This window comes from Lygodium microphyllum, chromosome 3 (assembly GCF_053477565.2).
Source record: "Lygodium microphyllum isolate KBCC chromosome 3, Lygodium_microphyllum_v1.1.10, whole genome shotgun sequence".
Lineage (NCBI taxonomy): Eukaryota > Viridiplantae > Streptophyta > Polypodiopsida > Schizaeales > Lygodiaceae > Lygodium > Lygodium microphyllum.
In genome coordinates, this window is record NC_141137.1 from 4,246,968 (window position 1) to 4,319,056 (window position 72,089).

Below are 72,089 nucleotides of genomic sequence, written 5' to 3' on the forward strand. Positions count from 1 at the left end.
CAATTCACATTTAGAACATCATGTGCTTTTCTTTGGTCTACAATTTCATCAAGCTCCTTTCACATAAGTCTAATGAATACTTCTTTAAATAATTGCATATTACAAAAACAAGCACATACAAAAATTGCATAGAGACTCCCTCATCGATATTTAATGATGTTGTTTTCCAATGCAGCACTTATTAGAGGATTATTTTGCCATAGTAGTGGAGTTAGCACATCTTAGGTCCCCAACTGGGGAAAGAAAACTTACCCCAACACTGACATATAAAATTATTTATGTGTACCCTAAGAAGCTTTTGATTTTAAAAGTCAACCTGGCCAAAAATAGTACAACCCATTGACACAAAGTGACATGATGGGAAAAGTATATGCTTAGCTCTTGTCTACTTTTTGGGATTGTCATGTGATTCAAATTGAATGGACCCACACGTAAAATCAACCATGTTAAAGTATATGCTTGCCTCTTGCCTGCTTTTTGGGGTTGTCATGCAATTCAAAATGAATGGACACACACATAAAATCAACCTCACCACAACGAGTGTAGAAATTTAATTTCTCACCTCTTGCCCATGGTTTGCTTCCATCAACTCGTCCACTTTTATAAACTCTAGTCTTGCAAATGCCCAATAAATGATTGTAAGCCACAGTCGACAATTTCTCATATTATTAAGTATAAAAATAGAGGCAAAACTTCCAAAAATTGACAGGGATAGAAACTTAGATTGATAAATGGAGTGTTATGTGGGAGGATGAGTTAGTTAAAGTTTTAGCTCAACTAGAGTGAGAGCAAGTATCCAAGCTCAACGAACCAATACCTTGAATTTTATTCTAGTTCTCCATAATGAGAGAGGGAAGTTTGCTAAGAATCATTAGAAAAATCTCAACACAATGTACAATTGGTATCTTTAACATCCCTTCCATTTAGAACTCTAAGTGAAAATGTTGGTGTGTGACCATAGTACCCAATTGTCAAAATAACCATATCCTTGATTCCATGGTAGCCTTCCATGACAATGATACCATTGAGAATGAGAGAAGTGATTGTACAAATAACCTTAAGAATGGTAAAATTCTTGGTCCTCGTGGTCTACTTGATGATTTTCTTTCAATGTTTAAGACATTCTCCTATTGGGGGGTCTATAAAGTATATATCCACATTGGTGCTTTTCATTTGTTTGTTAATGAGGGTGCATTAAAGCTCATTTGCAAAACCGCTAAGAAAGAGAATCAACCTTTGCTTTACAAAATGTCTTCCAAAATCTTAGCTAGGAGAGTTTCTAATCACCTTGATTCCTTGATAAGAAAACAATTAAAAGGCTTATTAATGAAATGTGCATCCTTAACACAATCATTGGCACTTGAGAAGCACATGAAATGCCCAATACAATAATCAAGTTTTTGTGTTCTTTAGATGTTTTGATTTCATGGAAATGCCTTGTCTAAAGTAATTGGTCTTTTGGAGTCCCACCAACATTTGACCTAGGAAGTCTACAAAGTAAGGTTGCTCCCTTGCCCCTTTATTGGTCTTGCCAAAAAAGTAGGACATAGCCATAACATGCCTCTAAATTAGTCAAGGTCATTAATACTAATAGAGACTAGCCTTTAAATGTTTACATAGCAATATTTGGTTGCTTGTGTGGTAAAACTTACATTATTTAGCATTTTGGGTTTTGCTTTTGTGGGTTTTTCTTGAAATTTCCATCCATTTTCTTAAACATTTAGTGTAATTGTGATGGTTTCTCTTACATGTAAGGCTTTGCCATTGAATGCTCTTACAAATAGAGGTCTTAATTTGTTTTCTTATGATTCTCCTTTTTTATTGAATGTTTTCAAAATTATTTGTAAACTTTTACTTTTGGGTTATTGACTTGGATTTTCGATTAGTTATTTAATAAAATTTAAATAGAATAGCAATGAGCTCTCTTTACATGTACAAGTTGGTATATAATTCTCTTACATGTAATTGTGATACTAATTTCTTCTTATTATTCTATCTCATTTTTTAAAGGGCCATGATACTTGTTCGTATGATATTCTCTATTCTCTATTTCTCCTTCTTTTTGTATATATGTGGCTAGAGCGTGGCCAATCTTAAGCTCTCCTTCATCTTCCCAAAAATGTAGGACATATGCATAGTGAGCCTCTAAATGAGCCAAATTCATTCACACTAACAATGAGTAGTCCTTAAATGCGTATATGGAAAGACTTGGTCGATTGCAAGGTAAACATTAACATTTAAAAACATTTTTGGGTCCTCTTTTGTGGGGTTTTCTCAAAAAATCATTTATTTTACCAAACATTTGATAGGGTGGTAATGATTGCTCTTATATGCAAGGCTTTACCATTGAATGCTCTTAGAAGTAGAGGTCTCAAATTGTCTTCTTGTTAACCTTCTTTTTCTTTTCAATGTTTTTAATCGTGCCAAAAGAAGGTAGGACATGGGCCTAATATGCCTTTAAATGAACTAAAGTCATTAATACTAATAGCGATTGGTCATCAAACTATTACATGGCAATATTTGGCTGATTATAAGATGGAAATGTTTCTGGCCCATACTATTACTTTTTTAAATGTTTACTTTAAGACTTGTAAAGTATCCCCCTCACGAAGGGGATGTGGATGGCCTGGCTAGTTTAGGCACATGCCTCTTCTAAACTTATCAAACGACTTAACTTCATCCTTTTCTTGGTCTCATGGAGTTGTTATTTGGCTTGATCTTCTCCAACCTCACATCTCCCCTAGTGCTTATCCAACTTTTGTGAACTATATAAAAGGGTCTCAAAGACCAGAGAGACATCTTAGGCTTTTCAAAAATGATGTTGGCTTCTTGATCATGTCCTTGAAAACACATTCAGGTTGATGACTATAACATCTTATTGATCAACCATGGAAATACTAAATTGGGCATAAAGGGGGAGCATTTCATACAAGCATCCAGTCTAACATTAAAGTTGTAAGTTAGGATGTAGAGGGCATAGAGGTCTAACATTTGATAGTAAAATCTTCATTGGAACGTCCTTAGAAGAGTCAAGAAAGGATGCATCGAAAGATATAGAGCACTAAAGATAGCAAAATAATGTTGTGAGATGTATGATTGAGAAGGTCCATTCCACTTGCACCGTGAATCAACTAATGAGTTGAGGATGAGTTGAGTACCCCTTCGAAAAGGGATACATAGTATAGGGTAAGGGACTGATAAAGTTGTGGCCCCCTTGTACTATTACATTTGATTGTTTTAAAGGAGGGCCCAATAATGAGGCACTCACATTAGAGGAGTGATTATACTAAGAATAATGTGGCACTATCCCATTGGATATTGGGGGATCACATCCCACTAGCTTGCTGTCATTCATGCATTTTAATCATTGGCCCGATGTGCCTCGTTTTAGGATGTAGTTTTTCACCTCAAAAATCCAACAATGGTCCTAAATCTCTATAGACATTGCATCGCAAGTGCTAAAATCTTTTCTACATGCTCAGACAGTTGAAGTGAAAGAGATTGAGTACAAGTTTTGCAACAAAAGTTACCAAATTTTATCAAGGATCGAAGAGTTATTATTGGTAGTTGCTATATTATTGACCCCTTTACCCTAACCTACTAAGACATTGTGCACAACATGAGGGTTTTTGAAGCACCCTGTAAAGGATCTCACGAGCATTTACAGGGCGACCTTTTTTGTTACTTGCTGAAGCTATTGCGATGATGAAAATTCTAGTCATTAGTGAAGGAAGGTCTTACACATTGATTAGTATTTTCTCTCTTCTTTCTCTTTTATTTGAGCTCTTTTCACTTTTCCCATGTGTCCGAAAATAGAACGTTCATTAGCACCATGTGTTTAGAGCTTGGTCATGCTCGGGGGTAGCGGGGATAGTGAGATCCCATTCCCCCCCCACTATTCTTCAGTTGCACCTAGTGCGCGCACACGGGGAGGGGGGGTCTTGTGAACCATCCATTCCCCCTACTAAAGCAATGAAAAAAGCCTGGGCTATCTCAACACCAAGAGGGTTAATGCTTGTGATTTGTCCGTTCTTGGTCCATGATGCTCAATCACCAATGAGATGCATCGCGTGCAATAACAAAACCTTATGTTGAGCTAGTAGGTGCGACCATAGAGACATGCATGCTTCATGCACCAGCTAGCTCTAATCCCTGTTGGCCCTGGACCCTGGTGCTCACATGCGGACTCCGGAGTATATAAGTGTAGACTCTAGACAAATGTAGGGTCAATGCAAATGTGATTGTACGTGGTCAATTGTACTTGAGAAGTCTAAAGTCCACGATTCTCAGTGAAGTCTGAATGGTGCGTCCATGATTCGATGATTATGGCGTATATCTTTCTGCATCGATGACGAGGAAAGTGGCGCCGCCGGACCTCCCTAAGCCTATCCCTGTGCATTGATGACAAGGAAAATGGCGCCGCCTGCCTCCCTAAGCTTATCCCTGTTCACTGTGCAGGGCTAGCAAAACCCCACTCACCCTTCTCCCTGTCGGTGCGACTCGAGGTTTGTTGGGGGGCGGTGTGGGTTAACTTTCCCCAACTCGGGGTTACCATCCTTCGGCCTCCTCTTCGTATTCTCTCTGCAAGGCAAGGCAGGTTCTTCTTTAAACTTTTCCCTTCTCAAGATGCGGCGTCTTCACCCGCCGCCTCCCCTTTGTGTCCTTTTCTTCTCCTCCGTTGTTGCCTGCGACATTCTTTCTTCTTCCCGTCCCTCCAGTCGTCTTCGTGCAGGGATCGGCAGCCTTTCTTTTCGTGCAGTGGAAGCTCCTTCGCCAAGGTCAACACGGCCGGTTTCTCGAGACATTCTTTCTCGTCATGCATGCATCAGCAGTTCTTCTTTTTCCTCTTCTTCTTCTTCTTCTTCTTCCGTCCCCGGCGCTGTCCACTAGCCTCTCAAGAAGCTCCACACACCATGAACAAACGCCATAATCAAGCTGTCACACCTTCTCTAGTCTGTGAAGAAGGTACGTCATTGTTAAGTGTTGACGGTCTGCCAGTCTGTAACATGTGAAGTTTTTTGCTGTAACACATTGTTATGCTTAGAAGTTACTCCATTTCCACCTTCTGTAAGCTGTGGCGTCCTTTCTTATCTGTAGTGTGCATATCGAAAGAAGCTCTCGGTAATGCTTGCTTTTAAATTGTGATCCTTAACCTGAAGCTATGGCGGTACCTTCCATGGCCATGCCTTAGTTTAGTGATTAGCTAAAGAAAGTCACGACCACGTCACAATGGAAGCTGCGCCTAATTTGTTTCCCGTGTATCTCTTTATCTTTTTGAGTCGATATGAAGGAAACTGCGCCGCTAAGGAAGCCAGACTAAGAATCACTTCGTAGCCACAGTGGAGGCCGTTGCTAACTTGTTCCCGGTGTATCTTTCTATCTTATTGATTTGATATGAAGGCCTCACTGTTAAGGAAGCCGTACTAAGAATTACTTCATAGCCTCTATGTTATGTGACAAATGATGGATTATTTTTAAGGATCTTCTGTTTGTTTCCCAAGTGAACAGGAAATTTCAACTGTCTTTGGTACAGATTTGAACAGGAATTTTCAACTGTCTTTGGTACAGATTTGCAATCATGCCAGACATTGTTGCGTACTATGATACTGGTTACCCTGATGTACTACGTCCACCCAAAGAGGTATTGAGTGAGAACAGAACTACTTTTCACGTCTATTTTATCCGCTACAGTGTTGTACAGAGAGGACAATATCCATTCCTTGCTCCATCAACAGAGTTTCTGTTACTCAATCATGTCAAGTTGGATGAGGAGGTTGCCAACAACCTTTTAGTGAAGTTATGCCTTCCTCACAATGAATGTGTTCATGCTAGCTTCAAAGCTGGTGGCATCACTGCATTAAATGAAGTACAAGTAAGTGCCTTCTAGTTTGTGGAGCAATTTTCTTTAGACAAGAGTGGTTGTTGGGGAAGTGTCAAGATTGCTAAAGTTTCAGCTGAATCAGTATAGTTACAGAGCACTCCAACGTAGTGGCTACAGAAAGATGGGCTGTTGAGCATTGTCTCTAGTTTTGGAGATAAGCCCCCACTTGGATGTCGCTTAGAATCCTGATTTCTGAATTTTCTGTCAATGGAGTAGTTGCAGTGTGTGTCTCCTTCATGTGTGCATATGCATGCTGTATTTAGAGAGAGAGAGAGAGAGAGAGAGTGCAATGGGCAATAGTTAGCACCAACCAACACACTAAGAGAGTCTATACCCTTTACATAGAACAAGTGGACCACACTATGAGGACACAAGGTGAAACCCATCTGATTTTTATATCAGGACTCAAGAGAGAGTGGGTTGAGTACCTTAGCTATTAATGGACAATAAAGTGAGCCCAAAGAACCCTAAGAAAAAATCCTAGCCCTAAATTATTTTGATCTTCTAGGGTGGTTGTGCGATCATAGGTGTATGCCCAAGGGAATCTTTTATACTAGCTAGCGTTTAGCCCAGTCTTTAGGTTTAAGCAAAGGTGCTTCTACTGCATAGCTTTCTTTTGCCTATATATCTCCTAGGCAATGTGACTCTTGTTGTAAGGAAACAAACTCCTAGGCTTAAGCTTTGGTTTTAGTTTGATATTGGTCTGGAGATGAAGGACAACTAATCATGGTGGATTCTTGAGATATGTTTTCAGCCTTTTTCTTAGTTACCATCAAAATGTAAAGCTCTTCTCTTTTAGACATTCTTCTCTTCTTTTATAGAGTACTAGCATAAATTAAATTGATGTATTTGTAGAAGCAAGAACTAACACAAATTTCATTGATGCTAGTGCTCTATAAAGATCAGTATATTGATCCAAGAGCTCAACAGAAAGGTTCCCTAAGGGGCCATAGAAAGGTCCCTTGAAGAGTGTTTGGCTCTTTAGATTGGAGATAGGAGTGAGTCCACCTTGTAGTATCTTAATTAGATTGAGTTGGATAGTGCAAACCCACACATTAAGAGAGCTTTATGGCTAAACCACACATGAGGAGAAAGACTTGGGATGAGTTGATCATAGTATGTTCTATATGCGTATAATTGAGAGGTCTAATGTTTTGAAATGTTTAAAGGCTTGATCAAATGTCGCACTTGGCCAAGTGAAATGTAAAAGTCATGTTAATGGGTAGTGTTTGATCGTGAATCATTTGTAATGAATTGTGAAAGTATTTTACATGGGTGTGTTCAATTGTGAATCTCTTCAATTTATTTTCCAGTTATTGTGGAACTTGGTAGTCCCTTATTGTTGAACACAAGATAGATGATGAAAGGAAAGAAATAATAGAAAAACATTGTAAAATAAGAAAACTTAGATAAATGCTCGAAAAGTGGAATCCATATATCAAGGCAGTAGTGCACAACAGTGAGTCACTTGTTGTGTGGGCACTAGTATTGGCTTCTTTTCGTCAACATGATCTCCAAGTGATGAATGCACTGAGTGAAGAGAAGCATATAATATATAGGAAATAAATATACCATAAATAACAATTGGTTGGCCAATTTTGAATGCCGGCTGATTGGCATTAAAATGCCCTAAAGTGTCACAAATATTACATTTAAAAAAATGCTTAAAATTTCTGAGATATGCTTTGTCCAATTTGGCATGCACAGACTCACATATGAGCTGACATAGTTGCTAACGCCCTCTTAGATCATGGGTGATTTGATACAATACAATAGATAATGATATTGCTCCATCATAGTAGACCTAACAATGTCCATTAGAGTAGAACTATGGATGCCCAAGCAATGGGTGTGCAATCTACTATTAAGGTACGTTGGAGAGAATTTGATGTTGACGTTGATTATACTAGCTCTGAAATAGAGAAGAATCATAGTAGCTCTCAATGCTTGTTAACAATGTCTCGTAGTAGCATACAAGACCATTTTGTCAAAACTTTCTTTGAATATATGTGACCATGGATTTTGTGTCTAGGAGCCAATCCGGCTCTCTATCAAAGATCATGTCATCATGATTCTGGACGTTAATTATAGCTCTAGGATTTGAGCTTGCTATGCATTAATTGATGTGTCAAGAACGTTTCTCTCTAGAACTTATGCACTTAGATACTTCTATAGATGAGGTTTACCTACTCAATCTCACTACCCTCGCACACACACTCTCTAGCATTGGACAATAGTGAGGGATAGTTGTATCACATACACTAGAAAGCAATAGAAGGGTTGTTAAGCCCTCCTCTCCATCGGAAGATGAAGATTCCATCTATGCCTTGGCCTTTGCTTCTATTGGAGGATTTGAATCAGTGTGAGGAGGAGGACTTGATGGAAGAGTCTATATCCCGCTTTTTCTTTTTCTCATTTTTCTTCAAAGTTGCTAAATTTTTACATTCCTTTCGTAAGTGTCTCTTTTTACGTTAGTGATAATACTAGGCCTTTGACGACTTCATGTCACTCCACTTGAAAACCATTAAGAGTCTCATCGAAACCTGTATGATGAGTTGGTAGCTTACCTCTCTAGACACAAAGACGTCTCATGTCCAAGCAGCATGGAGGACATATAGATAGAATTCACAACGATCAAGGATGTTTGCGCTCGAAGTTGGTTCCATACTTGAGTAATATGGAGTAAAAATGGCTGAATAGTGTCCTTAGGCTCATAGGTCATTTGGTAGTGCTGTCCATATAGTATCATTGCATGCATGGCGGAAGGTGTCTCGTATAACATCTAAAGCTTCGATTATACTTTTGGAGATGTCTTACAAGAATTAACTGCTAGTAGAACTGCCTTAGAAATACATCGAAGAAGAGAAGAATAGGCACATGCATCATTTATATTCCATGTAAGCATATCTTTCTCATGATTGTTCTTATTAAAATCTTCTGGAACTAGAAAAGGATTCTAAGGTTGCAGAATAGGTCCATAATTAATGTACCACAACTGCTTTTGCACGAACTAGGCTTTCATAATAACACTCTCAAGCTAGATAGTCATGGCCATGTAACTTATCATTGGTAGAAGTGCACAGAGGAGTCAATTGAAGAGGATAAGAATAGAAAATAAAGGATAGGTGGATAGAGAGAGAAAATAGCCAACCAGCAGTAAAGATTGTACAAAATGAGTGTTCATACGTAGTGAAAATCAAGTTCTAATCAAATGATGATGGTGATTGTTGCAAGAAGTTGAAAATACGGCTAAAAAATGTAGGAAATAGCAAAAACGACTAGTAATTAAGGAGAAAAAACCATTCACAAGCTGAATTAAGCAATAAATGTAGCAAATTGATATATACTGAAAATGCAGATTGATGTGCAGAAAATGTAAGTTGCAATGGTCAATAGACAGACAAGAATCAATCAATAGTAGGCCTCTTGATTAGAAGAGGCAAAATAGACTTGTAATTAGTAGAAAATGTGATTAAGAACATAGCTCTTGCAATGTGATACAATGTCAAAAGTGGATATAGCAATGGAAGCGTATTTATATGCTATAATAGGTTGTTGAACACAAGATAAAAGAGAGGAAAGAAAATAGAAGAACGTTGTCAAAGAAGAGAATTTAGATGAATGCTCGAGAAATGGAATCCATATATCAAAACATGAGATAATTGTATATATCAGTGAATCATTGGTTGCGTGGGGTGTTGACACTTGCTCCTCTCTCCAAGAATATCTTTAAGTGATGAATGCATTGATTGAGGAAGAGCTCATTATATATAGAAAATAATTATATCATAAATAATAGCTGGTTGATCAGTATTAAATGTTGGTTGATTGGCATAAAAATGCCCTAACATGCCACTAATAATGCACAATGAAAATATTAAATATTTGACATGTACCCAGTCCAATCTGGTATGCATAGATTCACACGAGCTGACATATTTGCTAACGTATGTTTTAGGTAGAGGAGGCATTAGAATGAAGTGTCATTTTCTTGCTTTGTATATATCGATGAGTCCTTGAATATAGCTGAAGGCGTTAGTGAGGATACTAGACTAGGTTTGTAAGTGCGGGGGAGACTGCGAGATGATAATACTTTGAACTTAACCAAGGGCACCAAGTGTCTGAATCATGTATAAAAGGGTTGATTTGTTGTAACTTTGAAAACTAGGGATTTTAAACTCTAATTTTTGCAAACTTTGAAAAACAAGTTGATCCTCTTCCTTAGTGCTTAAATTAAATCAAGCTAAGTTGGGAGTTTTTTTTGGATGAGAGATACATAAGAGAGTAGAAAGCATGCGGTTGAAATTTCAGCTTGAGAGCTTCTTTTAAATGAAGAGAGAGACCTCCAATATATAGGTGTGGGGCTTGGGCGCTCCAAAGTAGAAAGTAGAGATTGCTAATAATAAGTATTTATCCAAAATGACATGTGTAGAGATACGTCTCTTAAAGAAAAAACATATGTGTTTCTAGAGACCATTATCACTTTTCTAGAGAAAGAAGCTTCCAAACCTTCTACTCTAAAAATCTCTCAAATAGTTAAGAATATAAGATAGTTGCTGAAAATAAAATTATTTCTTACAAAATTTTGGAGCCTTTAATATGAATAGAATTTTCATTTGAGTAACTTTAAAAATATTAATCTCCTAAACTTTAAGAGTTGTCAAATTTAGCTTTTTGAGAGCTTCATTATATAGGTTCACCGGTTTATGGTTTATGTCCTCTCCTTTTATACCAATGTCAGTGTGACATGGCATAATATCAATATTATTTACACTAATTCCTTATTCTCATCTTCTTACAATCCATGCCTTCCCAAAAGTTTTTATCCTAAAAAACAAGCCTGAAAGACTAGAAAAGGATAGATGAAACAGAGTACTACTCTGATACAAGGGCTACAAAAAATAGGAAAAGCACTAGTTTGTACTAAGTAATGGAGAGGATCGTAAGTGAGAAAAGTGAATAGGCCATATGAACATCCATTTTGAAATGATAAAACTGAAAACTGAACCATCATAACTCCCAGAAAGGACACCTGCAAGAAATAGACAACTTGCTGTCTACTACAGAACCTACTGTAGTAAAATGGAGATATCTTGTGATGGGCATATCCAAATCAAGTGTGCTATGAGTCAAAAGAAAACTCATTAGACATACTTGCAACCCATATAGATATCCTTCTTTTGTAATCAAACCAGAATTGAAGCTGAACCAAAACAGTAAGCTGTCCAGAAACTGCCTGCAGTAGAACCAGAGATAAATGGACTAATTTTCAGCCAAATAAGCCTCTCAAAGATGAAAATTCTGAACCCCAATATGGATGTTGGCCTAATGAAGGTGCAAAACCCTGCTCAAAACCTCCTGGATCAAAAGGTATTCCGTCATAATGATTATCCAAGAGAATAGAATGCCTCTCAACCACAAACTCCAATCCACCCGGATCAAATGGATACGATGAAGTATCCCCATAATCAAATCCATGATCACATCCATAATCCCCTGGATCATAGGGAAGCACAATGCCATCTTTATATTCATGTATGCCCAAATCATGTATTATATCATCATCAGACATGTGCCAGTCATCATAACCATGATCAAGGTACTCATTATCAAATGCGTTCAATGGCTGTTGTAGACCTTGATTAAGTGCAAACTGATGCCCAAAAATATCATCATGAGGTTTCTCTAAGAGTAAAAAACCTTCAACATGACTATCTACATCTGCAAGTGTTTCATGTGATTCATCAACGAAGATGCCATCAGCTTGTACATCTTGCTCATCTGCAAGTGCCTCATGTAATTCATCAACGAAGATACCATCAGCTTGTACATCTTGCTCTTCATTGTTCACTTCTTGTACATCTTCTTGGACTCGTACATCTTCTTGGTCTTCTTCTTGCTCATCCTCTTGTTGATCATGTTGTTCATTATCCAAATCTTGTTGTTGAAGAGATGGATGCTCATGAGCATAAGCATGTTGACCATAGTAACCATTTTGCTGCCAAGGTTCAATGGAATAATACTTTGCATTATGATATGGTACATCATATTTATAAGCATTAACATGCTGTCCAGATGTGCTTGCATACTGCTCATATTCATTTACATGTTGTTGCTGTTCATATTCATAAGATGTATGTAGATCATAGTGTGTACCATCAGCATGTACATGTTGTCCATAAGCAGAAGCATTTGATTGAAGTGTACCATCAGCATATAGATGCTGGCCATAAGCATAAGCATTTGATTCAGGTCTTGCTGTTTTTTCCATAACTGCCTTTATAAGAGCAATACACTGATCAGCCAAAACTCCAAGTTTGTCAATTCTAGCTTGTGTTTGAAGCCAACCTTGTCCAAGTTTGTCAATATTAGCCTGTGTTTGAAGCCAACCTTATTCACTAGAGCTGGAGCTATTGTTCTCAGCTGCCATTGCAGTCAAGTTGAAGAGATATGTTGTTCCTTGAAAAATATAAGTCCAAATAAGGTGTATGATAGCTTGACTCGAAGGTTAGGATGTCTAGTATCAAGTAGAAATCCTGGTTTGAATTTAGGAGTAGCAATACCCCTCTCTGTTTAAGAATTTCCAGAACTGTCCACAGTGAATTGTTAGTGAACTGGCGGTACCAAATAGGCTCTAGCTCGAGAAATATGTGTCCAAATGAGACGTTTGATGGCTCCACTCGAAGCTTATGATGTCTAGTATCACTTCCAGTTGTTTCTTTGTTGTTAGAATGATGCTACTAATTTCTGTAGCAACTTTCCCAAATCTGTCCCTGTTTGGACTGCACCCTGTTTAGCACTGTAATGACCCTATTTTGCCTCGTAATCATTACCTTTCATCTAGGGAAAGTTGTAAGGCACTTAAGATCAGTAAGAACACTGATTAGACATGCACAAACCCTGCAAATACATCCTTGATACATCCAAGAAGTGCTCTACAAATAGCCCAACTGACCCTTACTACATACTCTCAACCACTTGATCAAGCAAAACCCATAAGCATTGAGAACTCCAATAATTGCTTCAAAATGGAGCTAACCAAGAAACAAACTCCAATATAGCTTGAGTTGGTTGCAAGCTTCAAAGTCCCCAATGAATTGAATCATACCAAGTAGATTCAAAGGTGAGAAGATACCCAATTACTTGAACTTGCTTGATGAACTCCTCAAAGCCAATCTTGTAGTAAGAACGCTTGAACCAAAATAGTAGTATATCCCAGCATCATACTCTACTCAATAATGCTCCAGTGGTTCTCCATGAACCATAGCTTGTTGAAGAAGAACCAAATGCTTATCCCCTATGCTGAAGCATTGCTGAATCTCTAGACAATGGGACTTCTTCAGTGTATACAGATTCCAAAGCCACAGTCTGCTAAGAAGACTGTTCCAACCACGGGATCGATCTTTGCAAGTCGTTGGGGAGGAGTGAAACTTGGAACACCAGGTCTGGAACACTATGAATCGGTACTAAGATATCCTGTCCAGTCTCCAGATCCAAACAAGGTGTTTCAGTTCTATAATGAGCTCCACAGCTACCTTGCTGCAGCGGGAGTTAATGGAGTCAAAGTAGAAGTACAGAACATATTGGAGATCCTTGGATCAGGGTTCGGAGGTCGTGTGTCCTTGACAAGAAAGTACCATTAGGCCTTAAAAGCATCTATTGTTCACAATTTCCCTGACAATGGGTGAAGAGGGCAGGCCAGTCTTGATCACAAGGATGTTGCCAGAGCATTTAGCCAGCAGTCAAACTCAGAAGCAGTTCTTTAGGTACTTTGTCTTCACAATGGAAGTCGGCCTAGCCTACATGCCGTCTACTGTCCAGCAATGCATACTCATTTTGGATGCAGGTCCTTTGAAGAAGGGAGCGCCTGGTTTTTCTCCCATAGTACAATTACTGAAGCTGTTGGGTGACCATTACCCAGAGAGAGTAGCCAGGACCTTTGTTGTGGATGCTTCTCCCATGTTCTATTACCTTTGCAAGGGAATTGGTGGATTTCTTGGTGTAGGGATGCGGGAAAACTAAAATTTGTGTTTTCCAAAGACTACAAGGCTATGTCGGTAGCTGCTGAACATCGCGTAAGGACTGCTAGATCTTATTCTAACTGCAATGAGTGGACAACAGAGCAAAGCTATAATGATCAAGAAGATGAGGACAAATTTGACACCACATGGAGCTCAAAAGGGCACACAAATGCAATCCAAAGTGTTTCCAATTGCTCCAGTTTCTACATTTCATCCTCATCGTCATGTTCATCTGCAGGTGATGAAGAGCCTTTACCAGAAATGCCAAAGAGATGACGAGACTGTACAGTGGAGTTCCATTATTGGATACATGGATAGATCCCCCAGATCAGCAAAACGAAGAACAGCACGAACCAGAGAAGCCAGGGTTGCAGAAAGACTGGCATCACATTTGCATAATTCATATTCAGGTCTTCAACAGTCTCAGCTACCAACATTGGAAGAGTATGCCAATGGAGCAAACAGGTCAAATTTTAGAGAAATTGGAGCGTTGTGGAATGGCACACAATTGCAAAACTGTGAAAGAGGTATTCCAAGGAAAGATGAGATGCCTTCTTATTCACGGAAGGAGTTTTTTTCTTGAGACAATCGAGTACTAGAGAGACAGGAGCCTGGGCTATCAACTGCTGTAGCAGTTGCTCATCTTCTCTAGTTTATCAGGAGCCTGGGCCATCAACTGCTGCAGCAGTTGCTCCACCTATTGGGATTCAGCGGGGGTCAGGTGAGGGATGCAGAACAGGAAGAGCCACTGAAATCAAATAAAGATTTTAGAGAGATGCTTCTTAAACATTGAAAGATATAACTGCCCTTGTAATCAAGCTTGAGGTTAGCACGGGAGTAGACGGAGATTTAATCTGTCCTGATTGTGGCAGTGGATTCATCGAAGCCATGGATACAACGACCGCTCTTGCAAGCGTGTGGAGAGCCATTCGGCGCAATAATCAATGGCGGCAACATCCATCCCTCAACGCAGCGACTGGCATGCAACAGTTTGTAGGGGAGGATGGACCTGACGATGCTTCTCACCGCCAAGTTCTGAGACTTCTTCGTTTTCTTGCTCGCACTTTTTAAAATTCTCTGGTCCAGGTGTCTTCTAGGTCTTCAGATGTTCAAACAAGCAACAGGAGCTTGGATTCGGGCAACAGAAGCAATGATAGTGGATACTTTTCCTTCTTCAGTCTCATCCGCTCTTGAGCATAAGCAAGAGATGTCTGGAGCCGAGGATTCGTTCTTGAAGATGATGTGGAAGACAGGCGGAGCAGGTGCTGGCGGTCCTCATCCTAACTCGCTGCTTGTGGACTCCTCGGAGCAAGTCTACATTTCCTCTCTGGCCTTTGAGAAGCTATGGTGTAGGGAGATCAGTAAAGCATCTGTAGAATACAGCCCCTGTCCTGAAGTGGCACAATAGTGGTGAAGACATCCTCCTGTCCTCCAAACAGCCACATGGATGATGCAAGGCTAAATGGTGCTCAAGGTGGAGCTCTAAGCATAAGGAATCAAGTCGTGTATGCCTTAAGAGTCATGGGAGTCCTGGGAGAAAGGTAGGAGCAAGAGGTCCTCCATGGGAGCTCTCAAGAGAGCTTGAGGGAGGTAGAAGAAGGCTTCTCTTTGAAAAGTAGCAGTGGTTTAACTCTCCCTTAACTCGTGTGGTAGATTTTTCCCCAAAAGAACCCTAAAATTTTACCTCAAAGTTGGAAAATGAGCTGCCATTTTGTCTCCATGCCTTCAAATTTGATCAAACCTCCTGGCATAGCTTGTGTGGAGTCCAAGAAAGCTGCCATGTCTAGTACTTCTTGATTGTTGTGGTTCTTCAATGCTGTACCTGTGCCCAGTAAGGTTTCCTGAAACTGACAAGAAACTAAATGTAAAGAAGGAGAGAGAAAGGAAGGATTTAAAAACTAAGCTCTGATACCACTTGTTAGAGAGAGAACCAGGGAGAGAGAAAGAGGAGAGAGAAGACTGCAGAGGAGAGAAAGACTGCAGGAAGAGAGAAAATAAGAGTGACGAGTAGAGAGAAAGACTAGATTTAGAGAGAGAAAGATAAGAAAGAAGGGGAAGCCCTAGAAGCTGTGAACAAGAAGGGAGAGAAAGACTGTAATTGTATTAATGTGTCAAAAAGATATGTAAAATTACATGTCCTCTCCTTTTATACCAATGTCAGTGTGACATGGCATAATATCAATATTATTTACACTAATTCCTTATTCTCATCTTCTTACAGATAGTCATAGAAATGACATGCTCTATGTTGTTCGTAATAGAGCTCCTTGAGCGCCTTTGGGTTGAGGCTGCTAACACTGCGGTGTACATTCTCAATTGGTGTTGGATTGTAGATGTTTCTCAAAAGGCCCTGTACAAGGCATTCTTTGGCTCTCGGCCTGTCATATTTAACTTCAGAGTCTTCGAGTGCTGTGCATACAGATACAATTGATGATAAAGTAGAAAAGCTTTCTCCTCAAGGAGTTGATCTCTTTATCTTTGTTGGATATTCCTCCAAAGCGAAAGCTTATTATTTATTTAATCCTCGGATGAATAAGTTAGGAGAGATGTTATCTTTGACGAGAGGGATACAATGTAGGCATCTGCTTCGGATTTCGATCTGGTTTTTTCTTTCACATCATTGGAATTGTGCCTACTGAGGCCAGTTTGCTACTTGCTCTTGATTTATCTGTAGATTCTTTAGCTCCCAAGCCTCCTCTGTGAGACTTGTTATCTTGTTGATACGTGCAGACCAGGTAGGATTAAGAGATCTTACCATTGGATTTTACCCCTTCGGAGAGACCTAGAAAATATGATCGGCTTGCACCTCAGGCATCATTTGTGTCAGCTGTTTATAGTTGATTACATAGCATATTTTGAGTTGGATACTTGAAAAGAGGCTCTTCAGCATCCTCAATGGTGAGAGGCCATGGAGAAGGAGCTAGAAGAGTATTGATTGAAGTGAGACCTGGACACTAGTGGATTGTTCGAGTCTCAAGAAAGTCATTGGGACGAATTGGATTTTTAGGACCAAGCTAAAGGCTGCTGGGACTTTCGACAAGTACAAGGCTTGCCTTGTTGTGCAAGGGTTTTAACAGAAGTGTGGTATTGATTATGAAGAGACTTTTGCACCTACTGCGCGGTTGTCATATTTTTAGTTATTATTCGCGTTAGCCACTCACCATAGTTGGCCAATATATTAGATGGATGTTAAGAGTGCCTTCTTATATGGTTATCTGGAGAAGGAAGCCTATGTGGAGTAGCCACTTGGATTTTCTTGTGTTTATGAACCCGGGGATAAGGTATTCTGCTTGTAGAAAGCTCTTTTGAGCTGAAACAAGCACCGTGGTCTTGGTTCTATAGGATGAAAGAGTTCTTACAGACTCACGGATACCATTCTATTCCTTATGACCCAAATTTATATGTTTGAGCTACTACAAAGAGGTTCAACTATATCTTGCTGTATGTTGATAACTTACTCATTCACAGGCTCAAATTTTGTTGCCATATTGAAAATCAAGGCAAAGCTCAGTGCTACATTTGAGATGATAGACCTCGGTTTGTTATCTTATTTCTTGGGGATGAAGGCAGTGCGATTTGGGGGTTGTATTTTTGTGTCATAACAAAAGTATATACTTCAGCTCGTGGAACAATTCGTTATGGATTAGCCACGGCTAGTGATCATGCCTCTTAATCCTACTGTCTACTTGTCGAAGGATATCTTGGGTGAGTCCTTCGATGCCTATACCCATAGGTCTGTTGTAGAAAAACTTTTTTGGTTAATTCATATTGGGCTAGACTTAGCGTACTCAGTCAGTATTTCACAGTACCTAGGATGCCACATTGGATTGCATGTCTTCGTATGTAGGGTTATTTACGTTGTACTTATTCTTATGGTCTCACTAATGGTTTTGGTTTATGTTTGTAGGGGTAATCTAATTCTGATTGGTCAAGAGATCTTAACACTCCGCATTCCCACGGCAGCTACCTCTTCACCTTGGATACGACTCCCATTTTTTGGTCCAACCGAAATAAGCAAGAGACAGGGGCGGCTTCTAGGGTCGAGGTTGACGACGTCACTTTCATTGTAACTCTCCTATCATTGTCTATTGCGGCAATGAGAGTGCAATTTCCCTTGCGGGCAATCCGATTGTCATACCATGGACGCGACATGTGGGTGTCCATTTTCACTTTACCAAAGAGTAGGTTGAGCGGGGTACTATCCGCATAGAGTTTGTACCTCATCCGACAAATTTGTAGATATTTTGACTATCGCGGTCAATCGGTCGGTTCTTTAAAACCTTTTACTCAAGATTAGCTTGGGTACACCCTTCCCTACTTCCTCAGATTGATGCGGAGAGGGTAGTTCCCTTTTGCTTTTTCTTTCAGTTTGAGAGGAGGCGATTTCTCCTCTTGATAGTGACAGTGAATGTGCTTATATTTATTAAACATTCATTCATTCATTTAATCTTTTGTATTATACTTATGGACATTTGTAATTTCATCTGCATTGTCAGCATGACATGATTGTGAAAGGACACTTAGGCAAGTGAACAATTTCCCTGTGAGAGCGTTGTTGAAGTGGCATTGTTACATTGCATTTTGCGTGAGCATGACATCTTGCATCTTCCTTTGCATTACCTCATGCATTGGCATTTTGTTCATGTAAACATGGATTATTTCTCTTGATAGTGACAGTGAATGTGCTTACATTTGTTAAGGCGATTACTCCTCTTGATAGTGATAGTGAATGTGCTTACATTTATTAAACATTCATTCATTCATTTAATCTTTTGTATTGTACTTATGGACATTTGTAATTTCATCCGCATTGTCAGCATGACATGATTGTGAAAGGACACTTGGACAAGTGAACAATTTCCTTGTGAGAGCGTTGTTGAAGTGGCATTGTTGCATTGCATTTTGCGTGAGCATGACATCTTGCATCTTCCTTTGCATTACCTCATGCATTGGTTATTGGTCATGTAAACATGGATTTGTGCACATTTATTCCTTTTCGGTCTTTTGGAGTGGTCGACTTTGGATCCACAATATTTGTGGCATTGCACATGACAGCCTCCAAGGTAGTTTTCCCTAGCTTGCTTTGCTTGTCTTGCTTGCTATACATCTTTGCTATATTTGTGTCACCTACACCTTAGCCATTTTTCTTTTTCATCGACACCTAATAATGGTAGGGATAGTATGCTTGTTTTGTGAAGGTCTTGGGTCTAATGATCCCTTCTCACTTTTTTGTTTGGAACATGGATACTCAATAGGACGAAAGTTGATTTGAAATCCTCACTTAATGTTAAATCTATCAAAACTACAAAGTCCTTAAAAAGAAAAACCAAAAAGTCCATAGCTGATTTTATCTGCCTTTGTAGAACTTGGTAGGCCATTGGGCAGTCAACATGCACCCTTTGTTCGATGCCCTAGTCTCTTTGGGGCGATTACTTTGGCTTTTTGGGTAAGCTAACTATCACCTTTGTAGTCTTAGTAGACCACTGGGCAATTGTCGTGCACCCTTTGGCCGATACTTTGGCTGCTTTGGGGTGGGATGCATTGGAGTAAAAGGTAAAGAAAAAAAGGCTTGGTTGGTCTACTTCTCATGGCACCATTGTTGGGCTTGAGAGGGGTTGTTGGGCTAAAAATACATTAGCTTCACCTAAATTCCAAATGCTTTCGCACCTATTGCAGTTTAAGTTAGATCTTGAAAGACCTACAAAGGCATCAAGTTTGACGTCAGTCCTTACACATAGTAAGGCTTCAACTTATTAAAGTTTACTTTAGTTTTAAACTCTACCCCTTGAAAATCCGCTAAAAGGGCTGTAGAGCCAATCTTTCTTATCTGAATGATACATGGAAAAATCTCACTTAAGCACGTACAAGTTTTTTTCGTAGCACAAGACATGGAGGAGAAGTTACAAAAAGCAATCTCTTGAGGAGCTATTCAATTGGTTTTTTCCATGGCAGCTTCAAAGAATGAATACTAAAGATGACCATGAAACTCGAGAATTCATAGTATTTTTCAAGATAGAAAAGTACAAAGCTAGCTCTCAAGAGCTTTTACCCTAAAACATGCTTAATTAAGTAAGATACCTTGTTTATTTAAAAGAAATGTGTTCCTAGAGAGTGTCTGTATCCCATAAGCACAAAGCCACTTGGGAGGGCCCAAACTTTCTATAAATAGGTATGTTGCCCTGCATTCAAGCTTAATCTTGTTTTTTCAGGTTTCAGGTGTTTTCAGCTTGTTGCCCACGCCTTGTTCGTGAACATTGCAGTCCAAACTGTCCATTGCAGTTTTCACTCATCTAGCATCCATTTCCAGCCCTCCATCATCATTTTGTTGCTGTTTCTAGCTCGGCAACTGCTGTTGTCCCCCCACCCAACTGTCACACAGCTTGCCACATCAGCTTATTGCTGCGCTTGCAGGCCCCAACTGCCCCCCTAGAGTTTTCCCTCTCCTCTTAACTGTCATTGGTGTTTTCTCTTTGCTCCCTACTGCATTTGCAGATTTTTCTCTCCTCAGTCTGCGTTTACAACACACACTCTCTAGATTGTCATCTGTATCAAGACTAGCCACAAAGGCTCCGTTTATTGTTTTTCGACACTTAGAGGATGCGTGTTGTGATTCAGGATTCGTTTGGAGTATGATATACTTTGCAACTCATTATCCGTGCCTTGATCCTTGAGATATAAGAGTTTGAGGTTCAGTTTTCTATCATTGCATAGTTTGTTTGCTACATGAGTATTGTACATTCAGTAGTCATATCACTTTATTCATTATCTGTGTTCATTGTCTTTGAGTTACCCCAACCCTAACTGTGTTCTTTTATTAGTCTTTTTGTCGTACGGTGTTATTTGTGTTTCTGTGTTAGGTATTTCTTTGCATTTGGTATCTTAACATCGCCTCTTAGGCCCAAGAAGGTGTCCAAGAGGAGTAAAAGAAACATTCTTCACCTTGTAATCTAACATGTCCTTTTCAAAAGAACTCTTGTAAGGAAGAACAATGGACATGGTATATTGATAGTGCTCAAAACTCAACCTTGGAAGAGAAGCTGGTAAGAATATAAAGGCATAGCCTCCAAGTCATGATTGAAACATTTGAGGTTTTGACCTAGGTAGAGCTTGTAGATCTCAAGTAGTATTGGGTGAGAGGGTAGTTCGATGGTGACTACCCCATCTAAGGGTAGATAAAGAATATAAAAGTTTTTGGTTAAGGCATGTGAAGAACCGCACGATGAGTAGTGACCCCCTTTGAAAACAAAGAAATAGGATTCCCCTATGAAGCCCCTTCTAAATTCCCCTTTGTCAGAGATAGGGCATTTGAAAACTCATGGATCATAGCCTTCAAAGTTTGTGATGATAAAGGAAGGATTGCCGATGGTGTAGGAGAAGGTATTTGAGGTTGCAAGGGAATAGTGGCCAGATAGCTCCGAGAGGTGGCCTCTTGAAATTGTGTAGAAGAGGTATGGAAGGGAGGTGTATTGCAAATTATCTCCTTGATATCCTCATGAGAGTTGGTGTTCATGGAACTCTAGAGGGAAGAAGGGAAATAGGTAGCTCTTGTGGAGCCACAAGGGGGCAACAACCTTTGTTTGTCACACTGTAGAGTTAAAGGAGTCAAATAGCCTTTGTCTCTTGACAAGGCCAATTGTATTCACAGGATGTGGAAGTAAGTGGACCTAAAAGTTGTTAGAGATTAGTCATCTTGCAGACTAACATTCTCCGCAATGAGTTCTCTTGGGTGGACTTCTGCATTTTCTTGTAAGTTATTTGGGTATTTTCAGCAGTGAGTGTGTATGGGCACCTTATTATGGGTAGGGATAGTGCCATGTGGCAGCCTAATGCAAGATTGCAGATCTTGGGTTTTGTGCAGCAATTGGCTGCATTAATGGCTGTCGCTAGCTGGTTGGCGTGCTATATATGGTCACTTGTCACTTGCCCTCTATCACTTGTCTTTCGAGTGTTGATGAGAGAATGTTGGCTCGAGGAGATACTTCGAAAACCTCTCGTACATTTGCCCTTTTCATTTCAATATTCATTGATTGCAGATTTTTGCATCTTTTTATCTCTTTTCTCTCTCCCTCTTCTCTTGTGTCCATTGTCTTTCAGTCTTGTCCATACATTGACGCATCGCTGCACTTTAACATGGTATTAGAGCAATGTAGAAGGGCTGATTGATTGTGGGCTGACTTGATTGGGAGAATTCTTCGTAACAAAAGTTTGTATTTTCAGTCTACGAAGGCTAAGGTGAACAGGTGAAGCATGAAGGAGCGAAGTTGCTGTTTTTTTGCAGGTTTTTGTTGTTAAAGGAGAAAAGGCTGCATATTTAGCCTTTTGGAGCAGACTTTGAGTTCTCATCTCCTCCAGTGGGTGAAACTCTATGAGAATAAGCAAAGGAAGCCCTAGTAGACACTAGTATCGTGCACGGAGTTAGAGTAGTCTGCCCTTGTTTTTGTGTTGGTCATTCCATTTAGAATGTCGATTGAAATTAACATGGAGTTTCATGCTAGAATGGGCCATAAGGTCCCCTCATTGTCAGCTTTTCCTTCAGATTAAAAGCTTGATGGGGAGAATTGCCACATTTGGCTTGTAATGATGCTTGCCATACTGGAGTCTTATGATTTTGCGAAGCTCGTGACTGAGGCTATAGACCATCTTGTAGCCTGTGATACCTCTAAGCTTTTTGTAGATCAAAAAGCTGAGTTAATGAAGGTACATACACATTGGCGCAAATTGAATGCCTCCATCCGTTCTTTTCTCTCTCTCTCTTGCATTCCAACCGTTATCACTCACATTGAGCACTAAACCATGGCTTGAGAGATATGGCTGGAGTTGATCAAATGTATAATTGGATGACCGTGATAGAGCGGCTGTCTTTAGAGGTTCAGATAAGGACTTTTGAGTCTTAATAAGTCTTCTTTTATGTGGAAGCACGTCAATAAGCTTCGACAATTATAGATGCAGGTTCAAAATGCAAGGAAGGTGATTTCTTCAAAGGACATGGTGATAACTCTTTTCTCTCTCTCTCTCTCTCTCTCTCTATTATCATCCTAATTCAGTGTATTCCACCTTGATTGCTTTAGGGCAGATAGAGACCCTCAAGTAGCAGAAGTTGGTTTCTATGGTCTTGGATTAAGAGCAATAACTCAAAGATGAGAATGTTTCTAAGTTGAAGGCTTTGATCGGCTAGTCCTCATAATAGGAGGAGGAGAAAAAAAAGAAGAAAAAGAAGGATGAGAAGTCCAAATAGGACAGAGCCATGGAGTCTACTTGCCACATATATGGCAAGACAGGTCATTGGAAGAAAAATTGCCTTAACAAGCACAAGGAACACCAAGAAGGAGAAGACTACAAAGGACTTTGAGCGATGGCTACTCTTTCATCGGTTGCCTTCCTCCATTCGAAGTGATAGAGAATGTTTCTTCCAACGGCCATTGATGTAGTGATGATGATGCCACAATCTCGAGAGTGGATTGTGAACTGTGGCACTTTTTGCCACGTGACTCCTTCTTTAGTTGGGATTGTCCATATACGTCCGATGCATGGGTAAATTCTCATAGGTGATAGTTTTTCGGTCCCCATCAAAGGCAAGGGTGATATGCAGTTGATTTTAGATGGGCAAGGCAGTGTTTACATATCAGAGGTGCCCTATGTCGCAGGTCTAGGGTATAGTCTCGTTTGAGTGAGTAAGATCTGCGCTTTTGGTATGACAATTAGTGCATGGGTTGCCAGAGATTGGGGTGGTGAGCCACTCGTTATGTGTATCTTGTATTCGAGGCAAGCAATAAAGAGTTGCTATTCCCAGCAAGGCTTCACGATGGGTTAAGGAGTCCTTGGAGCTTGTTTCGACGGACTTATGTGGATCCATGAGGATGGAGTACCTTGAGGAGAGTTTGTACTTTGAGTTAATTGTTGATGATTTTAGTAGGATGACTTGGTGTATTTCTTGGCATTGAAGTCTGAAGCATTCTCACATTTTAAGGATTTGTTGACCTTTGAAGAGAACAAGTATGACAAGAAACTCAACACCTTGCTTTCTGATAAGGAAGAGAAACTTATCTCCCGAGAGCTAACCTGTTTTTATATAGATCATGGCATTCACCAGGAGTTTACCAATATGAATACTCCTTAGGAGAATGGTATATTGGAGCGGAAGAATCACAGTGTGATCGAGATGGCATGGACTATGATGGAATATCAATAGACACTTCAGTTGTCTATGGGCCAAAGAAGAGGCCACCGCTGTCCACGTCCTTAATCAATCCCCTACCTTGGCTGTGGTTGATATGATCTCTTTTGAGGCTCGCTTTGGATAAAAAGCCGCATGTTTTTCATTTGAAGGTGTTTGGATGTGATGCGTATGTTTACATTCCAAAGAAGAAGAGGGACAAGTGTGAGCTGGCTTCCAAGAAATAGGTGTTTGTGGAATATAGCTCGTAGTCCCAAGGATATAGGCTTTATGATTTTGCTTCTCGGGAGGTGTACACGAGTCAAGATGCATGGTTCGTGGAGTTTTCAGCTTTGTGGAGAGGGGCGTTGAGCATCTTTCTCTTGGAGAACCAACTGACAGTTGGACACTTGCTTTAGTGTCTTTAGAGCCCCTATCTATTGAGGCTCCACTCTCAATGGAGGAGGAGATTGTTTCACCATCAGACTCACTTGTTGAGTCGGCCTCGGTAGATCTTCCGGAGACTTTAGACCATATGTGAGCGGTGAGGGGAGAATCAACCATTTAAGTGGTAGGCGAGATGAGTATCGGCCATTTGAATAGGAAGTCGATGGCTCATGCACATTTATTGGTAGTGGATGCTTTTTGCCATAGGTAAGTGATTGGTTTCTTGGTTTGGCTTCTTAACACTCTGGTTAATTTGTGCTCTCCTATACGTTTGTTGGTTAGGTTCATGAGTAAACCCAAGGTGGTTCATTGGAAGGTTGCAATGAGGATTTTGTGGTTTTTGAGGGGGACCCTTGATCTTGGTATTCATTATCCAGCATGTATTGGAGTTTTGTCTTTGGTTCTTTTAGGCTTGGACAGTGGGCCAGAGATGTTGAACAACAAAGGTCAATGGTAGGATATTACTTTACTTTGCGTGTAGGTGTTATCTCGTGGAGTGGCAAGAAGCAGCCCATAATCACTCTTTCTTCCATAGAGGCCAAGTATAGGGCGACTTTTTCTATCATAAGTGAGTCAGTGTGGCTTCAAAGGTTACTAGAAGAGCTCGATTGCCCTCAAATAGCCCCTATGACCCTTCATTGTGATAGTGAGAGTTGCATTGCTTTGGCATAAAATGCTATGTTTCATGCTAGGTATAGCACATTGAGATATAGTACCATTTCATTCCCGAGAAGATCTTGGATGAGACTGTTGATGTGGTTTACAAGTTGATTCGTTTACAAAGGTGCTTTCTTAGGTTGTTCTTCAATTGCACCTTAGGTTTGTGAGCCTTATGGTACGTTTAGGGTCCGAGAGGAGATGTTAGAGATTAGTCATCCCCTTGACTAGCATTCTCAGGTTATAGTTGGTGCAATCAGTTCTCTCGGATGGACTTATGCATTTTCTAGTCAATTATTTGGGTATTTTCGGCATTCACAATATGAATGCACCTTATTATGGAGACAGGGCAAGTGCCATGTGACAGGTAAATGTGAGATTGCCGATCTTCTTGGATTTCATGCAGCTATTAGCTATATTTATGGGTGTCGCTAGTTGGTCAGCCAATTTTGCTAGCCATCCTACAGACAGCATGTTGTAGTGGTGTCCAAGAGGATTTATTGCCTAGTAAGGTCTTAGAGCTCCTTTGTTGCTTGCAAGCATTTAGTGCATATCGTATGCGTCTTTTAAGCATAAAATGCATTATGTTAATTAGCCATTTAAAACTGTCCCAAAATTTGCTTAATCAATTAAATTACCAAACTTTCATTATAAAGAAACGTGATTTAAGAGTGTCACTGTCCCATAAGCAAAACTTTAATTTTGGAGGATCCATCCATCTATAAATAGATATATTGTCCACCACTCAGCTCTACTTTCATTTTGGCTGGTTATAGGTGCCTTATCTTTGCTATTCACTTTCCGTTATGGAGGATATCCCAGTTCAAGCTACCATGCTACCCATTGCTCTCCATCATCAAGTGTCTACTGTCAAGCTCTCTGTTGCTGTTGTCAACTGGTTTCAAGCTTGTCTGTGTAGTTGTCCAATTAGCGATTGTTGCCTATACTCTTCAGACCATGTCGCCTACTACTACTTGGCTTATTTGTTGTGCTTTGAGATGTAATGCTAGTTGGAGGCTGCGTTTTCTTGCTTGCATAATCCCTAGTGTTGCTAGATCATAATATTTGATGCGTTTTTCTAATTAGTTGCATCGATTATTTGTGACGAAATCAACAACTATTGCATTTTGTTTTTTAATGCACTATTGACATATTTGTCATTGATCTCGCCATTATAGAGTTGCATTTGTCGGTGCTAGGATTGTCGCATTGCACGGCGTTCGATTAGTATTGTTCGATATTAGTACGACACTAATCGCACTAATAAATCTTGGACCTACTTTTGATGAAAAAAAATGTATATGTAATTTTAAAACCTAAATTTAATGTTGGGACTCAAAATAATACACTTTAAACATTTAGAAACTTTATATCAAGAGTTTATATATTAAGAACTTGAATGATAGAGAGGATAGCCTATGGAGAGTTTGAAAGTGGAGATAGGGTGGAGATATGGTAAAGGAGAGCTTAAGGGAGTGGGATTAGAGAGCTTGAGGAGAGAGAGTTTGAACATAGAGCGCTTGAAATTTGAATTTGAAATTAGAGAGGGAGAGATTATATTGCTAGAAATGTGTGTGTGTGTGAGAGAGAGAGAGAGAGAGAGAGAGAGAGAGAGAGAGAGAGAGAGAGAGAGAGATTGAGATTGGAGATATATACATGTGTGTTGTGGAGAGGAAAGCTTAAACAACACCTAGAATTTATTCCAAAAGTGACTCCAAATGGTCACAAATAGGCACTTGGAATAGTTGGCCAGTTTTCAACGAATGCCATTGGACATGACGCACGTATCATACTTGATAGGACGGATCGGACGAGTTGACCTATCCATCATTCATGGACAATTAAGGCTGGTAATTAGACATTATTAAAGATTGCTTGCTGCATATTGGGATTTTTCAAAGTATGACACACTTTTTAGCTCATACTTTTTGATCTGGTCCTCTAGACATGGGAGTTTGAGATTTAGTATTCACCTTGTACAATGTATTTGTTGCATTGAGCATTGCATTTATTCATTATTTAATTTTTTTTATCTTTTGTATTTATTCTCTTTGTTAATTTAATCCTAAGTGTGTTTCTTTATTAGTTTGTCCATTTATCATATGATTGTGTTTGTATATTATAGTCAAGCAGTTCTTTACATGGTATTGAAATAAGATACTCATTGAAGAGACTTAGGCTCTTGATTAGAAATGTCATCTTTGAAAGAGAAACAACAAAGAAAAGATGACATCGAGCATTTCTATGCTAACGTACTCTCCAGAGGAGCAGATACGAAAAATTGAGTAGGAGTGGATTTCACTATTCGTCCCATAAGGTTTTGATATAAATGGAGATATTTTTGATTACCTTGGAGAAATAGAAGCTTATTCTATTGCAGATGAGAGTTGAGGCTGATCATTGTTGACATAGCAAAGAAAATTGAAAAACTTGATTGAAGACTTGGACTTCGAAAACAGCTTTTTGCGAAAGACCTCTATGATACTCTTTTATTATTTTTGTTAAACTTCTACTTAATTCAACATTGAGATAAAAGATTATGTGGAAGTTAGAGTTTACTATGTAAGGGTCCAAATCGATCAATTCTCATATGTTAAAATATTAATTCAGTCTTCAACGGAGTGTAAATCGGGAATTGAGCAGGAGTGGATTCCATAGCTTACTCAGTAAGATTTTGATTAGATAGAGATACTTTTAAGTTCCATGGAGAAATAAGACCTTATTCCACTATAGATGAGGAGTTAAAGCTGATCATTGCTGATAAAGCAAAGATTGAAGAGCTTGATAGAAGAATTGAACTTTGAGAACAATTACTTAATGAATGCGTCTATTATTTTCTTTTTTTTTTCTTATTTATTTTTACTTCTTGCAACATTTTTATAAAGTTTATGAGGAAGATAGAGTTTAGTATCTTGATTATGGAAAAGGTTTCTTAAACAATTAATTATTCTATATTAATATATGTAGAAAGAATTACAAGAAAAATTCTTATAACTCTTATTTTACTTTTCCTTTCTTGAATTATGCTTCTCAAAGTCAAAATAATTTTGATGCTTTATTTTCAATACATTTCATATTTGCATATTCATTTTAAGTTCTATCATTAAATCAATAAAATCAATTTAATGCATCTATATCTATATAATTTATATCTTAATTTTAAGCCCCATCCATTTCATCTACTTCTGTTGTATCTCCATTACTATTTGACATTTATATTATTCACTTTTTTCTTTTATACGTTGTATGTCATGAGGATATGAAACTTTATTGCTTTTCTTAGCACTTAATTAAAATTTTAGCAAATGAGCTAATGTGACTTTCACATTTGAGATGTAAGTTAAAGTATTTAATAGTGTGGAACGCATTATCGTAGTTGATGTCAAAGGCAAAAGTTGCAATAAGTTATACCCAATAAGTACTAGGCAATACTTGTTGTTAGATTTTGGTTCTAGATCAATTTATTGGTCATAAATATTAATGGCGATATTAGAGACTAGGTATTAATTAATTAATTGATGCTGGTCTATGGGCTAATAATTGCTTAGGGATACTTGGAAGACAAATTGGTTTAGTTAATTTAATTATTGCTTGGTGAAATTATATATATTTTGGGTAATATTCAAAAATTTGATTTAATAAGCTAGACAATTGAAAAATGGAGTTATAAGGTTATCACTTGGCAAAACTTTCCATTGCAAGTGGGAAAAACATTTTTAGGGAGGATAGTGGAATTCTATTTTAACCATTGTGGGAAAAGGAGATTGTTAGAGAGCAAGGATATGCTGTTGATGTGATTTGCAGCCACTAGAACCAATCCTATAGTAGGTGATAACACTTAGCAGCTCTCTAGGTGTAGGTGACAGCAGTCCAAAGTCATTCTGGAGCAGGTAACATTATAGAGGAGGGGATAGTAACCTTTCTGGTGATACTAAGGTGTAGTTGATAACTTTCATGGTTGTTTGAGTGGGGCAGTAGCTTTTTAGCCTCTCGCAATGGAACTTTGAAAATTTTCTATCTATATATCATTCTCTCTCATTCTCCGACCATTTCTCAACTTTCCTCAACATTTTTCAGTAGCTTAAGTTATCAAAGTAAGAGATTTCAATTAATCATTCTTGCAAACCCTAATTTACAGAAGAAATTAGGGTTTGATAGCCACCTTGGGATGAGTCTCAAATTGAGGGCTTAGGACTTAAATTCCAGTAGTTGAAATTAAAGAATTTTTGGGAGATTCAAGAGGCCAGCTAGCCCATATTAGATTTGGAGCTTAATTTGTCTTTTAAGGAGTAGGGTGAAAGCCAATCTTGAAGCAAACCAAGGGGCAAATTGGTTTGAAGGCTTGTTGATAAGTTTTGACAGTAAGAGGTATCTGGATTAGTGGAGGAGATTTGAGAATCTTAGTTATACCCCATCCATTTGCAATACAAGCTAAAGAAATACCACAAGGGACGCCAGTTTTGGGGCAAGCAGGCTGTTTATTGTTCAAGATTAAAGTGGTAAAGTGTGCATTTTCAATCTATGTGGTTTTTATGCTTGTTGTAATTGTTAAATAATTAAGCCACTACCACCCTCTCCGAGTAGGAAGGCTGGTTTTACCATATGCTATATCAGACACCACATCAAGGATTATTTAAACATAGGCGTAACTTTTTAGATCATTGTACCTTCACTTTTAGGTGGTATGCTCATGTATCCTCGAGGGAGATTTGCTCTCAATCTTATGCATCTTTGGGATATTCATAGCATGCAGTGCCTATCTAAGCTTATCTACGTGTGGATCGGTTGATATTATAGTTTGCCATCGTAGCAATTCCTAGTGGATGATCTAGTTATGTCATTGTGTATTAGGTGATAGTTGTGCAAGGTTCGATAGTCCTCATGCCTTTTCTACAGGTACTTGTGCCTACCCACCCTATTTCCCTTCGTATTTTTACTATCCATCTGACACTTCTTTTCAATCATCTCGTAGTTCTTTGTTCTCATCAATCAAGCATGCTTTTAATGGGTCTAACTATGTCACTTGATGAAATGTGATGAGATATGTACTATATTCTTAGAAGTTATGAAACCTTGTTTAGGGGTTGGAACCCCAACGAGATCCACGCTTTGTTTCACAAGACTGTCCGCTAAAAGAAGGCTAGAAATACCTTTGCTATAGTGGAGTTGAAGTAAGGTCTCCTTAAATTTCACTCACTACTTCAGCACTTTGACCTAGCTTCAGAGTGATCATAGTGCATCCTTCATTTTGGGGGGGGGGAGGGGGCTTCCATTGTTTCTTCTTAGAAGGGACAGTAAAGAAAAGACAAGGAAAATCCAAATCAAAATCAAATTGAAACTCAAACCAAAATTCAAAATTAAGCTAGTGAGTCACAAGAGAACTCTCGATTGCCAATTCTATCATAAGGTTGGCCATTTTAATGATAATTATAGATCAGGGGTAGTGGTGAGGCAAGACTCACTTTGCCACCAGTCAGTCCCATCATAACCATTTCGTTTTCTAATCTAGAGGGCATGTTTGATTGGTTTGTTGGACACGAGATCTGGATCTCTAGAGACATTCGAGGCTAGGAGCTTAGTCCACATTTGCAAGTTACCGGCCTACTTTACTTGATCAAGCTCATCCTCTCCTATCCGAATCACGGATAGTAAAGCCACTTGTCGTATGATATCCCTATCTAGGATATTTTTATCTCCTTGAGCCCCCTAAGTTGGGAATGTTCGGTGCGGGAATAATTGCTTGATCAAGATCAATAGTCTAGGTTGTGTCAAGTTTGATATTGATGAGGGCTAGGATCTCGCTTTGTTGGGGGATGTCTATTATGTCCCCAAGCTTGGGTGAATTTTTATATATTCAATAGCTTTGCTAATTGAGACAAGCAGTTTTTTTTACGGCGATCACAATCGAGATCATAGATTGTTAGTTTGGTTTAGTGATTGCTCATTGTGAGGCACAACCTAGTGGTCTCTACATGATGGTGCAATTTCTTTCCGAGTTGAGGGCTCAGAGTTCGACTGCTTCCGGGCTTTAGCCACCACATGGGAGTCTATGAACAATGGGCATCTTCGATACTATCGATTTGGACATCTTGGATATGACTTGCTCTATTAGCTGCAACACCGTGAGATAGTTGAGGATCTTCCACGCCTTAAAAGTCCAAGGATGTTTGTCTTGCCTATCAATTCAGAATACAAGACCATGGTTTATTTTCTCTGCATACCACACAGAGATGAGGTATCCCTACGATTGATTCATGTTGATCTTTGTAGGTTGACATCCATTGCCACCCTTAACGGCATGCTGTACTATCTTTTTGATAGTGGATGATTTTTCGCGATAATGTGGGTATATTTTCTAAAGTATAAATCCAATGCATTCACCCACTTTTCATTATGGGTGCTTTTGGTGTATAATCAAATGGGTCATTGTGTAAGCTGTATGAGGAGTGATGGTGGTAGTGAGTTTATCTCTTATTAGTTTGTTGACTTTCTACAAGAGCACAATATTTCACACCAACTCACCTCTACCAACTCCCCCTCACAAAATGAAGTCATAGAGTGTAGGAACCGGAGTGTGATGAACATGGCAAGCTCTATGCTATTTACAGTAGAGCTCAAGGAGTGCCTTTGGATCAAGGTTGTTAATACTTCAGTGTACATTCTCGATTAGCGTTTGACTGTGGTGGTCCCTCGGAAGACCTAGTTTGATACTTTTTTTGGTACTCAGCATGTGATTTTTGACTCCAGAGTTTTGGAGTGTCATGCTTACATGCACACACTCCTAATTATAAGACACGAAAGCAGTGTCCTTGAGTTGATCTTTTGATTTTTGATATGGAACATTGGTGCATTTAATTGTTTCAAACATTAATTGGCCTAGGACTAGCATTGATTAATCAATTAATGCCTAGTCCCCAATGTCAGCATTGGACATTTTAATGGCCCAGTTATTGGCCTAGACCCAAACTGACACCAAGCACCTATGAGTACCTATCAAGCATAATTTTACACCACTTTTTCCAATTTCATCTGCTGTTCACTTGAGGTACTTAGGCTATCACCATGACTTGACTGACTTGCACTTCACATGTGCGCAACTTAATAGTACTAAATTGGTTTGTTAGATTGGTAATGGATTGTTTTGGAAGAGCAATGTTGTGTGTCTTCTTGAAGGTTTACTCAGTCTTTTGCTACTCAGTCTTTTATTAGACTGCTAATGGATTGTTCTGGAAGAGCAGTGTCGTGTGTCTTCTTGAAGGCTTGCTCAGTCTTAACTGAAGTCAAGCAATATGTTGGATCTTGCTGGCGTGTGTCTAGAGACTTTTGGGTAGTAGCCTTTTGGAAGGCCTTCTGAATTTGGGAATCTGAGAAGTCTGCCACTGCAGCTGGCAGATCTCTTGCAGAAGCAACTGGAAGGAAGCCACACCAGATTTAGAAACACAACCTTCTCGGCTTGAAGTGGAGAAGGAAACGGGAAGACCTGATGAAGTGTTAATTGAGTCATTGCTGCCTCTTCAAAGGTCCACAGCTTGAACACTTACCCTAGAGAGAATTTTGGGTTGTGTGGATCCAAGAATCCTTATAATATTCACTTTGAAAAGTTGAGTTCTTCATTTCTCACTATGTTGTGCTCATCTCGGAACCTAAGACAGCTCAGCATAGGCTGTTCTAGGAGCTGGTATGTTTTGAAGTTGTAGAGTCCTGATCATCACTTACCTCATCTATGCCTTCAAGAGTAACCAAAAACGGAACCTTGCTGCAACATTTGTTGCTTTTATATGGAAACACGACAAAATATCCAATGTATCAGTGTCACTCTCTCGCAACCATACATCATACAGGGTTTTTTTGGCCAACAAGACTGACCACTGTAGCTGAATAATATCAGCCCACAAGGAAAGTCTCATTACAGACACACCAGCAACCTCCTAACTACTCAAACTTAGTGGGAACTGGGAGGAGTCAATGGAACATGGGGTTTATTATTTACTTTTTCTTGCTTTTAATTATTGTTAGATGTTTTATATAAATTTCTGTTGATTTATAATTTTGTTTAAGGTGACGGTTCTGGTCTCGATGTCACATCAGTGGCTTTTTCTTTTCTGAATATTCAAAGAGGTATTTGACTGACATTTTGACCACATTAATGCCATACTGGTGCTCTGTCTCAGAAATGAGCAATACAGCACTTTAGCCACAAAAACAAAGCTACTTTTGCTTCCTGTAGAAGCACATCAAAGGTCACACTCATTTTCTCACCTGCAAGTTCTTGTGTATGTATTGCCAGGTTCTATCAATGAAAGAATTCAATACTTCTCTGTTTAAGGTTGTGCTCAAAAGAGGATCTGCATCTCAAAAATCTCTCGAATTAGTGGAAAATGAGGCAAAAGGATATTATGTTTTGCCACTTAAGAGTGGACCAGAATCTTTTTGTGAAGCTGCAATCGATCTGATTGATTGGCATACTGCAAGGAGTCTCATTAATTATGAAAGAAATATCATACCTTGCTCAGTTACTTGGCCTGTTGAGAACATGGAAGTAGACCTCTGGACACATAATCTCTTGGAAAGGAAAAGCGTAAGGCTGAGGTCTGGATACTATGAACAAGAAGAACTTATTGATGCTTTGGTAACATATGGGCCTGGCAATGTTCCTTGCTTTATAGTAGGGATCTCTAGAGAGCTTACAGGATTGAGTGTGATAGAGGGATTGGATGGTTGCACCACATATTCCAATTTTTGGATAAACAGGTGCACATTTGCTCTATCTTGTGTATACAATAGCCGGTTACTAAGTCCAGATATATATTTGCTGGCACCTATAGTTATTTGCTATCTTTTTCCCCATGAAGGTTTTTCTTTGTGGTTGCTGTTTTCCTTGTTAATGAACCATTCAGTTTGGTCTAGTATTAACATCAAGCACCTGATATTTTTAAAGCATGAAATTCAGGATTTACTGATGGTAATTGAGGCCATATTTATAATATCTAGGTCACTTTTTATTCATTTGATACTGAATTCTTTGGTACTTCTTGAATGCAACCAAGTCAAATTTCTGCCCTTTTCTATCCTGCAAAGTCATAGTTTTTGATTAAGAGACCTGAAGTCTATATGAGAGCAGGTTTGGGTTTGAATTCAACTATGCTGCCCAGCCGTTGCTTGTTGGGTATACCTTATCACGAGCAGGCAACTTTCTGCAGCGGCCTTCTGGACAACAAGGTATGCTAATTCTGCATTTCCAAGTAAAATGAATGGGGTTAGACTCTAGAAGTTTTTGAGTTTTATCGCTACTAAGTAGAATGCACAATCTCACTAATATTAGCATGCACCACCAGAGATGTGGTGTAGCACAAAAGTAAGGAGGATAATGCTACCTCCGGAAGTCTGTATTCTTCATCCTGGCGTGAAAGGATGCTTATGGAGGGGAGCTTTCCGGCTTCCATCTGTGTTGTGTGCCCTGGAGAATTCACTTTTAGCTGTACAAATAAGAGATAGCATTGGTGTCCCTATTTCTGCTTTTAAGGTAAACGTTGAATGAGCTATCATGTCAAAAGAAGTCCGGGGAATTGCCTTGCAGTTTTACAGCCTACTTGTATTTTGTATTAATGTTTTTCAGGTTCAAGAATCTCTGACATGTGGGGCATATAATACTTACTTAAAATATGAACGACTAGAGCTTCTTGGGGACAGTTTTTTGACCTTTATATGTGCAGCTGCATTATTCTTAAATGATATGTCATTGGACAGAGTTCATTTGGGCGACACTGTACATGAGATTGTGAAGAACAAAAAGCTTTTTCAGTACGCAAAAACTTGTGGGCTTGCCTCGTATGTGTTGAATGAACCTTTCCATGCAAGGGAGTGGATACCTCCTGGACCAATAGCAGCAGATGTAAAAGCACAACTAGAAACTATACAGAAGCAAAGAATTTCTGAAAAAACTTTGGCGGATGTGGTGGAGGCACTTATTGGGTCTTACATATTAAATGGAAGCACCATTGATTCGCTTAAAGTAGTCTCATGGCTGAAGGTGCCAATTCAGTATCCTAGTTCGGCTGCAGAGGCAAAGACTCTCTGTTTAAAAGTAGCAGCCACACAAAAAACAAAGTCACTGTCGCTTGACATTTCTAACCTTGAGATGAAGCTGAAATATTGCTTTCAAAGCTGTAAGTTTATATCCATGGCTCTTGCTTACAATTGTGAAGATCCAGAGGGTGGGCTAGACTTTGGCAGATTAGCTTATCTTGGGGACAGCTTACTCTCATTTTTCGTGACAAAGCATCTTGTAATGACATATGAGTCCCTTGATGTGGGCAACATGAATTTGATGAAACAATCTATTATAAACAAAGAAAATCTTGCATATATTGCTGCGAAATTTGAGCTGGATGAATTTTTGCCTGGCATTAGCTCTTCTGAAAGAGAGAGCATTTTACTATTTAAAGCCAAACTGCACAAAGAAAGACAAGGTGGCAAACCAATACCTGCTTATGGTCTCTCTGGCCTATGTGCTCCAAAGGTAGTATGTTTTGAAAGTTTCGTGGGTGAGGATATAGCAAATAGTCTGGCTTACGAACTAGGTTCTCAAAGGTGAAATGTTTCGGTGTGTCCACAAACAGGTTCTAGGTGATACTATTTCAACCTTAGCTGCTGCTGTCTTTTTGGATTCCGACCTCGATACTGAGGCAGTTTGGAAGGTTACTATGATGTGGTTTTCACACACAAATAATGCGCAGATGATGCACAACAAAACATGATTTTCTATATAAAAAATGATAGAGATCTTGATCTTTCACTATTTCTCGCATTATCACATGCATTTTAGAAAATTTACAGCTTAGCAGGATGTTTAAGGATTTTAAAAGAATCAGAATCATGTTAAATCACCTCTGAATTCACCGCTACCAAGTATACTACCTGCTAATCTGGTTTTATGTTCTCAGATTCTAAGACAATTTTTAGGGCCGCTACCAGAACCTGGATCTTTTCAATTGCATCCAGTCGATGAGCTAAGCCAATATTGTGATAAAAGAAGCTTATCCGTTGATATACAATGCAGACTTGAGTCTGGTGTGTATTATGCTTGTGCCCTTGTGGATCAAGTTATCCTTGGGTGTGGTGAACATGAGTTGAAAACTGTGGCTCGAAAGTTCGCCGCACAGAAGGTGAGCTTTTCTGAATCTTTCATTTTGTGGTCCTTAACAACAATTTGTATCCTGTGGATAAACTTGGCTTTGTCTCTCGTTGCAGGCACTTGATCAGCTTTCTAAACGTCAAGGCAGTGTCTAGACGGCATATGCAAGGGTTCTGCTGCTACATAAGTAAAGGTAAATATTGTACAGACTTAGAAGGTAAAGCAATGGCATAGCTTGAACAACAGGTTTATGTAGCTGAACTTAAGTCTCAATACAGAGGTATTCTGCCGAAGGTCCTGATGTTGTAATATCATCTCTAATTGCATTTGAGCCGATACAGGATGTGGGAGCTTCACTTGTGTACTGAATTCAGTTATACATGCTGACCACGTTTGTTGAACACTTTTGAGCCATTGAAGGCCAAAGTGAATGATCTGTAGACCATTTTTGTTGAGCATTCTCGAGCCATTGAAGGCCAAAGAATGATCTATAACATGAAATCTTAGAAGAAATGAACTACTCTGTATTGTACACCTCGTGATTTAGTGTTAGAAAATAGGAAAATAGGAAAAGGTTTTTGAACACAGTCATCAGTTTACTCTGTACGCCAGCAGGCACATACCATCAGAATGGGTAATCTCAAACCAAAACCCTCACCGAATAACGATCATGTCATGGTAAATATTCAGATCATCGGAACTAACTAAAAACACTCACCTAGTACTTATACAATACTTCACGGTAAATTAAGTTCGAACCAAAACAGACCATATTTTTTTGCTAGCCCTAAGGCCCTCTGAGTTACCGTTAGCCTCACAAACAATTCTTCTAGTCTGCAACATGCAATTGCGATAATCTTCTATGAGAGGCACTCCTTCCCATCCGATGGAACATGTATTGGATGTGGCAGAAGCACTTCGTACCTCTTGAATGTCATACATCGCAAGGAACTGGGGCAGCAGTTCAGTATCTATGTTTGCATCACCATATTCGTTCTCTCGGTTTCACAATTATAGCATCACTTCCACCTCCCATGATTGTGGTTTTGAAATACATAATCATCCCCTGCATCCATGGAAGCACTTGTTGGTTGTAGAATAGCATCATCATCTCGTTACTGGTCTTAAGTCTTACTCTGAATGAGAGAATGTACGAATGTGGACAGCACACCTACTTCCACGGCATAACCTTTGTGCCTTGCCTACATAATAAATTTGTATATGACTTGTCAATGATATCCTACACTTCGCTTGCACTACAACACCTCTTAGAAATCACCTTCGACGTACAAGCATTGCACTTTGCTATCTAACTAGGCTTGGTCTCCACACGACCAATCTTGTCTTGCCACCAATTCACTATCACTTGGTGAAGGGTAGGGTGTCGCTAAAAGGATAAAATGGATGTTAAGAGAGAACGAACTTTGTGTAAGCCAGGATTGTTAAACTCAATGATATCTTCCTCGGAAGAATGACAAGCTTATGTAGAAATGGTCAAGTCCTTTTTGTCATGTCAGCTTATCTTTTTCTAAATTAATAATTATTATAGACAGTGTCCATGATGTGTAGCAAGTAGTATGGAAGGAGGTTGGCAATAGTAAGGAGGGTGTTTGGAACCAAAGTTTAAGGAGATGTAATGTAGCAGAGTGGAGGAAGGATTGTTCCACTTGGCGAAGGATTCAAGAGTGGTGGTTGCTTCCTCATCAATTACCTTTCTCCACTTGGAGGTGATTGAACACGATTGAATTTCTCAAAAGAAGGGGAAAGTCTAAAAAGAGGACACCTCAATCATAATTATCTCCAAGTGGGGCTTTCAATGATCTTACCGCAAATGTAACAATTGGAATCCCTCTTTGTCCTTTTGGTCATTTTCCTTCTTTCAAGAGGACGAACTTGTCGATGCCTTTAACTTGGAAGCATTTTGTTCTCTCAATTGCTCCTCCTAGTCCTTAACCATAGAAATTTACTCTTTTCAACAAAGAGTCTTTGATCACCATGAAGCAATCAAGGTAGAGTCAAATGTAGTGAATTGGAGCGATTATTGAGAAGAAAGAGTTATCGCCATGTTCATCGAGGTAATCGCCTTTCTTGCGTTTTGATCTTGCATATGCAATCGTCGGAGCTCATTAACATGCTCTCACATAGAAGAAGACTTGTTAGATCTACATTAAGAAGGCCTTTTGACATCTTGTAGCTTTCCCCTTAGTTGCAGGAAGAAAGTAAAGGTTAACCTACCTAAAAAGTTTAATGAAATAAAATCAAAGTTTACAAGTTTTTGTTATATACTTAGTTTTTTGGAAATGGTAAGCATCACTCCTATGGATGATACCTTGAGTTCATGGAGGATAGAGAAAAGACACCATCTTTATAGTGTGTAGTGTGAGGATAGATGATGGTTAATGAAGTCTCATTTTACTATTAATTATGTGCTTAAAAGGTGTCATTGGTGGGTAGATCTTAAGAATCAAATGGTAGGCTCATTGTTGGAGGTCCTTGGTTTATGAAATTTCAAAGTTAATTGGAATTTTGATAGATATTGAGAGATGTGGAAGTGTATGCGAAGTGCCATTGTTGTAGCTACAAACCCTTCCCTCGCTATAATATGATTAAGATCAAGTATAATACCAAAAGCAAGGAGCTAATAAAATAGATTCGTAGTTTCCTTCAAATTGATTTTTCATGTCTATGAAATCATGACTCCAAGGATCGTTCATTTTTACTCATAATTATCTCATGTATAGACACATTCATTTTTTATCACGTCATGCCATGATAATACTTTTTGATTTGTTGTTTGAATTGAGCGTTGACTTTGCATTTACTAGAAACCCTTTAGCATCATTCAAAGGAGGTGACCACACAAGTAAAACACCTTTCCAGCTCCATCGAAGTTCATGGAGATAATGTTCAAATCGTCTTAGATACTAGGAAATAAATAAATCACATGTAATTCCATAAGTATCAAATGAATGGTCTCTTAGTTCACTACTTTCTTTTTCATTGTTTGAAATACACAATTTTATGTGGATAAGAGCAATGGAAAGATAACTATAATGCCATATCAAATGAAAAAAAATCCTATATTGGTTCAACAAGAGGAGTCTACAATTGTGTTTCAAAAGCCCTCATGTGGCAAGTACCATCATGTGCATCCCCACACATTAAGCTTCACTTATAAATATCGGGATATAAAAAGCCTTGCCAACATGTATCTTCACCTCTTGATATTTGATATCAAGTTATAGCCTATCTTATAGATCACAACACTTAACTAGTGGTCATCTTGCTACCATTGATAAGATCAATGTTGGAATCCTTGAAAATATCCATTCTTTCGCTCCTTGCCGTACAATTACCCACAAGCCTTCATGTCCTCATTGGGCTTTAATGGAGTTGCTAAGGTTAAGAGGTAGAAGAAGATGATGAAAAAGCCTTACTCCTCACTCAATCCTCTCATAGAGTCACTCCTTGTCACAAAAGATCAAGAATACATTGGATGGCAAAAACAAGATACTTAAATTTTGCATAAGCATATAATCGATATTTTACATCGAGCTTGTATTTATTTTAATTTGAGTGAGGCCTCTACATTGTGTACCTCCAAGGCCTATTTATAAATATTCTTACCTATGATTTTTCCTAAATAAAAAACAACCCTTTTCTATTTAATTTGTGAATAAATCCCTTTATGTCGTACCCTTTTGTATGGAAAAAAAGTGCAGAACATTTACTTTGAATTTCTTTTGAACACGTGATACACGAAGGCAAGGTTCGTCTAGTCTTGCATGCACTTACAATTGTATTGCTTCCAAGTGATATATAGTTGTATTGCATCTAAGGTAGGGCTCATCTACTACTACATGCTTCTTGGCTCACTTATAGTTGTATTGCAACCAAGTGACATACATTGTATTTACAAGCCCTTAGGCATCGACATGTAGGTAGTTTAGATGTGGTTGGTCCCACATTCTAAAATGCAATTTTTATGCATTTATTTAATGATTTTGGATGATGTATTTGTCATCCAACATGGTTGCATTGTCCTCTCCTATAGTTGTAGCAACCTTTTGGATGGTTGCATTGTTTGGTTTTACTATGGCTCCAATTGCCTTTTGTTTCCTTGTTACTTTGAGGATTCCCTCAACATTTCTTGTCTCAATGTCAGAGGGTGAGTCCCATGTCAAATGATTCTAGATCGGGGTCACACAAAAAGTGGTCTCATAAGTACTTGAGTTAAGATCTAGAAACATATCTTAGAAGCAAAAAAGTTTTGCTTATGCCCAAGGATCTAGATCTACTAGACAAATCAAGGCTCCTTAAGGAATGCCCTACTTTGGACATGCCAATGGGGGGAAAGAAGGAAGGTGTGGGGACAATAGGGCCTATGGGACTCTCTCACATCTCCCATCACCATTAGTGTCAACATGTCCTAATGGTTACTCATTTTGGTCATCTTTGTGGTTATCATGTTTGCACTTGGCTGGACCCCATTATAGAGGCAGCCAATTCTGATGATGAGCTATGGCCTTTGTGTATCTGTATACATGAGTCAGTGAGTGAGTGTATGTGTGTGCATGCAAATGTGTGTATATGTGCATGACTACATGCATGCATGCATGTGTATGTTTGGATGTTTTACTTGGTAGAAAGTAGGAGGCTTTATGTCATTTTTTTTTGACAAGTGACCTTGTTAGGTCATCCTTCTTCATTGGCATACACGTACATGTAGACATATATGTGTTTGCATGAGAGAGAGAGAGAGAGAGAGAGAGAGAGAGAGAGAGAGAGAGAGAGAGAGAGAGAGAGAGAGAGAGAGAGAGAGAGAGAGAGAGAGAGAGAGAGAGAGAGAGAGAGTGTGTGTGTGTGTGTGTGTGTGTTAACCCTTTTCAAGGTTGGCTACAATAAAAATAAAAAAGTAAGGGGCATGCAATGTTCAAAACCAAGAAAAGTTGAAGCTAGAAGGGGAAAAGCACTTCAAAATGTAAAAAGTTGAAAATAACATGTAGATATCATGCGGTCTATGATCATTTTTGAACTTAAAGTGTGGCTTATCTCTCTATTGCTTCCACCATCTTTGTTACTATTCCTATGATCACACAATTAGAGAAGTTATGCATTATTTCCTTGCCTATTTGTAAGAGGGAGGATTCCCTCTATCTACTTGGTTGCTTACACGCACGCACGCACACACGCACACACACACACACACACACAATTGGGAGTGAAGCAAAGTTTGCTATGCATAGCACACAAGATAAAGTGATTTGTATATTATCACAAATTATAATAGGGAATCTCAATTTGTGAAGCCTTCCTTTGTATAAGAGAATATACGAATGCAAAGGCATAGATGACCTAGAAACACACCTGTTACCACATCATAAATTAATGTGCCTTGCCTATAACATAAATTTATATGTCTTGCCCATGATACCCTATACTTACCCTTGTCCTAAAATGCCTCTTTGGGATCCAGCTTCAACTATAGGGCATTGCACTTACCATCCAACAAGGCTTAGTCTCCACATGACCAATCTTATCTTTCCCCCAATTCAGTATAATTTTGCAAAGGCTTTGTTGTTGCTAAAAGATAAAATAGATGGTGTTAAGAGGAACAAACTTTGTGCAAGCTAGGGTTGTTAGCTTGATGATAGCTTCCTTGGAAGAATGACATGCATGTAAAGGAATGGTTAGGGGCTTTTTGTAATGTCAACTTACATTTGTCTAAATTAAAAATTATTATAAAGAGTGGCTACAATGTCTGGCAATAATATAAAAGGAGGTTGGAAACAGTATGGAGGGTGTTTGGAAGCGAGTGCAAGGAGATGCAAAGTCATGGAGTGAAGGAATAATTGGAGGTAAATGTTCAATTTCCAATCATGGAATAGTGGTGACTTTGGTGATCGTTAGGATTGCGTACTTTTGCACTAGTTGATGAAGATCAAACTTCAATTATTTTGTGGTAATGATGTCATCATCTAGAAGATTCCTTATAACCTCCTCAACTCTCAGTATAAATAGGGATGCAAGCCCTTCAACCTTGCCAACACCAGTTGTGAGGCTCTTGCGAGATAAATCTTCTCTAGTTCTAGTTTAAGCTATGTATCTCTAGTTCTTGGCTTATCTTAGTCTTGTCTTTAATCTAGTCTTGTATTGATGTCTTATTTTGTATTAAGAAATATATTGTTATAATTTATCCTTTTTTAATTTAAAAAAGTCATTATCCTTCTTCAAGTTATTCTCTTGTAAGTTGTGAGGCAACAATCCTTGTCTTGGCCAAGTTCTTGTCACCCTCATAATAGTTTGGCAAGATTCCATACTTGATCTTGCCTAATTGTGACATATATGGTAATGTAAAGTGTTATCATCACTTTATAACATTTCAAGAACAAAATTAAGGACTTCATGAGGGTAGCACACGATTACAAGTGGAGAAGCTCCAAGCTTTGGCATTAGCTACCAAAGACCTTCAAAATCAACTCCAAGAACTTTGAGAGGCAAGTCTAAATTAAGAAGGCCTTTTGACATCTTGTAGTTGCCCTCCTAGTTATACAAAGATACCAAATGTTAGTCTACTTAAAAGGTTTGATGGAACAAGATCAAAGTTTAGAGGTTTTTTATAATAGGTGTACTTGCTTATTTGCATGCAACCTGAATGCTATCCTCATGATACTTCTCAAATGGGGTATATCACATACTCCTCTTAGGTACAACCCTCTCTTGGTTCACACCCTTACTTGAGAAGGAATCTCCTCTACTTTATGATTTCAAATCTTTCGTTCGAGAATTCTCAGTTACCTTTGGAGACATTGATAGAGCTAGAGTTTCCAAGACTAAAATAAGAAGTCTACATCAAGGATCTAGACCAACATCAGTTTATGTATCTAAATTTCGATAACCCACTTATGATTTGATTCAGCATGATGATTATTTCATTAGCCAATTTCATTGGGGATTGAATGATGATGTGAAATATCTTTTATCAACAATGTCAAAAGTTTACATATTAAGTGAATTGATTTCTTAAGCAATAGAATGTGATAATCAGCTATTTCAAAGACTCAAGAGAACCATCGTAGGGCTTCATTAAGTCTAAGTGCCACGACAATAGTGACCTCCCAAGGAAGATGCAATGCATAAGGATATGCAATGCCATAGAATGAAGAAATAAATAGGGGCTAAATGTTCACTTTCCAATCATGGAATATTGGTGAATATGGTGATCATTAAGCATGTGTACTGTTGCACCGCTTGGTGAAGATCAAACTTCAACTATTTTGTGGTAACACATAGATATGAGCCAAATATATGGAATAGGAGAGTATTTGCTTTCTAGCAAGGTTCTCACTTGTGAGCTCAACTATCATATTGCTTGTGATACACCATTTTTGCTACATCGGAGAGGATGTGCTTGTAATTTTTAGGTAATGTAGTGAGTGTGATTCACCTACGCATTCTCCTTTTCCCTATATGCCCCCATTCTTGGTGCTCCATTTGTGTCGATGCCATCAAGTAGGATTTCTTTCCATTCATATTGATACCATAGGGGAGGGTAGGATACATGTGGAGAAGTTTCTTGCTATAGTAGAAGTTGTAAAAGGCTAATAGAAGAAAATACTATTTCATTAACAAAATCTAAGGAACATAAGATAATACTTCAAACATAAACTAGATGTTAAATTTAGATAAAAAAGTAAATGTAGGGAAACCCATCCTACTTTTCCCAAAACTTCATAATACATGTATCTTCAATATACTATATGCAATTTGCCCAATCATTTCATGATACATGTAAATTTTGATGTTCTATATGCGAATTTAGTATATGCAATATATGTCATTCCAATTCACCCAATGCTTTTGTGATACATGTGAATTTAATGTTCTATATGCAAGTCTAGTTTAGTGTAGGTGCTTTCTCTTGTATTACAATACTGAGCCCTAGAAGGCCAAAGAAAAAACTATTCTAATAAGGATATCTAAGCAAGATAAGGAAGTAATTCAAACCAACACAAGGTGTTACATTTAGTTGGGGAAATATATATGGCAACACTCTAATCCCAATTTGCCCAATGCTTTCATACTACATCTTGTTTTAATAATCTATATGCAAGTTTAGTATATGCAATCTAGGTGATTTAAATTTGCATAATGCTTTGATGGTACATGTAAATTTGATGTTTTATAAGAAAATTTAGTTTGTCATGGGTGCTTTCTAGTAACATTAGTGTCTTGAAGGAAGTGGTGTCTTGAATTGTGCCTTTCTTGAAGGTGAGGCAACTATGTTTGCCACACATCTTGAACCATGATGGAATTTACTTGACACTAAACTGTGGCACTTGAACCCTTTCATTGCCTTGTTGTATGTGACAGATGTTCAATTAGCAGGATCACTTCATGAGACTCTTGAAGCATATGTATAATCCTTTCCTAATGTATTGGGAGCGGTGATGGACACAAAGCAGAGTCTACTACTTCATAGATGTGGATCAACTTGCTTATTTACAAAATAATTTCAAAAGGATCAAGTGGAAGTTTGGATAGAAACAATGAGAGACTACTTCCTCGTTGTAGTAACTAGCCCTACAAACCAAGCCATGATTACAAAGCTTGAGCTAATTGGGCCAAGCTCATGACTATGGTGGAAATAATGTTGCAAGGATCAAGGAATATCTAAACTATCTACCACTTAGAACAATTAAAGAAAGTAGTACGTTGTGGGATTAAGGATTGATCTTAGAGGCTTATTACTCAAAATTCATTGCACTTCAAAAATATGCACCATCCATGAAAAATGCTCAATAGGTAGGCATGTGTTATCATGGGTTGATGAACTAGCCTTTGGATACCTAACTTGAAGCAATGCGACCTACGGACCTTCAGGATGTGTTGCTTTGTGCTAAGCCTCTATACCAAGAGATCCAATCCACACCAAAGGAGGGAAGATATTGGGGAGAAGGGTCCCCAAAAAAAGGACCACCTACCTTCATGAAGAGAACTCAAAGTCAATAGCAACCCGACGTAAGGAGAAGGGCCAAGGCAAGTGCAACATGTAATTTTGTTCCCATAGTAAGAAATTGTGATGCTCAATGGTCATTGGGGGAGATTGGAGGTCTTGAAAATGCCCTATAAGAGATCCTAGAGAAAGAAAATATTGTAGAAAATAAAAATCATTTAGGGTTTTAAAAATAGTTAATATTTTGATGAATAAACATATCTAAAATTGTTAAAAGGTCATTATCATAATATTGTCATGGCTTGCATCAAACCTAAAAATGTAGGCCATCTTAAATATAATGATGATTGACTTAATGAAGATCTTATGTTGTCTTGATATAGAAGTGAAAGTGAATATTCAACTTGAATTTTCTTGACATTTGGTTACCTTTGTCCATCCTCATTTTCTTTTTGCATTCTTCTTCTCCTTGCTAGTTACTTACTCATTTGTCTTGTTTTTTGAATTTATACAATATTCCTGCTCAAATTTGCACATCATATCTTTAGCTATGGATCAATCATCCAATGATCCTTGCAACATTGATAAAATAGATCTCTATCATCTTCACATTGAGGTAGATTGTTAATATGAACCAATTAGAAAAATAAAAAACAAAATACTATTTCAGAGTCCATGAAAAATGTGTTTCAATTTGAAGGAAATAAAAATGCATGCTAATCCTTTTTATAATAACTCTTCATTGATGTGATTTATTGGTAATGGTTATTATATATTTTTAGGCAATATGATCAATCTTATTACAAAGAAGGATGTTTTTAGATTGGATAATCACTTATTAACAAAACATATAGATGAGTTGTTCCAAAAACTACATAATTATCAAAATAAGATTTGCTCATTAGAGAAATGCATCAAAGCATGCCAACAAAAACAAACCATTTTAGGCCTTAAAAATTGACAAAGAACTCTCAAGAATATGAAGAATCTCAAATGAGGAGGAGGTTGCTACAGTAAAAGGATCCAAGTAAGTAGAAAGGTATATTTTTTACATAATAAAAATTGAATATAATTTTTTAAATAATATAGTATATGAGGTATGATGTTGTTCTTGTTGAGGTCTCTTCTTTAGCAAAATGTAAGTGAGAGAGATGCTTCAAAGGCATTTTAGTTTTATTATTAGCATTTGCCCTTAGCAATCCCAAAGGATATTTTTGAGAAGAAGAAATTTAAAGAAGTAAAGAGACAATGCTTGGATTCTTTTATTAAGCATCATTCTTTGGATTCTGAGGTAGTGCAGAAGACTTTGGATAGTATTCGTATTAGTTGAGATGTATCTACATAAGTTTTTTGAGCTAACTCAATCAAATATGAAACAAGGTTAGCTATGCAATTGTTAACTTCCAAGGCTATCTGTGGTGTGAAGACAATCAGACAAAGAGTTAAGTGATGGAAGTTTTGGGTGAGTCTTTCCATATCAAGGCCAACTTCAAGAGTAAGAAGAAAGCGATTCTTTATAATAAGTTTAACAATATTTTCCTTGATTTGCCTACCCTACAATGTGTGATAATCAGATTTTATAATTTGTCTTTATAGAAGAGGCACAAAGAGTAGTCAGGTTTTTTAAATTAAACTTGATGACATTGAGATTTTAAAGTATACAAAATTAGAGAGAGTCTCCATTACCTTGATGAATAAAGCACTTTCATGAAGTCATTGTAGTGATTCAATGCCATTTAGTGTTCAATATAAACACAACATCTAGTGATTAGGAGCTTTTGAAGTAGACATAGAGGATTTTGATATAGTGTATTGGGTTTTCCATCCAACTTCAATATCTAATGTGATTAAGAGACAATAAGCAACAAAAGAGCTATTTGTTGAGGAATTTGGAAACTACAAGGTCGAATGGCACATAGTTGGTGACTTGAAGACACTCAAGTGCATATACAACGTGTCTAAAGGCGCAAAATCTAGATATCCCTACCTATATTGCATGTCCTTAGTTGCACAATTGAGCTTAAACAATTGGAATAGATACCCCTCTAGGTATATCTAAGACCCACACTTCAAGCCAGTTTTAGATATTCCTTTTGTCAATGCTTATATATGTATACTTCATGTACATTACAAAATATTAGCTAGACAAGATACCATAACAAAGATTGAGTAACTATTATCTGCAAATAGTTTGCATGGAGATAATGTTGTTATTGAACCAAAGCTTAAAAAGTCCAAGGATGAAAATTGCATCCCCAAAAAGCCATCTATTGGTGGGGTGAAGCTTAGAAGGGCTTTCATTGAAAGCTTGGCAATATAAACTCTAGAAATGGGGGTTTACGTATTAACTACAATCAATGGAAATCCTTACATATAATGCAATTTAGGATCATGCTGATAATTGGTAGGCTTGGAATAGAAAAGCCAAAGTTTTAGAAACAATAGATAAAATATTTTATTATTGTGAAAATAGGTTGGAAAGATGATGATTTCAAAGATTTCAAAAACCAATTGAATCTTTTAAAAAAGGTAATGATAGAAGCTTGGGGTAATCAATACTTTACTTAGTAAGAAGTTATTATGTTTCTTTATTGTCTAACTCATTTATGATTTTTAACTAACTCTCTTTATTTTTTAAAGTTGCAACATATGTTATACAATTATTCTCAATATCTCATTAAACAATATGGAAGCCTATCTGTCGTATCAACCCAAGTCATGGAAAATTCACATTATCATGCAAGAATAAAATACTTGAGACACACAAAACATGGAGAAGAAAGAGTCAAAGAGATATCTATACCCTTGTGCAAAGTAAAGATTCTCACAATGGTTACAAACTAAATAAATGAATGCAAAAGATAGGTTTCAAGAAAACCTTGACTCTTTAAGATCCTTTAGTCTATTTCTGTTGTAGAGGAATCTTTGGATTTATCCCACTCAATAATGCCTCTACATTTCCAAAACTCTCTCTTTTTATAGCTGAGCAGAAGCTTCAAATATTTTGCATCTCCTATATGGAAGAGTAAATAGGAGCTAAGAACTCTAAACTATCTAGCTCTAAACCCACTATAACTAGGCATATAGCCAAAAATCCTTATAACTTCTTCCTTCTCCACAAAATGATATTTTGTATTCCTTTATTGGAAACTTTAGATCCAATGACTTAGGAAATAGCTTTTAAAGCCATCATTGTGACAAAATAGAGAGCTTGAAAATCTCTTGTGATAATTTACAATAGTTTGATTATTTAAGCTTCTGACGTAGTGGCCAAGTCCTTGACCTTTTCTAAGCCAGAGTGGTCTAGAGCCCTTGGCTCTTCTAAGAAAGCTATATGGGCCTTCAATTTCAATATACATAAGAAACAAAAAAGTTTCCCTTGTCAGTAGATGGAAATCTCAAAGGGATTTATCCATTAAGCACAACAAAACTCTAGTATTAAACCTATGAAGATCTTGGAAATATCTTTCATATCTTTGGGTTTTCATAATCTTTAAAAAGGCTCTCATCATAAAGATTTATTGAGTTCTTTGGCTTCTCCCTCGATGGAGGCTTTAGTGTGTATTCATACCCCATGCCTTCAATGCCAAGTCTTTATTGGACCTCTAATAACTCTTCTTCTACAGTGGATAGCCCCTTCTTTTCATATTCCAAAATTTAATTAATGCATGTGTGCAAGGCTATGGAGCTATCTTGAAAATTCTCCCCCTCAACATCAACAGTTGCTAGTGGACATGGTTCATAACTTATGAAATTTGTGTCAATTTGGTCCCATGCTGTTAGAATAAGCAAAAATACTTTTTAAGATAAAAAAATATGTTGAATATCATTTAGCACCACATATATTTTTTATTAATAAAGTAGATAGAAAATGTAGGGATACAATCAAAAGAGCATTCTTCAATATTTGTACTTAATTTGATCTCTCCTCTTCTTATACATTTGTAATGTTTCGACTCTTAAATACAACAGAATCAAAACCTTGCACTAGTTAGTTCTTAATATCCTCTTAAAATATCTATGTCTTCTCTTCAATCGCTTGATCTATGCATGGAACATCTTCTCCCTCCTCTTGTACTTTCTCTAAAGAAGAATCTTCCATATAGTGGCAAAATCAGAAAACCTATGACTTTTTGGATCAAAACACATTGTCATTGATCCTTATGAAAATGAAAGTTTGTTTCACACATTTTCAACTCTCAATTAATAATATAATAATTGGTAATCAAAGTTGTCATGGGAGGATTGGTTGCTTGGATCACATCATTAAAATGAATATAGTTATCAATTTTGAGGGACTTTGCATGTCTACCATAAGATTCCCTATACTCAAGCTTCTGCTCTTACAAGTCAAAAGAGACATTGAGCATATCCCTAATGTGCATAAACATGGATGAGTTTCTTGCCTTCTGAAGAAAATCAAAGAGTTTGTCATCACAATTGTCCTCTAGCTTCTCTTGCTCCACTCCCTTAACAAATAGCTTTCTCTTTGACATTCTAACCTGCAAAAACGAACAACTACAAAGCATATCCTAATGAGCAAGAAAAATTGAAAAATCAATTGGGATATGCATTCAACAAAAGCATGACATATGAAACACGAGATGAATTTTAAACAATAGAGAACATTAGTATTAAACTCACATATATGACACAACCCAAGATAATTGATTGACAATAAATTGCTTTTTTAAGGAAACTTTTCACACGTGAGGCTATTTTGCAGGTCTACAAAAAGTGGTTAATGAGACCATGTGTTACCAAGCACCACTTTAATTAATAATTTCAACAATATTTCTTTTGACATGAGATAGACTTGAGCATTTTACCCTAGCCTTTCCAATAAAAACTCATTTTTATCTAAAATTTCTAAGGGAAGCTCATTTTAAATACAACAAGCTTTCCATCTCTAGCAAGAATATTCAAGCAAGACTCAACCTCTACAAGTAGGATTCAACTCTCTAGGGCAAAAATTTCATCAAGTCACTAGGTATGGATGGAAGAATCTACTTTTTTTTTTTAATTTTTTGATGCATACCTATCAAATTAAACACAAGTGAAGTAGTTGACCTTCAAGATGGAGTCCAATGCTCACGTTTCATATATCTAAATCATCTCTTTTGCTTACGTCTCTCTTGTTATGTGAAACACAAAATATTATGCATGCTTCAGCCTATCATTGCTCTATTTTCACATTTCATATGTTTTTTGATTGGATTTTGATGGTTGTCATGTGAAATACGATTTTAGGGTCTCTTATTGTTACAAGGTGTTGTTTTTGTGTCTTATACATTAGTGTGCAAATGAGAAGAGTGTGCATTGCAAAATACCACTAAATTAACATTATTTTCTTTCAAATGCAACTCTCTATGCATAAATACATGTAGTAAAACCTCTTTTATGCTATTTTTGTTTGCTCAAAGTCTAAAATATTCGATCCTACCCTTCCAAGTATAGATGAAAGAGCTCTCACATCTTTGTCTTTTCCTACAGTTTTCTTGTTGCATAGTAATCCAACTACCTTTGCTAATAGTAGTAGAAATTCATCTTTAATCTATTTGGAATGAATTAAATATAGATATGGATGTGATTTCAAAGCTTGGATGCCTTGTTGAAGGTCAAATTTCTATATCCATGAGAGAGAGAGAGAGAGAGAGAGAGAGAGAGAGAGAGAGAGAGAGAGAGAGAGAGAGAGAGAGAGAGAGAGAGAGAGAGAGAGAGAGAGAGGCTACCACCATGGAAGGAAAGAGATGAGAACAACAAAACGAGGGAGGAAAAAAAGATGAACATTTAGCTTTTTGGTAATTTGAATTTAGTTTCAATTGTCATTATCATACAATCCTAGGTATATCATTAATGAAAAGTGGCTGAGACCTTATGTCATTAATGTAAATATATCATAATCACAATTACAAAATGATGAGAATAGGAATATCCATATCCATTTATAAAATATTTTTTTTCTTTTTCAAAAATATAACTTCCATTTCAGAGGCATTGCTCTGATTGGTCCAGAGAGCACACTCTCTCTACATCATCCTAAAAGGCATTTTCGAGCCTTAAAACTCTCATAGTGGCTACCATGACAATAACTTAGACATTTCAAGAGATAGTGCCGAAAATTGAATTAGACGATCTATCAAGGAAAATTTTGTAATCAAAATAGGGGGATAGCGACCAAAGGGAAGGGAAAGATTATGATAGTTACCTTTAAGAGACAAGAAGAAGAGGAATACTGTTAACCTCGGCACAAGAAAAAGCAGAAAAAGTGAAAAAGCACAACTCGGGAGCTGAAAGAGGCGGCCCAGAAGGAAATCAGACTTGAAAGAGCCCAAAAGTGCATGCATGGCCACAAGAAGTCCAAGACGTAGCCAACAGAGCCCAAAAAGTGCTAAAAAAAGAGAAGACGCACCATTGAATGTAAAGGTGTAGCCAAAATCCTTGTAAAAGAGTGCCAGGCTTCCTCCTGTGCAAATTGTCATGGTAGACGGGCGGTAGAAAGGAAGCTAGGAAGATAGGAGGACAATAGAAAAGAGGGCCAGCCATGTAAAAAGGGGATGACTGCCCACCAAAAGGGATAAGGGTTTTGTATATAAACTTAAAAAGTGAATGAGAAGCTCATGTTTTGGTGCATGGCAAAAGCTCTTCTGCTTCTTCTTCTTCTTCTTCTTCATGCCTTCTTGCTTGCGCTTGAGTGAGGAAGTGAGGGAGTGAGTGAGGGGGTGAGTGTGTGAGGGTGAGGGACCGGGGTGGAGAAGCTCCCACCATCTCCTCTCTTCTTCTTCTCTTCTCTTCTCTTCTCTTGTCTCGTGTGGCTATGGAGGATGGAACTTGAAGGAGAGAGATTGAGATTGCTTGAGCTCACATCACAAATCATGGAAGTACCTGTGTGTATGAGGGAGGAGAGTACTCAATCAGGCATCGAGGTAAGCGAGAGGTAAGCTCACTACACTCGTAGAGAGAGATAGCACATCGGCTATGTAAGAGGTAGCCATTAGTGCTCATCTTGAAACACTTGAAAGAATAAGTGGTCACTGGGTCTTGGTGGTTGAGTGTGAACTCCCAATAATTTGGTTTCATGCCGAGACCAATAGATTCGAGCCTTGAGAGCTTGCGCGCTTCGAATCGAGCATTGAAGTGGGGTTTCACTCTCGAACCGGTGCTTGAAGTAGGTAGGAGATTTAGGCACCTTGATCTTCAAAACAAGTAAGTGTTTGGAGTTTTTTGATGAGTAGACAAGTAGACTACTTCAACCCAGGGATTACTTTGTGATTTTTGGTTGCATTTAGGTAGATTAGGACCAATAAGTTGTAGGGAAACAATAGGGTTTTGCTATTGTGAAATAGGCAGAATAGGGTGAAGAAAAGCTTCTAATTTTTTTAAAACTTGCATTGTTCTTTTGGTTCTTTTCTTCATAGTCCTCTTTTTCTTGGTCTTCTTTGCTTGCGTTAGTCTTCATGTCCCCCTCAAGCAAAGATATCATTATCTTTGAGGCAACAGAAATGACTTCAAACTTTTCACTTTCATGTCTTCAAGGTCTTCAAATGGATACATTGATGGTAGTTGGATGTAGGCAGCTCCATGTCTTCCTGTAGGTAAAGTAACATCTTCTATGCAGTGTAAATGGGCCATAAGATACATGTTACACTTAATGAGAAGCACCCACTTAAAAACCTTCATATTTGGCATTGGAACTCAACTTCAAATCCTTGACTTTTTGACCAGCAAAAAGAGTTGAAACCTAATGTGTCAAAGGATACAAGAAGGTAGTGTGAAAACACACTATGCTTAGTGCTAACAAGCATTATCTTGATGGTTATGCTTCTTGAGTGCCGGCTTGCAAATTCCTTCTAATCTTCCTTGAACTCTTCCAAATCTTTAGCAACCTCCAAGGAATGTAACTTAGTGATTAAAATTACTGCTGATAACTCCAATGAGAAGAAATAGTGAGATGATGAAGTATAAGAGGAGCTTGAGTTTTGATGTTGGTGCTTGAGATCTTCCAATCTTCACAAAGAAAAAAGCTTCAAAGAACTCCAAGAAGTTCCCCTTGTTGATGTAAGGATTTGTTAGAAACTTCAGTGCTAGGATGGTTATGGTTTGGCTTGGTTGGCAGGAGAGAGAAACTGAAGGAGAAAAGAAGCTTTGATAGTTTGGCTATGGAGTTTGGATTAGGGTTTCTGAGGACATCCTGGTTTTTTCTTCTGTGTGCACTGTAGACTGAATCATTTTAAGAGTTTTTTATATGGCATGGAAGCTTAGGTGATAGGCTACCAAAGATCTATCATGGAGGCTAGCCTTGCAGCGTGTGGGGAGAGCAGGGAGCAAATTATTAGGTTGCGTCATTTTTTTACAGCGAGCACACATTTTGAGCAATGTCGTGGCAAAGACGAGCTCATGTTGACGATTGTGGTAACAAGACGATGCACCATGGGTCCATGAAGAGATCCACAGAAGAGAGTACTCAAAGATATGGCTTGTTTTGGAAGATCTAGTTGCTCAAAGTGATGCAAGTCCAGTTTGGCTACAGTGGCTACACAGAGCAGAGTCTAAGAAAAGGACAATGCTGAGCAGGAGATAGGGCAATGTCAGGATCTTATGTGATACAAAGAAGCCTTGGAATTCAAGGAATAAATCTCCCGAAGAGAGCTTGGAGAGATATGCCCTCTATAGAAATTTATGGAAGCTCAAAGGCAAGGGTGTGCAGGCTGGCTATGGCTGCCAAGGTGAAGTAAGTGGAGATGTGTTGAGAGATGAGCTCATTTAGCTGTAGACTTGAGCTAATCTGAGGTTAAGAGGAACTGAGAGAGCAGAGAAGGGAGTCATGCCATGCTCGATTGTGCTCTGATACCATGTGAAAGACACACGGATCTAGAGCATGGCAGATGCTATGGCGGATGGAAGATGAAGACCAAACTCATGATGACATAGACAAGGAGAGACAAACTGTTACACAAGTGAATTAGGGTCTAAGATGGTAGCTTGGACTCATAAACACAATCTTGTGTAGGACTGAAAAAGACAAGACAATTAATTGAAATTACAAAGCATCATGACATTATATTCATTCCATATTAAAAAGTGGTAGTCAAGTACAATGCTTTATAGTTGTTGGATGGGTAGGAGTTTTCCCTTTCTGTGCATATGGGATTTAGTCTGCCTACATGTCCTAAGCCCAAAACTGCCTCATACAAAGAGGCTACAATAGGTGTGATTGCAAATATCTCAACTATATCCTCCTAGTATCTCCAGCAAAGAGAAAAATAAGCTTCTGTTGGAATCATTCCCCTGCACCCTGCTAGGTAGTGCATTGTACAAGAAAGATAAAGATGAAATGTTGTGAAGATGTGTAACATGAGATGAGATTGGAATTGTCATGAAGGCATGCAATGATGAGCCATGTGGTGGATACTTTGCAAGAGAAGCCACAGACAGGAAAGCTCTTCTCATAAGATACTGGTGTGCTAATTCTCCATAAAGATACCTATAATTACTATAAGCAATGTAATGCTTGTCAACAAAAAGTCTAGTGGCATGTTGCTACAACCAATTCTTTCCCGAAGACTTTTAAAAAGTGGAGCATCCACTTCATGGGACCAATAGATCCTCTAATCAAAAGGAATTAGAACAAATATATTTTTGTATGTACAGATTATGTGATGAAGTAGTGTGAAGCCAAAGCTCTCAAGTGAGGTGATGACAGTAGCATGGCTTTGCTCCTTTATGAGAACATTATCATCTCCTTTGGTAGTCTCTTGGAGCTGGTGAGTGATCATGGCACTCACTTTTTGAATAAGATCATGGAGGAGTTAGAAAGGATTCAAGGAAGGTGACTTGATATTGGCATATGATTTGCACTTCGGTAAGTTTCTTGGGAAAGCTCCAATAACATTGGATGGGTTCTTACAAGGTACTTGTTGTCAACCCTAACAACTCTATGCAAATATAGCCCATAGATGCCTCTGATGATTTCTTCTTGATCAATGGCTATCACCTCAAAAAGTATTTTCCTCCTAGAGGATCCTAACAATCATAGAGTTTCTCCTATCCCTCTTTGGCATTACTCATTAATGCTTCTCATATGGCTACTAATAGCCATAATTTGAATTCTATTGCCGAGGTGGATGATATATTCTATTCCCATTGTTCCAACTCCTTCCCATCTTCTATTTCCTTTCCTTTCAATCCAACAGAGGGGGTGGCGGTAGATGGTTCTGAAAAATAGTATGCTTTTCATTGAAAAAAAAACTATAGGTTATGGGAGAAAATGACTTTGGTTCTTGCCATGTTGACCTATTCTTCAAGAGCCCCTGAGAGTAGGAAGAAAAAGAAAAAAATGAGAAAAATGATTAAAAAACTATTATGGGGGAACATGTAGAATATCCCTATCATAATACGCCTCACTCCAAAGAAAAGGTGGCAAACACCCTTGGTGGGTAGGAAGTTGGATGCATAAAAGGTGGTGACACCTCATAATCCAGATCAATTGAACCTTTTGAAGATCTTTCTAGGGTACAGTTCCAAAGCCACCTCCCTTGGTGCATTATGTCTTGTGATTCCATCAGACTCCTATAGTAGACATAAGATCTTCATCCCATCCAAGTTCATGATCTATTGCTACCTCTCTGGGTATGCCTCTTCATCAGCAACAACAAACACTACGCAACATCATCGACAAGCTGAAGCTAATCTTTATCGTCGACAACTGCTGTTGAGTGATGTGAGCTATGTCCTAACAAGATGGAGAAATGAGTATGGGATACCCTCTACATTTATCAATAGAGCATGAGATAGAGGGTGGGACAAGTGATCCGTCCTTTCCTTTAATTCTAATGAGAGGTGAGTTGTGTGGAATGGAGTGTTGTATGCATGGTGGCCTCTCAATACACAATGCATAATCTATTCTGTGTGTGACACTATAAGGCTCAGTGGCCTTCCTTCTTGCTCCATATATCAGTATAGGATAGGATGCACTACTGCACCATTAATTGCACACAAGGCACACAACCTTCACACACATGTCAGTGAGGATTATATCAATAGGTTTCAGGAATAGAGCACGACCAGCCTTTTTTTCAACAAACTAAGAGGTGAGGTTTGAGGGACGTTAAGACAACTGGCAATCATGTATGTTCTCCTTTCCCTATGCACACACGAGATGGGCCTATGCATGTATGTTCTTCTTTCCCTATGCACACATGAGATGGGTCTATGCCACCACAACACGACATGTTACTCTATTATTTGCACTATACTTTAAGGCTCCCTAGCCTCCCTTCCACACTTTTACCAATCAGGTTGGGATGCACTGATGCACCATCAATTATGTATGCTAGTATACTTTCCCTTTAAGCCATTTCATCTTGTTGACTTCTAAATTCGGTGTAAGATGTAAGTTCTCTTCATTTCTCATTGAGTGATGGGAGCATTTGGGGCGAGCAATGGATCTAACATGTTCACTCCAAGTACCTCGTAAGTTGAGTACTTCATTCTTCTCATCAACAACAACTGTACTATCTTTATTAAGAATGCTACCTTCCTAGGTGTTGCTATATGGTCCCTGCCATGCTAACATATGCTATGGAAAGTAATGGTGCCTTCTACAATCGTATTTGACATTGCACGTGCCATCAATTGTCTACATCAACCAACTGCTACATGAGCCAAGTGTTTCTAACCGTACTATTGCGAATATGTGGGTATGTCATGTCTTAAGTGTGGGGACGTAGGGGTTGGTTAGTTTGTAGGTATCATGGCCCCTGTTGATCAAGATACCAGTCTGTTAAGGTCTTAAGTGTGGGGACATGTCCTTGCAGGTCTATTCTACGTATAATCATGAAAACATTGTTAACAACTCTTTAAATGATAAAATTTCTTTTCTATATCCTATCAGATCTCTTTCCCACCTACTCATCATGTCACACCTTGTCTTAAGGGTTTTCCCTTTTCCATTTTATGCTTTTTTTATTTTGCTAGTTTTCCATGTAAACCCCCCCTAACTTCATTGGAACTCAAACCTGATGTCACAATCCTGTTTGTTCCTTTGAATTATATATTTTTTCTTTTTAGAGCCCTTTGTTCCAAGTTATGGTTCATTCATTATTATAAAAATTTTATGGATTTTATGCGATTTGGACATCTTTCCATGTGAACATATCCTCTTTAGATCAATTTTTTTTGTGTGGAAACGATAAGTTGTATTAGTAAAGGTAAAAAAAGGGGTATTACATCGTTGACGAAAGCATGAGTCCGTCCTTTGACTTATCAGACAAGCTTTTTACATACAATCTCATTCCTTGGCTTTGTTTTCCATTACATTGAGAGTATTGAGAGTAGGTTCTTCAAACATGGCTAAGAACCAAGCTTCCCTGTGCTCCATCTTCCTTCTTCTTTCTTCATGGATAAGGAACTTTCTCATCTCGAGTCCCAAGCCTTCATATGGATCATCTTTTTTCTTCTTGGGGAAGATGGATGTTTGCTTCTATCTTTGGCCAGCTGCTTTCCTTTCTTCTTAGCCTGCAACATAAATTCTTCTTTAAAGCCATACATTGGGTCCACCATTACATTTTCAAAAACCTTTTTATTTCTACATAAGCAACTCTGTCACAATACTAAGCTATGTATCCAATCATATCAAATTATTGCCTTGCTTGTTCCATCCAATCACACATTTTTTCTTTTTATATCCTATCATTTCAATGCACGGATTGGTTGTTATTAATTTTTGTATATTGTGAGTATATTTCTTTTGCATTTTTCCCCTTTTCTCATGTGAACGTGCTTTCTTTTCATCATACTTTTTTTAAAACTTGCCAGCCTATGTGGCTTAAAAAAGTAAACCTTTTTCATTTTTGCCACACTTTGTTTCAATGGATAGATCTTTCGATATTGATTTTTGAGCACTTTTGTGTTCCTTTTTCAACCATTTTCCATATGAGCATACCTTTACGACATTGGACTTGAATTTTCAACTGTCCCTCCTATTTCCTCCATGAACTACCATTTTTTCCTTTTTTCCGCATAATCATTCGACTCCTGAATTTCTAGTTATTAGTTATTTATTTATTTTATGTGACTCTTTTCCTTGCATTCCCACGCACATGTTTGGATTTTCATCCCGCGATGCATCTCGGCCTTCAGATGACTTACTATGCATGTGGCATGTGCCCTGCCTCCATTTCAACTCCACCACCACAAATTTTTTACCCCACGCGTGAGCCATTCCCATGCGGGACGAGCCCATGTGTAAGAGGGGGACACTTGTACTTCCTTTTCAAGTTCATATTCCTATTTACTAAAAAACATTAAAAAATCCCTCCTCCCCAACCGTTTCCCTCTCTCCCCCTCTCCCCTCCCTCCCTCTCTCTTTCTTTCTCCCTCTCCCTCTTTCTCTCTCTTCCTCTCCTCTCACCTACAACGTGCTCTCCCCCCCCCCTCTCTCCCCTCCACCATCTCCTTCTTCTTCCTACTCCTCGCTCCCCTCCCCTTCTTCTTCCTCCTCCATCTCCTTATTTTCTGTCCACTCCTCCCTCCTCCTTCTCCCTTCTCCTCTACCCCACTGCTTGCATGTCCTTCCTCCTACAGTAGTCCTCCCTTGCCTCCGCCTTTCCTCTCCCTCCTTCCTAGCTACCACCACAACACTGCCACCATGAGAATCGATGCATGCCTGCACCACTAGATTGCATTGCTTCCGCCGCCTGCGCCATTGTTTGGTGGCCCTGCAGTCCTCTCTGCATTGCCTCGCCACCATCTAGTCTTCCTTCACTCTTGTCTCTATCTCCATGTCTTCCTACTCCTCTCTGTCCTCATCTTTCCCCCCTTCTTCCTCCCCCTCCCCCTCCTCCTCCTCCTCCTCCTCCTCCTCCTCCTCCTCCTCCTCCTCCTCCTCCTCCTCCTCCTCCTCCCCCCCCAAACCCCCCCTCTCTTACCCCTGTCCTCTCCCCCCCCGCCCCCCAACCCCCTCAATTCCCTCCTCCTACCCTGGTTATCCTCCCCTCCCAACTTTCCCCCTTCCCACCCAACCAAACACAATTAAAAATGCATAAACATTTAAAAATAGATTGAGAAAAAAATCATGTAAAAATTTAACACAAAAATAATATAAATAAATAAATTTACAAAAAAGTTGAAAGGTCAAAATTCACAAAAAATAAAACACATGAAGAAAATAAAAATGCTAAAAATATGATAAATTATAAAAATACTAGAACAAGCAAAAAATGTTTCAAAAAATCTTTAAAAATATTTTTCAATTTTCTTTTTTTAATTTATATTTTTTGAAAATAAAGATTAATAAAAATAAATAAAAACACTCATCCAATAGAAGAGAAACATGATAAAGAAAGATCATTTTTATTTTTTATTTATTCAATATTTTAAAAACTAAACAACAAAACACAACAAAATCTTAATAAAAATTAAAAGAAATGAATAGAAATACAAACTACAAAGAAAAAAAGAAACTTACACACACAATCATCCATGTGCTTCCACATCATTTTTTATTTTGGGAATTTGTGTTAGCCACCTATTTGTTTATTTCTACATGGATTTTTGGATGACATGGGAGTTGATAAGTCGCATCCCTTTCACAGTTGTGCCATCAGACCTTGCAAGTGTCCCACACACCACCAGGTTCTTTTTCTTTATCCTCCTCAGGCTTTAAATTTGACGCTCAATGTTAGGCTTCAATAAAATTTTACTGAGTCTCACATTTGGCCTTTTTAATGGGCATCAAATTGACACTTTCAGTGTAATTTTGGGCGTCAAAACTTCCAACACGTGTTACTCATTGATTAGTGATTGCTAGTAATTGTCAAAAATTGGAGTCGACATATGAATTTAGGGGTCGACTATTTTGGAGGAGACTACCACAATGGCTATGAGGGGTACAAAGATAATAGTAGGCCCAAAAGTATGAAGCTATAGCCTGCATGTAATAGAGGGAAAGGTAGGAGCTTTAACTCAAAGAGCTCCTGAAGGTTGAATGCGTGATGCTAAAGGCAACTAGATACTTTGCCACTACACTTGTACGAACCTATGTAGCCTATCAACATTCAGCCTTTGATTACTGAACCCTCAATGCTTGCACCTTCATAAGTTATGAGTGTAAGTTCAAACACATCAGGTAGAACGTGCACAAATAAGTTGGACCGAGCTAATGAGGACAAATCAAGAAAAAGGGGTAGAGTCACAATGCAAATGCGATTTATAGTAGATATTCACAAGTCACACAAGTATAGGTTTCTCCTCAAAACATGTGGCTCCATATCTTAATATAGCCTTATAGATTTGAAAGTGGTCCTGCCACTCATTGCGAATTCTAAGGCTTAATTGAGTCATGACCAAGCTTTTAAATCAATGCTAAAAAAAGCTATTGAGCATGGGAATTATGCTTGTGTGTCTTCTCACTTCATTCTACATGTATGTACAGATGTATATGGTGACACCTTACCTAACGTTATTAGACTTTGGTTGCAATCTTGACCTTAATTCTTAGACTTCATCTTGACACCTTGCCCCAAGTTTTTAGGTGTCGTTTGATGCCCAAAATGGCCATGATGCCCATTTTGGGCTTCAAATTTAAACACTGAATCCTCCTCCAATGCACCATAAGACGCAATTAAATTGTAAATAAAATGTACTCCATTGTTACATCACCTAATTGACATAATGCATTTCATAAATTGTAATTAAAATTAACCGAACCATTAGTTTGTAAAAGGAACCCTTGGCTTTGCATGTGCATATTGCACCATAACCCCACCTAATTTGTAAATTAAAATAAATCCTCACTGTTCATATGTGCACATATGCATATGAGCTATACACACATTAAATTGTAAGTAAAAATAAATGCCTACCATCATGCATGTATGCACTTTGCATCAAAGATCATGTAATTGTATTTAGAGACCCTGTCAAGCTAGAGTCTGAGTGGGATTGGGTTACAAAATCTGATTCACTATGCATTAATGAGATAAATTAAAATGTATTGCTAAATAAAAATTTCAACTCATAAAAGGAATTCGCATAGCCTTCACCTACTCAGTACACTATACCATAGGATGACGAAATGCACTACGGGGATGGGATTATCAATAAAGTTTGGTCTTGTCACTCCCTGTCTACTTTGATTGTTAGCGGTGGTCTTGTTGTGAGTTTCTTGTCATTTGTATTGGTCTGGTTAGTGTCAGGATTGTGGTATGATTGATCTTTTATTTTATTTATATGCTTGACACTATAGGGTTTCAAGGTGACTGTTTGTTTGCATAACATGAAGCTTTCATCACCATGTGTGCGTAGATCATGTCAAATTTTTTATGCAGGATGTGGATTACTTGGGGGTTGTCTAGTCTAACCGTGTCAGTGTTAGTCTTTTCCTCGATTAATGAACCTAGATCTATTTAATTCAAATACAATTGAAAGGCTAGTTTTCCTTTCCAAGGGTTAGGATAAACCTTTACTTTATACTCACAACACTTTGATAACTAAGTGGAACCTGATATTGGGAGGACACCGTCTAAACTAACTCCAAACTATTTTGATTTGCATCCAAAAGATTGTTTGATGCATTAGCAAGATTTCTTGTGATTTGAACTGTATTAATTTAGGGCTTGTATTTAAAAATCGTGATAAAAGTAAAGACAAACTATGCATCCCCCAAAAGTAACTGTGGGAGCCCTTCACCAATGGGTTATATTTGCTTATCTGAATGCTAAAACTGGCTCCATGAGCAAGAGGTCTTTGCATAAAGAGCATAGTTAGCTAGAGACGGCAAGGGTGTTAAGGGGGGCTCTCATCATAAATCTCTTGAGCATCAAAGACTAGCCTAATCCCCTATGAGCATGGGATGGCTTCTGGAAGCCTTAACACTAGATAAGGGTGGAAATTGGTGGTAATGCCTCTGGTTGGGTCCTATTTTGGACAGGTGTATTGCTATAAATAAAGCAATATTGATCACTTAGAATAAATAAATTATTTTACTGAAATTTTATTTTCAACCTATCTTTGTGTCTATGCTAAGATTACATGAAGGGACCTCATGCTAAGGGGATTGATTAGGGAAGTATTTTTATATGTTACATTAATCATGCTAGGTAATTAAATAATTAAGAACCTTAGCTTTAAATGGGAAGGGGGAGGGTAGGCCCCTAATGGATCCATCCTATGGTAGGGTGAAGTTGGTAAGTCAAGAGGTTCCCCGACCACAAACATTAGGTTGATAGACTAGGAAGAGTTGACATGCGAGCCTCTTAGGTGATCAATTTTAGAATCGACCTTGTGTCGTTTTAGGGGGCCAGGGTGAGACTTTGCCTTATGGGAAAAGGGGTTGATGCATCAACTCCACTTGGTTTCTTGCTCTCTTTGAACAACGTGCAACACAGGTTTGCTTTGGTTTGAGATAAATTGCATAAGTGATCACCCATGATCGACACTATGTAAATAGTTAAGTGACTATAATACTATTTTAGGGACATTAAATTCACTTCAATCCTTGTGGGAATTAGGAAAACCTTGCCCCGCATGGTAGAATCAAGCAATCTTAGGTAACAAAGTCTACGACATTCCTAGGGAGTTCCAAATGATGTTGCCCAGAACAATCTCTTGATGGACTATTGAAGCATGCCAACAAGGGAACATTTGATAGATACATTACATATCACCAAGCACATTGACAAGTATAGAGTAAGGGATGAGCCATATAGTTTTGTTGAATAGTTCAAGTAGGTTTGTGAGGCTAACAACCTCCAAGGTGTTAACAAAATAATGCAAGCTTTTGGGCTATGCTTGGGAGAGAAGGATAGGACTTGGTTTACAAGTCTTAACAATATTAAGTAAAATGACTTCAATGTGCTCACGAACTTGTTCAATATAAAGTTGGATATGTAGAAAATGTGATCGTCAAGCTCATCAATGTGATCCAAAAAGACAAGGAGCAGATTTGAGACTACATAACATATATAATTTTTATAAGAGAACCTTTGAGATAAAGGGGCCCAAAGAGAATATTGTAGTCACAATATTTGTAAATGGATTAAAAATGAGGAACAATATAAAGCTCTAGCTAGAAAGTCTAGTCTAAGACATGACAAATTAGTGGAGGTTTCTGAACATGCTATCAAAATTGATGACCTATTGAAGGAGAGGAATAGTAAAGCCACAAAACTAGCAAAATCATCATTACAATTCATAGTAAATGAGCCACTATCCATAGTGAGCAAAAGGTTCTGGATAAGCGAGATAAGGAAAAGGGGATAGATCTCTCCTAAGAGATGTTGAGCCTTAAGCTAGAGCTTGCAAAACTCTAGGATATCTTGAAAGGATGGCCTATGAGGCCTAATGTCCAATGTGTGCATTATAGAGGCCACCACCTTTGGGTGGAATTCCTTAACCCTTGACCAAGACCTTACAACAATTGTGGGAGATTTAGGCATGATGTAGCTAGTTGTTGATTGCTAGGAGACTTTTGTATCCCAACCCTACCGAGAATCCCTATTAGATGAATTGATAGTTTCACTGTGATAGAGGAGCTCCCTTAGATCTATCTACACAGCATGATCAGAAACAATCAATATCTAGAGCAAACATTATAGGAACACTAAGAATCCTTGTGCTAACTGTAACACTTTCTCAAATTGATGGTCCAGCTCAAAATGTGAAGGAAGATGAAAAATAGTATATATATCCATTATTCCTTATATGATAAAGAGGACAATGCAATCCCAATAAAGAGGGAAATACAGTCCTTATGGACTGTATAGAGAATGGATCTAAACAAAGAAAGGGGCCATGATTTTGGAGGCATCCAACCTTAAAATGCAATCACTTATTGGGACTGTGGCCACCTTGGGTATATGTTATCCCAATGCTAAAGAAAGAGAAAGCTAATAAAGATAAGGTGAAACTGAGATGCCCTAAATGTATGTCATGCACCTATATGTTGATTGTCCAAAACAAAAGGCTTTCACTAGCAAGACAATCATTCCATGTACACCTTTAGATCTCCTTGGATTGAATCCTTAGATCAAGGGAAACTCCAATTCCACTTAATGTAATGACTAGAGTGCAAATAAAGAAAGTGGGAGCGTTAATACCAAGAACAAGCAATGTGTATCTTCTTTGATTGGAAAGAAGAACAAGAAGAAAAAAGAGGTTCAAGGGAAAAATTAACCTAAAAAGTGATGCAACCATGCTTACAATAGGAAGATAATTCAATGGCGCAGAAGCAAAACTGTTAGCACCCAAAATGGAGAGGAAAGGAAGCACTATAATTGAAGAATACCTTAACCCTAACCATTAGATGCATTTCATGGACAAGGTCAAAGGTTGGATTAAAGAGGCCCAAGTGTACCTTAATAATGTGTTAGATTGAGATGCTCAATATTTTTCAAGTATAACATCACCATTGTCTCAAACATACATGAAATCTAGAATCTAACCCATGTAACCAAAGATGGGCAAGGTTCTAGTTTGAAAGTCTAGGAAGAACAAGTTCGATGAAGTACATGTAAGTTTTATAAATACCTTAGCCTCCACCCAAGTATATCAACACTCCTTGGACAATTGATGAAGTGAGACAGAGTAATGCAGTAAGATTTTAAAGCTTGGATAGATGGATTCTCAAAGCTAGTGTCTAGTGTAAACATGTAGGTGTCAATTCCAAAATGTCTATATTTAGTTTAACACTTAGTTCATTGTCGAAGCTTTATAGATCAATGCATATAGTTCTACATATAGATCAATGCCTTATGGATTTTTGTTTTTGAAAACCAAATGAAGCTAGTCTACATATATATGGATACTTAGAAGTCTTCAACAATTGATGTATGTATTGTTTTTACAATGCTCAAAAGAGATTCATGAAGCACACCTTATTAGAAGAGAGTGGTCAAGAAAGTGAGCAAACAAGAAAAGGCTATATAGTTGGGAAGGAAGCCTTAGATGAAGCCCTACCATCATCACCTCTTTGCATGATGGCATGCAATGTGATTAAAGGAAATAATCCTAGCATGCATTTTCAAGTATGTGCTAGTAAGCTAGAGCTGATAAGAGTCATTGAGTTCCTTAGACAAGTCTTGAAGGACAACCTAGCAACAAATTTGAAGCCCCTAAAAGAAATCCTAGAGGCTCACAAATGGAAGTGGACAAGGGTGCCTGACTAAATCTTACATATATAATGCCCTTCTAGAGAAAGACATTATTTTAGCTAATGATAAACAAAAGCAAGTCATTCGAAGAAGAGGACTCAAAAGATGAGTATACCAATGGCATAGTAAGCACCACAAAACTCGACCCAAAAGAGGGGGAACCAATACCACATGCTATATTAGGATCAAAGTTACTATGAAAAGAGAGCACACCCCCTCAATGATGATTACAATATTTCAACACACGATGCTTGGATACAAACATAACTTTACTTGATAATGAATAAACAATAGTAAGTCATTCGTAGAAGGGGACTCAAAAAATGAGCATACCAATGACATAGTAAGCATCACAAAACTTGACCCAAAAGATGAGGAACCAGCACCATGTGCTTATATTAGGATCAAAGTTATTGTGAAAAGAGAGCACATCATTGGCACTCACATTGATGATTACAATATTTTAGCACATGATGCTTGGATACAAATCATGCAACCTTAATTGATCCCAATAATTGTGCAAAAATCAATCCATATGGAGATCATCCATACACCTTACTAAAGAAAGTTCAGGACCTAAAACATGCCACACTGGCTCTAGGGCTCTAGTCGGGTCTCTATTGCTCACCAAACCATCCTCACGGCCTCGTGACTAGGAGTGTCTAGAGGCTATACACTGCTCTAAATAAGTCACGCATTTGTATCGATTTGCAATCCAATGGTTTTTTCCCCTCCCCAACTCCAATTGAGGGAGTATACAAACATATAGGTGATCAACACCTCGATTCACATAAACAAAGAGCCCTCCCCCCCCAAAACAGTGTGTTGTGACTCCTATGGCTTCTACACCTCGGGGATTGGCCTTAAGATGCACCATCTCCAACATAAAACACAAGCATGACAGATTCCTCTCAGCGATTTGCAATCCAATGGTTTTTCCCCCACCCCAACTCCAATAGAGGAAGTATACAAACATATAGGTGATCAACACCTCGATTCACATAAACAAAGAGCGTGCGCGTGCGTGTGTGTGTGCATAAAGAGAGAGAGAGAGAGAGAGAGAGAGAGAGAGAGAGAGAGAGAGAGAGAGAGAGAGAGAGAGAGAGAGAGAGAGAGAGAGAGAGAGAGAGAGAGAGAGAGAGAGAGAGAGAGAGAAGGTGATATCAAACTTAGATTATTTTTAAGATCTTGCAACTCAACTACAATGATGATCCACACTCGAACTACTCTAGTTCTTTTTAGACAATGTAAATTGTTATAAAGCAGCTCTATCAATCCATGAACTCTTCAAATACAATCAAATTTGAAAGTTTCTCCTTTGATGAATTTGTTAGTTTGAATGCCCAACATCAACTAGCAAGATTTGAGTATTATATTCAGTAGCAATACAAAATAGTAACATTGTTAACTAGATCTCCAAACATCACTATCAAATAAATGAGTTACTTTGATTAAATCTTAAATTGTTGTGAGAGGGAGTGTGTTGAAAGGAGACAAAGGGTTGACCTTGGGTGTGAAGGTGCCTTGTGGAGATGCAAGTAGCCTAGATATTATTAAATTTTGTCTCATTTTAGGTGGAGATGCCAAAAATGGTTATCTTACCATATAAAGATGACTACCTTCAATTTTGACTTTCCTAAACCATGAAAGGAATCCAACCATATATACTAATATGTCCTTATTTTTGTGTTCTTTACATAATTGATGCTTGGCTATTGTTCTTCCTCCATCTCAATCTATCATCAGAGTCTAGCATCACGAAAGTAGCAATTCCATCTCAAAAGATGATAAGCATACCATGAGAAAAAGTGACAAAAAATACTAATAATTCCACTTCAATACACAAGATTTTGTCAAACAACCAATTCACAAGGAGCAATCCAAATTTTAATATAAGAGAGTCATGGAGAGAATTTTTACCAACCCTAGTCTTCAACTCATGTACAAACCTAATGATGAGAGTTTCTACAAGCCCTACTCTTCAACTCGTGCACAAACCTAATTGGTTAATTTAATTGACATTGTGAATGACTATGATACATTAGATCATGGCACAAGGAGTTCAAAAGTAATCCAAAAATGCCAAAACATTTGACATATCAATGAAGTTCTTTATTTTAACATTCCATAACATGTCATTTATGTATTTGTTTCATATTTTAACTTGAGACACAATGAAATGGGACTCAAAACTAGCATTCAACTCTACACTCCCTTGCAAATTGCACAAATCTTACCTCCCAAACTTGAATGTTTACTAAAAGAAGTGCAAAGTCTTGACTGCCAATGGCTATTTCTCTCATAGCCTACCAACACATAAGACCTTATGATGAACCTAGATCTACCACTTGCACAACAATATATTGACTCAAAGCTTCGGTGTATAGAGAATACTTTCCTATCTCATTCTAGTCATGATATCTTGATAAGATACATTCCACGATCCATACTATGCCACTTGGCTTAATCCATGTGTTCACGTCCACCTTGCATGCAATATGCAGAGGAGGAGATAAAAAATAAGGGGAGAAGTAGAGCAGGGTGAGCTTCTCAATGCATATCTCACTCCCTCTCAAGTCAACCTCACATACATACCCTCAACCTCACCTCTCACCATGGAGAATTAGGTATGAAGAAAGTGCAATAGTAAGAGCTTCTTTGTATCGAGTCCCTCACTCTCACACTCATACTCACTCTCTCCCTTCACTCTCACACAAGCATGAAAAGAGAAGAAAAAAAAAATCCCAAGTTTGCACACATATGAATTATCTCTCTATTCAAATTTCATCTATTTATACATGAATCCAAATTTTAGGATTTCCCCCAAAAGGTGGGTACCCTACCAATTCCATGGGTTGTTAATTGGTCCTTGCAATATATACATGTATTTAGAGACTTAATTTGGACTTTTCTTTGAACTAGAACTATTACAATTTACATGGGAGTGATTTTGGCTCTTGATTTTACAACCAAATATAATATGTTTACAAATAATATTTCCATTGGATGAAATTTATGTACCTGTATGTGCAATTTTTTTTCCTCAATTCTTATATTTCTAGTGTTTGGTTGCTTCGCTCCAAAATGGGGTTAACATTAGGGTGTAAAGGCTAGACCTCAACACCTTCGGGCCCCCTTCCCCCTCAAATTGGCTTTAGGGATAGCACAACATGAAGGGATGCCCAAGAGACGTTCACCCCACACCCTCTTCACATGGTGCTAGCCTGACTCTAAGGGGCCCACCAGCCATCACTGATGGAAATAGAGGAGGCTCAAAATCTAAGATCAATGAAGGAACTCCTAATGAAATGCTTCTAGATTTCCTTTTTTGAGTGGGACAAAATGATACATCACAAGTGTCTGGGGTTTTTCTCATTAGTCCCTCCACAAAGGAATGGGTTAAACCTTCACAAAGCTTCCTTGAGGAGCAAAGTCCATGTTATGGGAGTGCATATCTCTACTAGAGAAGTTCATATAGAGGGTGCCCCATATGTCCACAACGATGTCTTTAACGAAAACCCTATAAGGAGGAAGTTTAATTGGGTGATGTTGAGAGTTCTAGAAGGCACGAAGAAGGTAGAATTGCATTGCCTTGAGCATGATTAGAAATGCTGCCCCATGGAGTATTTTCATGGGGCTATTTACTTTCTATATTTGTTATTGGGAGATGAAGGGAAAGAACTAGTCTAGGATACAAAAGATAACAACAAGCTATTGAAGCCGACACTAATGAGGTGTGAGAGATCTCCTAGCCATTAACAGTGGCTAGTGATAGGGAGCAAAGTGCTCATCTAGACATTGATACTTTGAGAAGGGAGAGCACAAAGTTGGGTTGAGTTTGATGACCAAGTAGCAAGGGAGGGTGATGGTGATGTTTCAATAGTCTACTCTCCACCTTTCCTAGGCAAAAGGCAATATGTTCTCCTAAATAATATTTAATCCCTTTATAACATCAAGGAGAACTATTTCCTAGCCATTACAACATAGAATCTTGAAGAAGATTTTGACTTTGTTGTTCCAAACTAGGATAAGTATTTGCTGGTGTATTCAAATGTGAAGAATATGGAATAGTACTCTACAGTAAAGACCTTGAACCCATGATTTACAAGGATGCACTATGATATGAGTCAACCTTCCTTCAAAGGAATAGTTTCAAGCAACACAAAAGAAACTAAATGTATCTCACTTTGGAAAATCAAACAAGGACTTGACTCCTAAGTCTTTATAGGTCAAAAAATCTAGCATTTATATATGGAGTAAGAAATCGCTTGTTTCATATGAAAATCAATAGGCTTATTTCAAGCTATGTTTATTTGATAACCTATGGATTTTCATAATAATTTTACTATAGTTCACTAAGTATCTTGGTATTTATCTTTTTGTATATGAGGATGGATTTATTGGTCATGTAGTTAGCAAATGGAAGGGAGGTTTAGGTAGGGACTCTGCTTGGGGTACTATATAAAAAACCCCACCTTTTCAAAGTATGCTATTTTTCATCATAAGTTCTTAAGGGCCAATGTAGAGTTTCTTCTTTTTGCATTGAAGACCATATCAAGGTATCTTGCAAGGTATCCTATTAGATTGAATGTAGAGGAGATAATGTTTTTGAAGAAGTAGAAAGCTCTACGAGTTTTTGATCAAGGCCCTGGTTGCCACATACTACACGGTAAACTACCATTTAGGATATGCATCATTTGGCTTAATGTGTAGGATCAAGGATCCAAACTTTCTTGCAAAAAATGGAAAAATGTGACTACTTAGATCTAGATCAATTCTAGTAATTGAGGAACAATCATCAAAAGCACTAGAGCAACAATCGTTAAAACAATTAGAGGATGAAGATGGGTTGTCTTTAAAGAGGCCACAAGTAGAGGTGTGAAATTGAATATTGTAAAATTCATTGGACTTTTTATTTAATTTTAAAACATGAGATACATTTTATTATATAAGAATCTTTACAAAAATTAATAAATTTTTTTTTGTGTCCATACATCTACAAAAATCATCAAGTATTTCATTTTGTATGGACTTTTAGGGAATTGTTGGTTGTGGGTATCTATGTGTTTCATTGTCTTTGTTTGGTTTGTTGCTGCATATCAGGTTTAATTATTGCTTTAGAAGATTTTGTTGTTTCTCGTCTCTCCAAATGTTGCATTACTTTGGTAATTTTCAATGTTCTTTATGCTTCTTTCCTATTAGCTCCATGGATAAGCTTTCTGTAGGTCCATTGTTGTAGTTCTTCTAAATTGTTAACTTTATCTACTTGTCCACCATGTCTTGTATGACTAAAATAACCTTACAAGCTTGATAATGGGTTTTCTCTATTTCTTGAGTTGACCACAATGACAAACTACCATATTCCTTGGCAAACCAAGGGGTACGATTGTATATAATGTACTGTCAAAGCATTAAAAAACGTGGATTAGTAAAGTACTTGCAAAATGATTGAAGTTTATTAAACTTATGAAGGACAAGCACCATTTGAGTGAGCAATATGTTGATCTAACCATGCACCAACCATTGACTTTTTAAACTCATCTAATGTTGTTTTAAAGGCTTGATAGTCGTATATGTATTCCATACTTGCATATCATAGAACTTGAAGATTATATCTAAATTCTTTCAGATATTTCCTTTTCCTATCCTTTTCAACCTTCACGTCCCCACTATGTAAACCAATATTTGACCATACATTTTCAAGTGTTGTGATTGCATTGACCTACACAAATCTAGGTCGTATAGTCTAGGCAAAATATGTATATAAGAAAAGTAGTTTTTGAATGATTCTATGCAAATCATGCATTGTATAGATATGGACTCTCAACAATGGAATACCTAAAATTGGTCTAAATTTTGGATCTACTAGATGCCTATGAGGAGGCACCTTTTTCCAATTCCTCTTGTCAAGTTCCTTTGCACTATGCATGCAATATATATACGGGTTCTTTTGAATTGGTCGCCCTTTGAAACATTGTAAATGAATTTCAAGTCCTTAGATCACCTATTAGATGCCACTCTATTTTGTACCATTCAAAGGTTTCCACCTCCAAGGTTCTCTTGTTCCTTTGCTTGTTAATAATTTTGGATATATTTGTCTTATGAAAAACCCCATGCAAGATTTCAAAGTTCTCAAACCTATCCTAGAATACACACATTATAAGAATGTTACACTCTTAGTTTGACACAACCAAACTATTAGCATAAGAAAACTTCCAATATCAACGCATTGCTCATCTCAAAGGACCCAAGAGAAAATATATTGTTCTTCACAGACTCAATGCTAAGTCATTTTGGATTTTCCTTTGAAATTGTTAGATCAAGTGTCCTATCTATTAGGATGATGGTGGCCCATTCTAGATTTTTATTCTTCATAATTTGGCACTCATCAAGCTCAAGCACAAATTTAAGGATACTATCACCTTTATCTAGTCACTACAAATAATTGAACAAAGTACGGCTGCAAAGCCTCTAAGTTATAAAATGTGTTATTATATTTGTTATAGATCACCTCTCATATTGTTACATAGTACATATCTTCAATGTGAAATCGAGCTTCTAGGACCTATAAAACTTGTTCATTCACTTGCTTTTGCATTCTCTTGAGTGGTGATGGATGTGGGAATATTTAATCCATGTAGCCTAGATTCCTTTATGTTTGATTGAAAAGATTTATAAATAGTTATGTAC

At 38.0% G+C, this 72,089-nt stretch overlaps 1 protein-coding gene across 4 annotated transcripts; it reads left to right on the forward strand.

Moving 5' to 3' along the window:
- The first annotated feature begins 4,322 nt into the window (after positions 1–4,322).
- LOC148038020 (endoribonuclease Dicer homolog 1-like) lies at positions 4,323–36,806 on the forward strand. 4 transcript variants are annotated; one of them, XM_087668026.1, is made up of 10 exons: positions 4,327–4,965; positions 5,569–5,641; positions 5,736–5,872; positions 33,447–33,910; positions 34,281–34,378; positions 34,495–34,682; positions 34,776–35,678; positions 35,779–35,856; positions 36,103–36,324; positions 36,410–36,806. In XM_087668026.1, the coding sequence occupies exons 4-10, from the start codon at positions 33,456–33,458 to the stop codon at positions 36,446–36,448; spliced, it is 1,983 nt and encodes a 660-aa protein (XP_087524152.1). In that variant the 5' UTR covers positions 4,327–4,965; positions 5,569–5,641; positions 5,736–5,872; positions 33,447–33,455; the 3' UTR covers positions 36,449–36,806. The 4 variants fall into 4 exon arrangements, with proteins under 4 accessions (XP_087524145.1, XP_087524137.1, XP_087524152.1 ...); XM_087668019.1 differs by having other exon boundaries at positions 4,323–4,965; positions 5,534–5,872; XM_087668011.1 differs by having other exon boundaries at positions 4,324–4,965; positions 5,569–5,872.
- Positions 36,807–72,089: the final 35,283 nt, after the last annotated feature.

Bases quoted from the DNA above. Each gene is read 5' to 3' on its own strand.
- LOC148038020 (XM_087668019.1), top strand. From the start codon at position 5,579: ATGCCAGACATTGTTGCGTACTATGATACTGGTTACCCTGATGTACTA. The intron at 33,911-34,280 runs GTGCACATTTGC...ATATGAGAGCAG, and splicing joins TCCAATTTTTGGATAAACAG to GTTTGGGTTTGAATTCAACT. The intron at 36,325-36,409 runs GTGAGCTTTTCT...CTCTCGTTGCAG, and splicing joins GAAAGTTCGCCGCACAGAAG to GCACTTGATCAGCTTTCTAA.